Raw genomic sequence first — 72089 nt, forward strand, 5'->3', positions numbered from 1 at the left:
GAAATAATCTATAAGGAAATGGGTCAGTGTTCTAATAATATGTGGAAGAAATGATCTTGCCAAGAGACGATGTGACTAACCTTTTAAAAATCCCCTTTAATTTGTCAAGCTTGAAAACAATTCATGATACACCACATTTGCATAAGAAGTAGTCCACAGAAGTTATTCAGTCTCCAAGTTGTCCATTTGTCCCAATTTCCTTTTTAAATATGGACAAGGAAGAACCTCAGATAGTTCTGAGCCTCGGATCATGGAGAACAAGGAAAGAGGGGGTATATCCATGAATCTTGGGCTATTTAAGAAACTTTCTTGCCCTCAAAGTAGGAGGTCTCCACAGTTGCTGTGCTGACATCTTCCATTTGAAACTGGTTTCCATGGTGAGTATCCGTGTGGGCAGCTGCTTCACTCTTATTTAGCGGTTAATCTGTAGAAAACCGCAGATAGATTGTTCTTTCAGGCCTTAGGCCACTGGACCCGAGAAGCCAGGAATGGACATGAATAAGAGGACTGTGAATCTTCTGGAGATCCGGGGCTTTGAGTTGAATGGAGAGTATGAAGTGGATATTGGGTTGCCTGCCTTGGGCAAATGGAGAGTGTGTACAGTGTTTGGCAGGAAGGATATGGATAGTTGAGGGCAAGAAAAGCTAACTGGCAAATATGACAAACTCTCCACCATAAGACTCCTCTTCCATAAAGTTTGTTGCTGGAAAGTGACTTCTCAGCTAGATAGTCTTGCTCTCACTACTCTCTCTGCATATAACTGGTGCCATGTGACTGGCACTTGACAGTGGAATCTGAGTGAATTGTGTTCTTCCAGGCTTGGCCTGTGCAAATCCTCCCCCACATGATCTTCTCTCTCCCCTCGTTTGCCGGCTGGATACCAGTGCCTGACATGCCCTTGCAAGCCTCTTGTTGAAGATAGTTTTAACCTGTAAGAAACAGAGTCCTCCATGGCAACCTATTACAGTTAGACTTTATGCCTTTGAAGAATCAACATGTTTTATGATAAATTAGTGTAATGTGGAAGTTTACTTATTACAGTAGGCATATTTACCTTTATATAGATCATCTTAATTTATGTATGATAATATTAATATATGATCATCTCAGTTTGTGTCTGATAGTGTTAGATACTGAGATACCCACTTTCCTTTTTTTGAAGGGGCAGAAAAAGCGGGAGTCTTTTATTGTATAAAGTTTTGTTCTCATTTATGAGATATAGACTTGTATTATAAAAGAATGGGAAAAAAACAAACTCTTTAGTGTGGAGAGTATACCAGTGTCCAAAACTTGAAAGAAAATGAAAAAAAAAAAAAAAAAAAAGCTGGTCTCTATATGTATGTCGATGGCAGAAGGAGGGAAAGGGGCTAATGTGTATCCAGAATATATTAGATGGCAGCAGTTGGATTACATGCTTTAATTACATCTCCTTTCTAAGAAATACCAGACTTCATACAGATGAGAAAATCTAGGCTCAGAGAAGTTAATAACTTTTACAAGTTCAAAATATGACTAAGAGGTCAAATCAGTTTCCAAACTCAAAATTCATTTCACTTTTTGACTACACCATGTTGCTTCCAGATAAAATTTTCCAGTTATCTTGTATAGCATTTCTTTTCTTTCATCATCATAATCCTTGTCATTGCCATTGTCTTCATCACCATCAGTAGCAACCGTTTTATTGTGACTGTTATCACTTCGTTATAATCCCACTTAGTGTTGAGTATGCACCTGCTGCATGACCAGACCTAGACTAGATACTTGTCATGAACTATCTCTAACCCTTCTTATCAACTTGTCTTTATCCCACTTATCATTTGTTCAGCCCCTTTTGTGTGTCAACAACTAGACCAGATGCTTGGCGTATGTTATCTCCAACCTCACAACAGCCCTTTGAGTAATTCTTTGTGTAATAAGAAAATAATTCTTATTTCTGTTTTCTGGAATCAGAAACTCAAGTTTGGGGAGACTGAGAAACCAATCCAGAATTCACACCCTCTGGAACAGGTGGGTTCATCTGGGTTCTTTGGCACAGAACCAGGATAGTATTCATTACTCCTCCACATGTATAGTATAGCATGTTCTCTCTCTCACACATTGCATTATTTCATCTCAAGAATTTCATGAAGAATTCTTAACATAGGTAATTCTTAAAGGAGAGCATATTGAGTTGCATTAGGGGCCTTGACTCAAAGCTCAGCTTGTCCTGGTGGAAGATCTAAGGCTTGAATCTACCTCTCATTGCAGTGCTCTTTCCTCCCACTTCACAAGGCCTACTTTCAATGGCAGCTTCTACGAGCTGAACAATGGAGTCCCACTGTTCATAGAACCAAGGATCAAATGTAGTCGCTCAGTCTTATCTGACTCTTTGCCACCCCATGGACTGTAGCCTGCCAGGCCCCTCTGTCCATGGAATTCTCTAGGCAAGAGTACTGGAGTGAATTGCCATTTCCTTCTCCAGGGGATCTTCCCAACCCAAGAACTGACCCTGAGTCTGCCACATTGCAGGCAGTTTCTTTACCATCTGAGCCACAAGGGAAGCCCCCACTGTTCATACACACATGCAGATGGTAACCAAAAAGTCCCACCGATCATACTTTTGAAGCTAAGCTTCGCATCTGTTGTTTGGAGAAGATGACTTTTCAAAGAAGCATCATTTACTGTATTCTCTATAAGACAGAGTTTAATTAATGCTTTTTGGAGGGAGTTTCTAGTTAGAGATTATTAATTTTACCCAGGTATAAAAGGTGGAGATAAAGTAAATATTAGAAAAAGAAGTATACTTTTCACTGTCATAAAACACCTTGTTAATCTTTTTATTATTTACTTTAGCTGCTCACAACTACATATAATGGCCCATAGAACCAGAACAGAACGGGACCAGAACCTGAGTGGGCTATGGGTAAGCTCAGTATATACTGCTGACTAGGAGTGTAAGGAAAGTGAAAGTGAAGTTGCTCAGTTGTGTCTGACTCTTTGTGACCCCAAGGACTGTAGCCTATCGGGCTCCTCTGTCCATGGGATTTTCCAGGCGAGAGTGCTGGAGTGGATTGCCATTTCCTTCTCCAGGGGATCTTCCCAACCTAGGAATTGAACCTGGGTCTTCTGCATTGCAGGCAGATGCTTTACTGTCTGAGCCACCAGGGAAACCTTACAGGTAGTGTAAGGAAGTGGAGGCCTGTTCATTCTCAACCACTTTTGAAACAAAAAGTTGCTTCTTCAGACTGTGTCTCAAAAACGTTTTATTTTTTTTTATTTTTTATTTTTTTTAAATTTTAAAATCTTTAATTCTTACATGTGTTCCCAAACATGAACCCCCCTCCCACCTCCCTCCCCATAACATCTCAGTGGGTCATCCCCATGCACCAACCCCAAGCATGCTGTATCCTGCGTCAGACATAGACTGGCGATTCAATTTTTACATGATAGTATACATGGTAGAATGCCATTCTCCAAAATCATCCCACCCTCTCCCTCTCCCTCTGAGTCCAAAAGTCCGTTATACACAGCTGTGTCTTTTTCCCTGTCTTGCATACAGGGTCGTCATTGCCATCTTTCTAAATTCCATATGATATATGTGTTAGTATACTGTATTGGTGTTTTTCTTTCTGGCTTACTTCACTCTGTATAATCGGCTCCAGTTTCATCCATCTCATCAGAACTGATTCAAATGAATTCTTTTTAATGGCTGAGTAATACTGCATTGTGTATATGTACCACTGCTTTCTTATCCATTCATCTGCTGATGGACATCTAGGTTGTTTCCATGTCCTGGCTATTATAAACAGTGCTGCGATGAACATTGGGGTACATGTGTCTCTTTCAATTCTGGTTTCCTCGGTGTGTATGCCCAGCAGTGGGATTGCTGGGTCATAAGGTAGTTCTATTTGCAATTTTTTAAGGAATCTCCACACTGTTCTCCATAGTGGCTGTACTAGTTTGCATTCCCACCAACAGTGTAGGAGGGTTCCCTTTTCTCCACACCCTCTCCAGCATTTATTGCTTGCAGATTTTTGGATCGCAGCCATTCTGACTGGTGTGAAGTGGTATAAAGATGGCGGAGGAATAGGAGGGGAAGACCACTTTCTCCCTCACAAATTCCTCAAGAGAACATTTCAACGCTGAGCAAACTCCACAAAACAACTTCTGTAGGCTGGCAGAGGACATCAGGCAACCAGAAAAGCAGACCATTGTCTTCAAAAACAGGTAGGAAAAAATATAAAAGACGAAAAAGGAGACAAAGGAGGTGGGGAGGGAGCTCCGTCCCGGGAAGGGAATTTTAAGAAGAGAGGTTTCCAAACACCAGGAAACACTCTCCCTGCCGAGTCTGTGGCGAGTCTTGGAAACACAGAGGGCAACATAACAGGAAGGAAAAATAAAGAAATAATTAAAACCAAGAGATTACAAGCCCAACAGTAACTCCCCCAGCGGAAAAGCAGCACAGACGCCTGCATCCGCCATTGGGAAGTGGGGGCAGGGCAGGGACGCGCGGGAGGCACGGGCTGCAGTGCTTTGTAAGAATCGGGCAGGAACGCCCCACGCGCAACCAGAACGATCTAACTTGGGCTAGCAAACCAGCCTGTGGGATAGCTACCGCACGAAAAGCTCGAACATAAGACACCGCCAGGACCGAGCACAGAACGAAGGACGGAACGGAAAAGCCGGCTGCAGACCATCCCCCGCCGGGGATAGGCAGCCAGAGCCGTAAGGACTGGAAAGGGGCAATTGCAGACCCGGAGAGACTTTACCTACCTAACTGCAAGCAGGCTTCTTTGCTAAGACTTCTGGGGGTGCTGGACAGTCACAATCTGCCTCACGGGGGCCGCCAGCGGTCCACCCAGAAAGCTGAGCAGCAGCGGCAGAAAAGGTGACAAACCGCGGCGATCGCGCTCGCCAAACTCCTGAGCTACTCGGACCTGGGAAGGGCACAAAGCGCAGTCCCAGCCGAATCTGTGCCTCTGAGGGCTGCCTGAGCGCCGAACCTGAGCGGCTTGGACCGGGGAAGTACACGCAGCCTAGGGCCGGCCCCAGCTGTAGCTCTTGACAGTCCTCTGATGTTCCCCTCCTAACCTTGTCGAGAAAGTTAAGGAAGTGCAGTTTATTTAAAATGTTGTGTTTAATTTCTGTTATATAGCAAACTGACTCAGATATATATATATATGCATATATATATGTTCATCTTAATATTCTTTCCCATTTGATTTCTCTCAGATACTGAGAATAGTTCCCTGTGCTATCCTATAGGACCGTATTGTTTATCCATTTATTTATATATACTTTTCATCTGTTAACCCAAATTCCCAGTCCTTCCCTCCCCTACCTCTCCTCTCCGTTGACAACCACAAGTCTGTACTCTGTATCTAAGTTGATTTTGGTTATTAGATATGTGAATTTGTGTCATATTTTAGATTCCACGTATAAGTGAGAGTATATGATATTTGTCTTTCTCTTTCTGACTTCACTTATAATCTAGGTCCATCCATGTTGCTGCAGATGGCATTATTGCATTCTTTTTTATGGCTGAGTAGTCTTCCGTTGTATACACACCACATCTTTATCCATTTATCTGTCAATGGACCTTTAGGTTGTTTCCATGTTTTGGCTCCTGTAAACAGAGCTATCCGTGGATGTTCAGGCTGTCTCCATGTCTTTGCTGTTGTGAATAAAGATGCTGTGAACACAGAGGTGCAGGCATCTTCTTGAATTATAGTTGTGTCTGGGTTTATGCCCAGGAGTGGGATTGCTGGATCATACGGTAACTCTATTTTTAGTTTTTTGTGGAACTTCTATACTGTTTTCCATAGTGACTGCACAAATGTATATTTCCACCAACAATGTAAGCGAGTTCCCTTTTTTTCACATGCTCTCCAGCATTTATTGTTTGTGGACTTTTGTATGATGGTCATTCTGACTAGTATGAGGTGATACCTTGTTTTAGTTTTGATTTGCATCTCTGTAATAATTAGCGCTGATGAGCATCTTTTCATGTGTCTGTTAGCCATATGTTTGTCTTCTCTGGAAAAATGTCTATTAAGGTCTTCTGCCCACTTTTCAATTGGATTGGTTGTTTATTTGTTACTGAATTGTAGAAGCAATCTGTTTATTTTGGAAGCTAAGCCCTTGTTGGTTGTATCATTTGCAAATGTTTTCTACCAGTCTATAGGATTAGACCTGAGTTTTGAATCATGACTCTGCCACGTATTATATATGTCATATGGGACAAAGCTTTCTCAGTGTCATCTTCAACGTCCATACAAACAACAGGATCAATAATCCTTCCCTTCCAAAATTGCGTGGACCTTGGCAAGTTTGCTCAAAATAGGCACTCAAAAATGAAAGAAAATATTTCTAAGTAAGTTGGGTCACCCAACCAGAGGCAAAATTTGTCACCTTTAAATGAATTTTCTTATTAGGTCATGTTATCTTAATAACCTATGGGAAATGTTAAAAGACTAGAATTTGTCGGAACAAACACATTTTTGCATGCTTCTGGGAAAGTAAGTCAGATAAATAAATGAACCATCTGATTTGACACTTCAGCTCTGAAATGGGGCAGAAGAGAGTTTAAAAAGTTTTTTGGACTTAGAATCAATGCTTTGAAAGGCACTTAACCAACTGTAAATACATAAACCCCTTTTGGGAGGGCAAGCTGGTCGTATCTTCAGAAGCCTTAGAAATACCATAAACTTTGAGTAGTAAGTCTATTCCAAGAAATCCATCCCAGAGAAACCAACAATCAGAGATACTCAGTCAAAAACTTACATATAATACTGTTTATAATTTTTTTTAATAATAATGAAAAATTGGATGCAATTTAAGTGTCTAACAATAGGAGATTAGTTAAATATGTGGTATTTTTTCTTTAAAATAATCTATTATGAAGCCATTAAAATGTATTTTCAAGTAATGTTTGATGACATAGAAAATGCTCAAATATAAATTTAAGTGAAAAAGGAGAATATAAAGCTAAAGTTACAATGTGATGCCAATTTTGTAAAATTGAATATTTAACATAATTATTTTTATTCAACTTAAAAGGAATCAACCAAAATATTGTCACAGCATAAACAGTTAAGACAAATGAATTTCAAATTTAAAATACCATTCCATCTCTTTTCTCTATATCTGTCTTCAGCTCGGGTTAATAATCATGAGCATAGTATGACACAGGCCATATTTTCGTTCATGTTTTGTTTTCCTCCAAATTCTGACATAAGAATATATAACATTTATTGACAAAAAAATCATATGTTTCCTTTAGATTTAACTACAGAGGGACTGCAGTTTAAGACATTGCCTTTTCTTTTGCACCACTGCCTTTATAAAATGTGGGCCCTTTTTGGCAAATGTTTGGATGAGCGCACCACATGCATTAGCTTTGCACATTGTCTGAATTATCCAAAAGGAAAGAGAATGTTGTAATGAAATTTGCATATCTAACCAGTTAGTTAAGGGAATTTAATGGGCATCCATTTTCAAGGAGATTGCAGAAAACCTACCAGGACATAACAAAAGTAAGTGAAGACACAGTAATTAGATGTTTTTAGTCATCCTCAGGAAAAAAAAAAGTATTTGCAGGTGGCCTCTACTCAAAGCCAGCCCTGCCAAATGTTGTGGAATCCTATCTAAGGCAAAAGGAAATCAAGAGAGAGTTGTAGGAAAAATCTGGACACATTGCTTCCCTGAACTCTGTAACACATTAGGGCCCAAGCAGTAATCCTTCGGGACCCTTCCAGTCAATTATTAAAGAGAATAAATAGACATCATTCATTCCTCTAGACTTGTACCCTCTACTGATAAAGAAATTGTGGGCTGCTTTTATCAATGAGAGAACTGTGCACTTGGACCAGCAATTCCTGCCAGGACCATGGCTATTTCTAATAGAGAAGTACCAAGAAGCACTATGCCTGAAAGAGACTTGACATTTTCTTCAGCACGTGTGAGATACCCACTAGGTGCTCCTAGATAAAATGTGGAGAGAGGTCATCTGTATGCAGTTGGAGTTTCTGAGTGAAAACGAGAGAGACAGCCAGAGAAATAAAATATATTTTGGTCCTATTTCCGTGGAAGCTATTTATTTTCAGATCAAAAGCTCAAGTTGTTTACCAAATCAAGATTTTCACACTCTTCCACCTGTGGGGGCAGTGAGCTAGATCAAAGTCCTCAGGACTGATCCAGAGTAAAACTGATGCTGAATTGGATTTATGAGGAATGTTGCAGTGAATAAAATGGAAATGGAACACCAGAGTATTAGTCCCAATATTGTACAGAATTGTAAGAATGGGTGGTATGTTTCAACATACTCACAAATATATACTGCTGATTTCTGTTGTTCTAAAGTATTTGCTATAATATCTGATTAACTCAATATACCATTAAGGTTCATATGACCCAGTTTTAGTTTATTAATTATTTTGGAATAACTCTATTTGCAAGTATTAATATTTCTTGACTTTTATTCTTTCTTTCTCTTTATTCCAAAAAATAAAGAGAAAGATACACCTATTTTTATGAAACTAGAATAAAGCTCTGTTTTGTAATAATCATTTGAATCCATTGGAACCTTTAACATATTTGAGATACGAGTTCTTAGTGATTTCATCTTTCTCTGTTTCTTGAAACATTTGCTATTTAATCATCCTAGGAATTATTTTCTCATTCAGTTCAGTTCAGTTCAGTCGCTCAGTCGTGTCCGACTCTTTGCGACCCCATGAATCGCAGCACGCCAGGCCTCCCTGTCCATCACCAACTCCCGGAGTTCACTCAGACTCACGTCCATCGAGTCCGTGATGCCATCCAGCCATCTCGTCCTCAGTCGTCCCCTTCTTCTCCTGCCCCCAGTCTCTCCCAGCATCAGAGTCTTTTCCAATGAGTCAACTTACTTATCAATTATTCCCAGATATACTTTAAAAAAATTATAAACAAACACAAGAGTAATTAAGGAACCTAGAAGGATAGTAAATTATTAAAATAAACTATCACTACTGTTTCATGCTTCAGGTTCTCTTTTTGAGAAGATATAAAAGGGGACTGGAGACATCATCTTTGTACTCCACTCTTTTGTGGAATGTAACTTTGGACTCATAATTTCTCATACTCTGTCCATAATGGCAAATTGAAGAAAACTGTAAGAGGAAGATATTTCACAACTGCGAGATGATTCAGAATCCTAATGCAGACAGATTAGGAACATTCTATAATCTGACAGTGAAATTCATTTCATAAGCAAAAATTTCAGACATTCAGATTATGATGTCCTGGATAAATTTTCTCAAATTCAAAAATCAATAATGATCCAAAATAAAATTTTAAGGATGAAAAAGATATTTGGTTTCCTCATAGTTAACTGTTAACACAGAAAGCACATTACCATCTATATTTGTGAGAAAAACAAGACCATTCCATTTTATTTAAAAGATGTGTGACACCCTTCTTTCACCTGTTATGATATCTCTGCACCAAACTTACCTGATACAGTTTGTAATCAGCAAATGCTGAAGACAGATGTGTAAGAAAAGGTGATTGGGGGAGAAAGTCATGAGGAAATTTAAAAACTCATTGATCATTCTAAATTGTGTTTATAGATGTAAAACTGAAAATGGTCTTAAGTATAGAGCAAAGAAGATACAACCAAAATTATATCATCCAAGAGACTGAAAAATTGCTTTTAAGTGTTGCATTTTGATGATGCAAATTCAGTAAGAACCAGGATTAATGATAAGCTAGAACCTCTTCAATATGTATTTGAAATACAGAATATGTACTACAGAATGGATACATCCCAGGTTCATGCCTGACTGCTGATGGGCAGTTAGTTGCATTTAAAAGATATTTTCCATTTTAGGCATATATAACATTAAAATCATGAAAGTATAAATTATAAATCTGCGTTTACTATATTCAGATTTTCATTAAAATTTCTAAATGATTTTCACTATCTACTTTTACTGATTTTATCTTTTGGTAAATAAAATATTACACAAATATAAATTAGTAAAGAGAGTACATTGGGTCCAGATGTTAAATGGCACTGGCTATTTTTCCTGGCATATGAGAGCAAGGCTTTAGCATGTGGACTAGAAGTAGTTAGGTTCTTGAACTGGACCCAGGTGTGATGTTGAAGCAGGAATATTTTGTGGCACAGTTCTGGGAGTTAGTTTAAAACAAGGCACATGTGGTAAAAATAAATTTTGGGACCAAAAGTACAATTAAATAAAAAGTGCTAATGTCTTCAGACAAACACAGCAGTAGATTTCTTAGCCAATCCTCCTCTGTCCTCCTCTGCTTCCCTTTCTTTTTGCTTCTATCTTCTCCTTCTTTTCCCTCCCAGTCTCTTCCTCCCCCTTCTCTTGTGAGTCTGGGTTAATTTAGGAACTGCTGAAAGAACATCTAAATGGCTGTCCTTACTTTATTCTAATTATGGATCAGGAGAAAAAAGTGTTGGCTGTCTTTCAAGGAAAGCCAATCCACTGAACTCTTCCAGTTTTCTTTTTTTTTTCTTTTCTCCCAAACCCAAGGGATTTACATGCTCTCAGAGAAAAGATTCTAAATAAGGAATAATGATCTTAATCTCAACTAGTATGGTTTGTAGGACAGCCTTTTCATAATCTCGATTGCTGCAAATGAATGATTTAGTCTGTATATTTATTGAGCAGCTACTATATGCCAGACACTGGGAATAATTTTTAAAAAAGACATAATCCTGTCTCTCAAAGAGAAATGCGTTCAAACAGTAAACAATTGCCATAATTTGAGGGCAAAGCCAGCCAGGCGTGCTGCAGTCCACGGGATCTCAAAGAGACAGAGACAACCAAGCAACTGAACAACAACAGGAAAAGCAAGCAAAGAGAGGAGCAAAGAGAAAATCAAAGACGAGTTTACTTTCCCAGAAGCCTGTTGAAGAAATACAAACAAAACGCATCCTGAGTTTAAGCTTTAATTTCACAGCTTTCCCTATCTGATTTGCTTATTTTATAAGTAAGCCAACAAGATTTGTGTACTCAGTGACAACACACTGTCTCACAGAACTAACATAGATTTTATTTTCCTAAGAAGTTTTACCCTTCCCTTTGTTTCAAGGTGTATGGAAAAGAAGAGTCCCTTTGGTAAGCCAGCCCAGTGAGAAAGATGCCTTATCTTTGGACTAACCTTTTGCCCAAATAAACTAATGTTTCTTGCCAGTGGCCTAAATCTCTGTCTAAAAGGTCCATAATGTCATAAAATGGATTTTTTTTTGTTTTTTTTTTTTTTTTGCTCAGCTCACCCACCAGGGTAGTAAAAAATAAAATAAAATCTATATCCAAATACACACAATAAATTTCCATTGCTCTAGGGGCAAAATAAAAGCACTTCCATTTCCTTTTTATTCTGGATCACAGACCTGACTGTTTCTTTTACCCCCTCTCAAATGAACTTCCAACCTTCAAGGTCATTTTCTTTTTAAAAGTTATCCTAGTAACATCTAGAATAGCTCTCTCTGGGAATACCTTTTTATTTTCCCCCTCTCACTTAATTTGCCTCTTATGCACCTTTCTCTCAGGTCCCATATTTTCAGTAATGCTGATTGGGCAACTATTTACTTTTTGCTTGAGTTTGAAAAGCACATCAACAGGCACATAAATGTGTTTTGGATCTCATCCATGTAGAAATATTACTGGTAACTTGATGAATCTGTAAGTAATTTTACAAAAATGTTTAGTGAGTTTTGCCAAGGACGTCTGACCCCCGGCATTGCTCCACTGATGTAAGTTTTTGAGTGCTTGGCCTGTTCTGATCAGTACCAGCTGTTCATGCTTCAGTTGTACACATCAGATGTTAAGTGAAGGAGAAAAGACAGCATATTCTGACTTAGGCTTGAAAGTTTGTGAGCTAGGACAGAAATAAGACTGCAGTTGAAAGCGAAGCATGTCTTTCATGCTTCATGTTAGGTTCAGTTGTACCTTCAGTTCAGTTCAGTTCAGTCGCTCAGTCGTGTCTGACTCTTTGCAACCCCGTGAATTGCAGCACGCCAGGCCTCCCTGTCCATCACCATCTCCCAGAGTTCACCCAAACTCTTGTCCATCCAGTCGGTGATGCCATCCAGCCATCTTATCCACTGTTGTCCCCTTCTCCTCCTGCCTCCAATCCCTCCCAGTATCAGAGTCAGTTCTTCGCATGAGGTGGCCAAAGTATTGGAGTTTCAGCTTTAGCATCAGTCCTTCCAATGAACACCCAGGGCTGATCTCCTTTAGGATGGACTGGTTGGTTCTCCTTGCAATCCAAGGGACTCTCAGTTGTACCTTCAGTTCAGTTCAGTCGCTCAGTCGTGTCCATCTCTTTGCGACCCCATGAATCGCAGCATGCCAGGCCTCCCTGTCCATCACCAACTCCCGGAGTTCACTCAGACTCACGTCCATCAAGTCAGTGGTGCCATCCAGCCATCTCATCATCCTCTGCCGTCCCCTTCTCCTCCTGCCTCCAATCCCTCCCAGCATCAGAGTCTTTTCCAATGAGTCTTAGCATAATTAAAAATCTCTCTCAATCAGATGCTGCATAGAGCAGATAGAGTATCTCTAACAAAGAATAAAGATTCATTAAAATAGTTTTGTTTGATAAAGATTTAAAAAACTGTTTGATTTTTTGTACAGACTTCTTCACAGACTTCCAAGGAAGAAAATAAAAACAATAAAATATTGATAATGTATTGTGATTTCCTTAGAGAGCAGTAAGAAATCTATTTCAGGACACATTTCAGTAGGAGTTAAAATTATTTAGGTTTTTAAATTTTTTGCTTTGAAAGACCATGAGGTTAGTGAAAGCATGGGATATTTTAAGTATATTTACATCCAGCCTAAATGCCAACACAGAGATGCCCCTTTAGTTCAGTTCAGTTCAGTCACTCAGTCGTGTCCGACTCTTTGTGACCCCATGAATTTATAAAAGTGGAAGTACGTATTCTTCCACTTTTAAATACTTTCTTCCACTTTTACATACATTTCTTCCACTATTACATACATTATTCCACAAATACATACATAATGGAATGTATGTATTTCATTACATCTAAACACATACTGCCTAGGGCGTGGCTCCCAGTATCATAACATACGTTTAAGGTTTAGGGCCAGGCATAGTTGTTAAAAACTAGTATTGAGAGAGTGTTAGTTAAAGCTTTGGAGTAGAATGTCCATCAGACCAAACAAAACAATAGCCCTATTGACAGTAACCAAAAAGTGGAAATGACCCAAATGATGAACCTCACTGATTAATGGAGAAGTAAACAGTGGTATATCCATACAATGGGAAAGTATTCAGCCACTAAAGGGAATGAAGTGATACTTGCTACAGTGTGGATGAATTTTACAAATTGTTGTTGTTGTTGTTCAGTCGCTATGTCCTACCTAACAAACTGCAGAATGCCAGGCTTCCCTGTCTTTCACTATCTTTCAGAGTTTGCTCAAACTCATGTCCATTGAGTTGGTGATACTATCTAACCCTCTCATTCTCTGCTGTCCCCTATTTTTTCCTTCCATCTTTTGGAGAATCAGGGTTTTTTCCAATGAGTCAACGCTTGGCATCAGGTGGCCAAGGTATTGGAGCTTCAGCTTCAGCATCAGTCCTTCTAGTGAGTATGTATTCAAGGGTGATTTCCTTTAGGATTAACTGGTTTGATCTCCTTGCTGTCCGAAGTAAAAGTGAAAGTCATTCAGTTGTATCTGACTTTATAGTCCCTGGGATTCTCTGGTCACAGAATACTGGAGTGGGTAGCCATTCCCTTCTCCAAGGGATCTTCCCAACCCTGGGATCGAACTGAGATCTCCCACATTGCAGGTGGATTCTTTACCTACTGAACCACCAGGGAAGCCTTGCTTGCTGTCCAAGGGACTCTCGGGAGTCTTCTCTGGCACCACTATCCAAAAGCATCAGTCCTTCCTTGCTCAGCCTTCTTTATGGTCTGACTCTCACATCTGAACATCACTACTTGAAAAACCATTTTTCTGACTATGCAAACAATGTCGGCCATGTGATATCTCTGCTTTTTAATATGCTGTCTAGATTTGTCGTAGTTTTCCTTCAAAGGATCAATTGTCTTAATTTCATGGCCACAGTCACCATCTGCAGTGGTTTTCAAGCCCAAGAAAATAAAATCTGTCACTGTTTCCACTTTTCCCTCTTCTATTTGCCATGAATTGATAGGACTGGAAGCCATGATCTTAGTTTTTTGAATGTTGACTTTTAAGCAAGTTTTATCACTCACCTCTTTCACCCTCAAGAAAAGGTTCTCTAGTTTATCTTCACCTCCTGCCATTAGAGTGGTATTATCTGCATATCTGATGTTGTTCATATTTCTTCCAGCAGTCTTGATTCCAGCTTGTGATTCACCCAGCCCAGCATTTTACATGATGTACTCTGCGTAGAAGTTAAATAACCAGGGTGGCAACAACCCAGTCTGTTGTTCCGTGTACAGTTCTAACTGTTGCTGCTTGACCTATATACAGGTTTCTCAAGGGACAGGTAAGATGGTCTGGTATTCACATCTCTGTAAGAGTTTTCCACAGTTTTTTGTGATCCACACAGTCAAAAGATTTAGCATAGTTGGTGAAACAGAAGTAGATGTTTTTCTGGAATTCTCTTGCTTTTTCTAAGATTAGTGAAAGTTGGCAATTTGATCTCTGCTTCCTCTGCCTGTTATAAACCCAGTTTGTACATCTGAAACTTTTAGGTTCACCTACTGCTGACACCTAGCTTGAAGGATTTTGAGCATAACCTTGTTAGCAGGTGAAATGAGTGCAATTGTACAGTAGTTTGAACATTGTTTGGCACTACCCTTCTTTGAAATTGGAATGAAAACTGACCTTGTCTAGTCTTGTGGCCACTGATGAGTTTTCCAAATTTGCTGACATATGGAGTATAGCACTTTAACAGAATCATCCTTTAGAATTTAAATAGTTCGGCTGAAATTCCATCACCTCCTCTGTGTTCATAGTAATGCCTCCTGGGGCCCACTTGAATTCACACTCCAAAATTTCTGACTCTAGGTGAGTGATCACACCATTGTGGTTATCTGGGTCATTAAGACCTTTTTGTATACTTCTTCTATGTATTCTTCAGTTCAGTTGCTCAGTTGTGTCTGACTCTTTGCGAACCCATAGACTGCAGAACACCAGGCCTCCCTGTCCATCACCAAGTCCCAGAGCTTACTCAAACTCAGGTCCATTGAGTCGGTGATACCATCCAGCCATCTCATCTTCTATCGTCCCCTTGTCCTCCCAGCCATCTCATCTTCTATCGTCCCCTTGTCCTCCCAGCCATCTCATCTTCTATCGTCCCCTTGTCCTCCCAGCCATCTCATCTTCTACTGTCCCCTTGTCCTCAATCTTTCCCAGCATCAGAGTCTTCTCCAATGAGTCAGTTCTTCCCATCAGGTGGCCAAAGTACGGGAGTTTCAGCTTCAGCATCAGTCTTTTCAATGAATGTTCAGGACTGATTTCCTTTAGGAAGAACTGGTTGGATCTCCTTGCAGTCCAAGGGACTCTCAAGAGTCTTCTCCAGCAACATAGTTCAAAAGCATAAGTTCTTTGGGGCTCAGCTTTCTTGCAACCTCTTAATATTCTCTTCTGCTTCTCTTAGGTCCTTATTGTTCCTGTTCTTTACTGTGCCCGTCCTTGCATGAAATGTTCCCTTGATAGCTCCAGTTTTCTTGAAAAGATCTCTAGTCTTTCCCATTCTGTTATTTTTGTTTTCTTCTACTTCTTTGCATTGTTCATTTAAGAAGGGCTTTTTATTTCTCCTTGCTTTTCTCTGGAACTGTATTCAGTTGGATATATTTTTTCCCTTTCTCCTTTGCCTTTCACTTCTCTTCTTTTCTCAGCCATTTGTAAAGGCTCCTCAGACAACCACTTTACCTTCTTGTAATTCTTTTTCTTTGGGATGGTTTTGCTCACCACCTCCTGTACAGTGTTATGAACCTCCGTCCATAGTTCTTCAGGCACTCTGTCTACCAGATATAATCCCTTGAATCTATTCATCACCTTCACTGTATAATCATAAATGATTAGATTAGGTCATACATGAGTGACCTAGTGGTTTCTTGTACTTTCTTCAATTTAAGCATGATTTTTGCAATAAGGAGCTCGTGACCTGAGCTAAGTGAAAGAAACAGGAAATAAAAGATCACATATGTGAAGATTTCATATATTTGAGATGTGCAAAATAGATAATTCCACATAGACAGAAAATGGAATGAAGAGTGACTCTCGATGGGAATAGTATCTCTTTTTTAGTCCCTAAGTTGTGTCGACTCTTTCATGATCCCATGGACTGTATGTAGCCCTCAGGGTCCTCTGTATATGGGATTTCCCAGGTAAAAATACTGGTGTGGGTTTCCATTTCCTTCTCTGGGGGATCTTCCCAACCATGACTCTTACATTGGCAGACATGTTATTTGCTACTGAGTCACCCAAGAAAGCCCCATTTGTTGGGAGACGATGAAAATGTGCTGGAACTAGATGGTGCTAACTGTTCAACTTTATAAATAAAGACCACTGAGTTAGATACTCATAAAGGGTAAATTTTAAGTGATGTGAATGATGTCTCAATTTCAAAAATTGTGAGTAAGGGAAAGCAAGCCAGCCTGTAATTTTGAGAGATGATATACATCTATTTCCTTTTTATGTGCTCTCTATTCTATCCCTCTGAAACTGTATATTAGAAAGTGTCATGGTATTATCCAGGTCTCTTAACATTTCTTTCACATTTTCCTTTTCTTTATCCTTCTCTGCTGCGTTCTAGGTAGCCTTAGAAAAACGAATTTCCAGCTTACAAATTTTACTTTTTAAGTATGTCTTTTTTCTTGCTAGTCTATGTACTGAGATTTACCTTTTAACAATTATAGTTTTTCTCTTTTACCTGTTCTATTTTCTCTTTTAGATATTATATTTTCAATTTGTCTGGTCATTTTTTCTGTCTTTTGTTTTTTCAGTCATTTATTCAGTTCCTTCTTTTATTTCCTCAACAACAATAAACAAAATTTTCATGATCTCTATCTGATAATTACAGTATCTTCAAACTTTGTGAGTCTAATTCTTCAGTTTATTGCTTCTATCAACTCTCACTCATGGTACCTTTTTTCCCCGAGTATGTTCTTTGTGTATGTGTGTGTAGTAGAAGGTGGGCGATATTTTCTTTAGCATGTATGGTAAACTATGGGGGGTGATTTTAAACATTAATCCATTTCCAGAAAAGATTTGGTGTTGCTTCAGTTGTGTGCCTGAATAAACAAGCAATCCAAAACTTTAAAATTAAAAACCAGTTTGAATATATTCAGAACGCCCCAATGGCATCAGTTGTAACGTGAAACCTGTGCAAGAGCTAAATATGGCTGCAAACACTCAGAGGCGATTTTTTCATTTCTTTAAAAAAGATTGTTTCTAGGAAGCCACCTGAAAGTTATTTTTTTCTTCCATGTTTCTCCTTTTTAAGATAATTTTTATTTTAGTGTAGAAAGAGGGGTCTCCTTTTAAAGATTCTGGCTTTATCTGGGGTTCCCTGATGGCTCACCAGGTAAAGAATCATCCTTCAGTGGAGGGGATACCGGAGAAGTGAGTTTGATTCCTCGGTCAGAAAGATCCCCTAGAGGAGGAAACAGCAACTTACTCCAGTATTCTTGTCTAGAGAATCTCATGGACAAGAGGATCCTGGTTGGCTACACTCCAAAGGCTCACAAAGAGTTGGACACAGCTGAGCACAGTACAATTATGAATTTATTTTTTATGAGACCTAATTTTTATATCCTGCTAAGAAAACATCATAAATTAAAATGAAGAATCTTATTTGTACAGAAATATATATTGCAGTTTTATTTTAAATATCCCCAAACTGGAACAACTCAAATACCAATCCACAAGAGAACAGGTAAACATACTGGTTTTTTTTTTTTTTTTTTTTTTTTGAGAGAGAACACTACTTAACATTAATTTAAAAACTTAAGCTAACTGATCCTCAAAACAAAATTGATAAACCTCAAAACGTAGAGTGAAAAAAATCAGACCAATCAACTGAATCCAGGCCAAGTTAATCTAGAATAGTAAAAATCTAAATAGTAAATACAAAGGGGAAGTTAAGACTAGCCAGAGATAGAAGAAACAATATCTTTCTTAAAAATTTTCTTGTATCTTTTAGTGCGGTTGCATGTGTGTGTGTGTGTATGTGTGTGTGTGTGTATTTGAGAAAAATCACCAAGTTAAAGTCTGCATATTTCAGTTTATGTAGATTTTATCTCAATAAACCAATGAAGAATATGTGGAAGAAATAAACTAAATATTTGACAGTTTTGTAGATAAATGAAAGCAAAGTAGGGTCACTGATGCCCTAGAGAATCTTCAAGAAAATTAGAGATACCAAGGGAACTTTTCATGCAAAGATGGGCTCGATAAAGGGCAGATGGTACGGACTTAACAGAAGCAGAAGACATTAAGAAGAGGTGGCAAGAATATACAGAAGAACTGTACAAAAAAGATCTTTAAGACCCAGATAATCATGATGGTGTGATCACTCAGCTAGAGCCAGATATCCTGGAATGTGAATTCAAGTGGGCCTTAGGAAGCATCACTACAAACAAACCTATTAGAGGTGATGGCATTCCAGTGGAGCTATTTCAAATCCTGGAAATTGATGCTGTGAAAGTGCTGCACTCAATATGCCAACAAATTTGGAAAACTCAGCAGTGGCCACAGAACTGGAAAAAGACAGTTTTCTTTCCAATCCCAAACAAAGGCAATGCCAAAGAATGCTCAAAAAACCACACAATTGCACTCATCTCACACACTAGTAAAGTAATGCTCAAAATTCTCCAAGCCAGGCTTCAGCAATACGTGAACCATGAACTTCCAGCTGTTCAAGCTGGATTTAGGGAAGGCAGAGGAATCAGAGATCAAATTTCCAACATCCACTGGATCATGGAAAAAGCAAGAGAGTTCCAGAAAAACATCTAGTTCTGCTTTATTGACTATGCCAAAGCCTTTGACTGTGTGGATCACAAGAAACTGTGGAAAATTCTTCAAGAGAATTCTGAAAGAGATGGGAATACCAGACCACCTGACCTGCTTCTTGAGAAACGTGTATGCAGGTCAGGAAGCAATAGTTAGAACTGGACATGGAACAACAGACTGGTTCCAAATAGGAAAAGAAGTGCGTCAAGGCTGTACGTTGTCACCCTGCTTATTTAACTTATATGCAGAGTACATCAAGAGAAATGCTGGGCTGGAGGAAGCACAAGCTGGAATCAAGACTTCTGGGAGAAATATCAATAACCTCAGATATGCAGATGACACCACCTTTATGGCAGAAAGTGAAGAAGAACTAAAGAGCCTCTTGATGAAAGTGAAAGAGGAGAGTGAACATGTTGGCTTAAAGCTCAACATTCAGAAAACTAAAATGGCATCCGGTCCCATCACTTCACGGCAAATAGATAGGGGAAACAGTGGCTGACTTTATTTTTCTGGGCTCCAAAATCACTGCAGATGGTGACTGCAGCCATGAAATTAAAAGATGCTTACTCCTTGGAAGGAAAGTTATGACCAACCTAGACAGTATATTCAAAAGCAGAGACATTACTTTGCCAACAAAGGTCCGTCTAGTCAAGGCTATGGTTTTTCCAGTGGTCATGTATGGATGTGAGAGTTGGACTATAAAGAAAGCTGAGCACTGAAGTACTGATGCTTTTGAACTGTGGTGTTGGCAAAGACTCTTGAGAGTCCTTTGGACTGCAAGGAGATCCAAGCAGTCCATCCTAAAGGAGATCAGTCCTGGGTGTTCACTGGAAGAACTGATGTTGAAGCTGAAAGTCCAATACTTTGGCCACCTGATGTGAAGAGGTGACTCATTTGAAGAGACCCTGATGCTGGGAGGGATTGAGGGAAGGAGGAGAAAGGGACGACAGAGCATGAGACGGTTGGATGGCATCACCGACACGATGGACATGGGTTTGGGTGGACTCTGGGAGTTGAAATGGACAGGGAGGCCTAGCGTGCTGCAGTTCATGGGGTCGCAAAGAGTCACACATGACTGAGCGACTGAACTGAATTGAAGGATTACAAATACATGGTGTATATCCCAGTATTTTCTTCAACTTGACACATGATCAACATCAGTAATTATGTCAACCGTTTTTTTTTTTCTTTTTACACTGACTCAAAATTTTCCTTTCAAAAGCATTTCTATGAAACTATTGGCAATTCACAAACAAGATGAAAATTTTGTACCCACTAACATTTTAAACAGCCATTGGGTAACTCATGTATTCCTTTTTTTGCTCTTATCTCACATTGAATCCATACTTAAATGCTTTTAATACTATCTAAAAATTATATTTAAATTCTGATTGCATCTCTCCACTTCCATTATCACCATCCTAGCCCAGCCATGAACATGTTTTAACCGGACTATTACTCTTTGTTCTTATTTCTACCTGTTTCATTTTGTCTTTCTACGAAAGAGGAGAAAGTTTTGTTTTCAAATATGCCAGATAGATTGCCCCCCACACATCCTTTAGAGTACAGGTCAAGGTCTTATCTGGTTCAGCTTCCTTTGATGATCTATCTCCAGCTAACCTTTTTTCCTTTTTTTTCCTACTGTGCTGCACCCTGATCTCTCCACTAACCAGGCTGTACACTCTGTCCTTCCAACACAGCGTAAATGCCTCTGGTTCACTGTCTTGACACTCATCATCCCTTCTGTTGAAAACACTTCCAACGTATCTTCATGGTCTGAATGTCAGCTAACTTTATTGAAGTGTCTACTCACATGTGAAGTCACCAGGGAGGCATATCCAGATGAACTATCTCAAATATTACACACTCCTCCATCCCCTGTGCATATGATATCTCCTTTTACTACTTGACTGTTTTTAAACCCTTATGATCACACACACATACACACAATTTCATTTTCTGTCTCATTTTGCTTAAAAGTAAAGTGCATGCACGTGGAGAGTATCTTTATTTTGCTCGCTGCTTTATCTACATACTCCACCATTCTACCATATAGTAGTTACTGACTTATATATCTCCAGAACTGATGCCACAGTAGAAATTTCCTAAATGTTAGTTTAATGAATATACTCAAGAAATTTATATTTGAGAGAAAAAAAAATGATGTCACATCCCTCTCCTTGAGGACGAGAGAGAAGAAAAAGACTGTTAAAGACTATTCTCCCCTGACATATTATTGTATGCATCAGTTTTGAAAGGAAAAGTATGGGTTCTACTGATATTACAACTTATATGTTGGTGGAAGAAGTTATTTGATGCTATGTTCTTTATTTCCCATTCTTTTTATCTCTGTGCTTTTGTCTTTATAAGTTATCTTGACCTAATTCAAATTCACTGAAGCTTCAGTCTGCTGCCCATCTTCTGTTAAATCTGTTCAAAAATTTTTAATTCCAAACACCTTATTTTTCAGTTGTACAGTATTCAATTTATTTTCTCTTCTGTGTCTCCATTTCTTTGTTAAATGATTATTTTTTCAGTTATTGTCTTTATTGCCTATATTTCTTTAACATATGTATAATGACATTTAAAATTCCTTTTCAGAAGTTCTAATCTGCGATGCTATGTGTCTGCTTCTATTTTTTATTTTTGCTCTTAATTTTGGTTGACATTTTTCTGTTTCTTTACGTGTTTTGAAATTTGTGGTTGTATGTCAGGTATTATACATTAAAAAACAAACAAACAAACAGACAAAGAAATATCTGTCCCCCATCCCAGCAAGAGAGCATTCTCTCTGGCAGTTAGGATAAGAAACTGATTATGTATCGATTGATTCAGGAGATGAGCCATGTCAGCAGTGGGTTGCAATTTAACTTCCTTTTTTTTTTTTCTTCAGTTCGCTAGAACTTTTTAATTCTTCTGTGAATATTGTGTTCCTTTTTAATTGAAATACAGTTGATTTACTGTGTTTTGTTAGTTTCAGGTATACAGCAAAATGATTGAATTGTCATATATATGCATGTAAATATTTATATATGTGACTCTGAAAAAGAATTTCCGGTTCTTTTCCGTTATAAGTTATTACAAGATATTTAATATAGTTCCCTGTGCTGTGCAGTAGGTCCTTCCTGGCTATCTATTTTATACATGCTGCTGCTAAATCGTTTCAGTCGTGTCCAGCTCTGTGCAACCCCATAGATGGCAGCCCACCAGGCTCCCCTGTCCCTGGGATTCTCTAGGCAAGAATACTGGAGTGGGTTGCCATTTCCTTCTCCAATGGATGAAAGTGAAAAGTGAAAGTGAAGTCGCTCAGTCATGTCCGACTCTTAGCGACCCCATGGATTGCAGCCTACCAGGCTCCTCCATCCATGGGATTTTCCAGGCAAGAGTACTGGAGTGGGGTGCCATTGCCTATGTTAATCCCAAACTCCTAATTTATCTTCCCCTCCTTTCCGCTTTGGTAACTGTAAGTTTGTTTGTTTGTTTGTATTTTTGTCTATGGGTCTGTTTCTGTTTTGTATATAAGTTCATTTATTTGTACCATGGTTTATTTTTAATTCCACTTATAAGCAATATTATGCAATATTTGTTATTCTTTGACTTATTTCACTCAGTGTGGTAATCTCTAGGTGCTTCCATGTTGCTTTAAATTGCATTATGTCAGCCGGTGGCTCAGGGGGTAAAGCATCTGTCTACAATGCAGGAGACCTGGGTTCGATCCCTGGGTTGGGAATATCCCCTGGAGAAGGAAATGGCAATCCACTCCAGTACCATTGCCTGGAAAATCCCATGGACAGAGGAGCCTGGTAAGCTACAGTCCATGGAGTCGCAAAGAGTCAGACACGACTGAGTGACTTCACACACACACACAACAATCCATTGTATAAATATATCACATCTTTTTAATCCATTAATCTGTCAGTGGACATTTAGATTGCTTTCATATGTTAGCTTTTGTAGACAGTGCTGTAGTTAACACTGAGGGTGCATTTCAAATTATGGTTTTCTCTGGATATGCACCCAGGCTGCGATTGTAGCTTCACACCGTAATGCTACTTTTAGTTTTTTCAGGAACATCAGTATTGTTTTCCAGGTTTCCCAGGTGGTGCTAGTGGTAAAGAACCGGGCTGGCAATGCAGGCAATGGCACCCCACTCCAGTACTCTTGCCTGGACAATCCCATGGATGGAGGAGCCTGGTAGGCTGCAGTCCATGGGGTCGCTAGGAGTCGGACATGACTGAGCAACTTCACTTTGACTTTTCCCTTGCATACATTGGAGAAGGAAATGGCAACCCACTCCAGTGTTCTTGCCTGGAGAATCCCAGGGACAGAGAAGCCTGGTGGACTGCCATCTATGGGGTTGCCCAGATTCGGACACGACTGACACGACTTAGCAGCAGCAGCAGCCAGTGCAGGAGACATAAGAAGCATGGGTTCCGTCCCTGAGTCAGGAAGGTCCCCTGAAGGAGGGCACCAACTCCAGTATTCTTGCCTGTAGAATCTGTGGACAGAGGCACCTGGGGGACTACAGTCCATGGGGTCTCAAAAAGTCAGACTTGACTGAAGCAACTTAGCACATAGCATGCTATTCTCCATAATGACAGCACCAATTTACATTTCCACCTACAGTGTGGCAGGGCTCCCTTTGCTCAGCAGCCTCTCCAGCATTTCTTGTTTGTGTGTTTTTAAAAATTAATTTTATTAGAGTATTGTTGATTGACAATACTGTATTAGTTTCTGCTGTATAGCAAAGTTATTCAGTTATACATATACATATAAACACTCTTTTTGTAGATTATCTTCCCTTCGAGGTCATTACAGAGTACTGAGTAGAGCTCCCATGCTATACAGTAAATTCTAATTACTCACCTGTTTTATATATAGTGTTGTATACATGTCAGTCCCCATCTTCCAATTTATCCCTCTCTCCCCTTCACTGCTTGGTGACTGAAAGTTTGTTTTCTACATCTGTGACTATTTCTGTTTCATAAATAGGTTTGTAGATGTTTTGATGATGGCCATTCTGACTTGAGATGATATAATACCTGATTATACTTTTAATTTGCATTTCTTTAATAGTTCTCAATGGTAAACATGTTTCCATGTGCCTTTTGGCCATCTGTGTGGCTTCTTTGGAGAAATGTCTATTTGGACCTCATATTTTGCTTGGCTTTTTAAAAATATACTGAGCTATATAAGCTGTTTGTATAGTTTAGAGATTAATCTCTTGTAGATCACATTGCTTGCTAATATTTTCTCCATTTTATGGGTTGTCTTTTTGTTTTGTTAATGGGTTCCTTTGCTATGCAAAAGCTTTTAAGTTTAATTAAGTCCCATATGTTTGTTTTTCCTCTATTTCCATTACTCTGGGAGACAGATCCAAAAAGTTATGCTGCCATTTATGTCAGAGTGTTCTGCCTATGTTTTCCTAAGGAGTCTTATAGTGTCTGGTCTTACATTTACATTTAGCTATTGAATCCATTTTTAGTTTATTTTTGTGTGTGATATTAGAGAATGTTCTAATTTAATTCTTTTACAGTCTAGTTGTCCTAGCACCATTTATTGAAGAGATTCTCTGTTCTCTGTTGTAGAGTCTTGCTTCCTTTCTTGTAGATTAATTGACCCTGGATGCATGGGTTTATTTCTGGGCTTTCTCTTCTGTTCCATTGATCTACATTTCCTCACCACCCTGAATGTGCCCAGTCTCGCCACTTTTGTTTAATTCATGTCAGCTTTCAAATGTCTAAAGATTGATATCCATAAGATATTATTATAGGCACATCCTTCTAGCAGGACTTTGGAACTAAAGTGCAAGACTTATGAAGATTCCTCTTCTTCCTCAGTCTGTCCCCCAGCATTCTATAATGCCACACTCTTAGTAAATGTTTACGGGGTGAGTGAAGTCTTATAGGAAGAAAAAACTAGCTCCGCCAGATTCCAGTCATTCATGTCACCTACACAGCTGTGGAAAACTCTACTGGATGCTGTTTACTCCAACAGATTACCTCTCACTATGCTAGGTCTGATCTTTCTCCTCTATGCTTGTATTCAGCAAGTGTCACCAGGGAATTGCCAACAATCTTCCTTTATTTACTCAAGATCTCATTCCTCTCTATATCTTACTTTTAGAATTCTTTACATCTGCAACTATTGAATATCTTCAAATATCTATGTGTATATAAACATATACACACAAACAGGTGGGTGCACACACACACTCATTATTTGCTTTATTGTTATGGAGGGAGCAATGATTTTTAATGAATGGCTGCCTTTTAACAGAGGTTAAACTCAGAAAAATTATTGTAAATCAGTATAGTGCTGAAAATTTTGAGATATAACATTTACTTAAGCAAATTTGTCTGTTTTACCTAATGTTTAAGCAACAATTATTGAAAAAAAGATGATAAGTAATTTTTGTGAATCAAATCAATTATCACAAGCCAGGCTTTCAAGTCTTTCCCATGAGGTTCCAAATTGTCATGTTGGAAATCAACTTTTTTGGGAATTAGAAATTTCTTCTGTGACAAAAGACTTATTTTTAAGTTGATTAACCCAGTAGGCTTCCCAAGGTACACTAGTGGTAAAGAACCTGCCTACCGATGCAGGAGATATATCCCTTGGACAGAGGAGCCTCTGGTCCATAGGGTCACCAAGAGTCAGACATGACTGAAGCAACTTAGCATACATGCAAGACTAGAGCAGCAAAAAGAAAATACATACATAGCAACCATAAGATTTTTCTACGTTATAGAAGTAATACTGTCAAAAAGGATTTTAAATAAAATTATAAATAATGATTTTGAGATTATTTTCAGTGAGCACTTAAATAGGAAGATATTTGACTTCTGCCGTTAAACAAAAATATGACATTAAGGTCATTGCCTTTATAAACTTCTGTTTATCCATATTAAAATGACATGCTCACTAATATTTCGTCTGATTCTAACATTCTTTGACACCTTTCTAATGCCCACTAGGATGTCCACATAGCTTTTAGGAGTTAGTATTTTAGTTATGAATTTAGGTTCTGGAATAAAAGAAGTTTGAGTTTGAACCTCAGGGCTCTGCACTATGACTTTGAGCAAGTTACATAGGCCATTCAAGTTGCAACCTTCTTATCTGCAAATGAAAGTAAAAACACTCAGTTCAAAATATTCTTGTAAGAATTAAATGATGAGGACCCACTGTATTTTCTCACATTTAAGGCACTGTTAATTTTGTTCTTTGTTGTACCCTGAGATAAAACAGTGTAAGTAAGACAAAGAACATAGGAGAGAAAATCATGAATCGGATCTGAAAACTAACTATAAAATTTCTGAACAGAAAAATCAGCTTAAATTCCCTCTAAAAAGTTCCATTTTGTGTGAGCTACTCAGTAGTTAATATTTTTAAAGATTAATATATAAACTAGAATGAGAACCTATCAAACACTTAATGAATTGTTCACTTCTATTACTAATGTCTTAAATTCTGTTTTTACTGAAAATATAATGTAGCCTATGTTGGTGGAGGAACAAACTAGTGGAGGTACAAATCAATCTGTTGATTGAGCTATCTGTCTATTTTGGCCTTCAACTTTGCCCTTTATCAAAAGACTGGTTTTGGAAAAAAAAAAATATTAAGCTCATATTTCCCCCATAATATTCAGTATGAAGGGTAATGATTTAGAAAAATCCAGAAAGAATAAACCAAGAAAACAGAAATGGCATTGACCAAAGAAAATATGGCTGAACAGAAGAAAAACTATTTTATATTTCTTCCCACACAATTGGTCAAAACCAAATGATTAGAGTTTTCAAATCAGGAACGTGGCACTTTTGAAGAGTGATTTTTAAAGAAAGTATATGGAAAAACTAACCAAATGGCTTTAAGCTGCTCAAATGCTAAAAACCTATTCTATTGCAGAGACAAAGAATCAAGTGTGGAAAACCCAGTTATCTCCTTTAATTTTATGGTTCATGGAAGAGATGAACAACGCTTTATCTAGTGTGTCTCCGTCTTTAGAAAACAAACCAAACACAACAAAATCTCCTGCTAGGTTAATAATTTGGCTTTTTGTATGGAAATGATTTTAGTATTCTAAAATGTCTATTCCACATCCCAATCTAAAGTAGGCTCTACATACAAGACTGTATAGTGTAGAGTGCTGCTGATTATTATGCATAAGAGTAATGGATGGAAAATTATTTATTAAATAATCTTAAGGAAGAGATGGTTCATCTCCGTGGCTCCTCTTGGATCAAAAGACAGTAGCAAAACTTGAGAAGAGGACTTGACTGACAGTTTAATGTGACAAGTTTCCTCCGGAAGCATCTTTCACAAGAGGTTTTTTATGACATGGGAGGCAATTTAATGAGGCCCTGGAAGGAAATCTTGAAATCATGACTATAATTTGTTGTTTTCAAATAAATAGGAGGGAAGAAATTTCTCATTTTGCCACAATTTTGCCATTAAGAGTCTCTTGAGAAAGTGAGTAGTCATACATTTCTGATAAAGGAGCTTTTATTTACCCATACATTTCAAGGGTTATGATTACAGCATCAGCAACTGACTTCAGAAGAGATTGTGCAGAGACAGATAATACAGCTCACTGAACTGTGTGATCCAGGAAGTACACACACCTGGTAAAGCTCTAGCTGGGATTACAGGCCTGACATTTTGGGCTCACTAGTTAAGAAGGGACTTTTGAGAAAAGCAAACAAAAGTTAAAACAACAAAACAAAATTAATTTTCCCCTTAAACTACAAAATGACTTTCCAAATTCTAGCGACTCTTCTTTGACTATTACATCTACTAAAGCATTTTCTACAACTGCCTTGAAATCGTAATATCAGAAATAGAACAGTAAGTGTATCACTTGGTGCTATAGTCTAGTACTAAGAAAGTAAAATAGAATATTTACAACCACTGTTGATTAAAAAATAATAGCTGCCTTTATGTTGTCTAGGTATAGCTAGTGAAAATATAAAAAATAGGGAGTATTTTTTAACGAGTATATTTCCAATATAACTTATATTTGATTATCATGAAACAACCATATTTTAGAAATATAAAACACTAAGAATTGCAACAATGATTACATTTTATAAATCTGAAAGTTTAAAAATTACTGAAAAAAGTTAATTAGTGCAGCCATCAATTTTCTTATGATTTACTAAAATCATACTAAACAGTACAAGAACACAAGTGTAATTTACCAGAGACTTTAACTTAAAACATTTGCTTATTATGCTGACAGACTTCTGCATGTACCAAATATACCTGTTTAGATATTTGTAACTACAGATAGTTTAGGAGACAAGAATAAGAAAAAATAAAACAAGCAAGACACACAAAAGAGTGATCCTTATATTCTACATAGACTCTATAGAGAACCTCAGTAGCCTTTGTACTAATGAGTGGAGTGTATCTGATGAAATTCCCCTCTGGATATTTTTCAGATATTAAATTTTGAAATGACATATCTTACAAACAAAGGTAGAAGCAATTTTACCCTATTACGAACTTAAAATTCACACAGTGAAGATGGGAAGAGAAAGTAAAATGAGGGTAAAGAGAAAGCTAATCAGAATTTAGAGGTTTGCTGGGTTAATGTCTAGGCTTAAGAGACTCAGATTTCATAATTTTTTCATATCGTGTGTCTTAGCCTTAAGACTGACCTGCACTTAAACAGCATGATGAATAAAACCCTGTCTCCGTCAGAGAACTACAGGCCCACATTACAATGTCACAGTGTTGCATAAGGAAAAAAGAAAGAAAAAACTGTAGAATTTTTATAAAACCTCAGCTGGTAAAAAATCCACCTCCAATGTGGGAGACCTGGGTTGGGAAGATCTCCTGGAGAAGGAAATGGCTACCCACTCAAGTATTCTGGCCTGGAAAAGTTCATGGACTATATAGTTCATGGGGTCTCAAAGAACTGGACACAACTGAGTGACTTTCACTTTTACATTATAAAACCTAGGTGCTAAGCAAAGTGAAAACAAAGGAAGAAGTTATAAAAATGGAGAAAATACTGTAAAGAATAAACCATCTGTGGAAGTCTCTTAGAACTTGTTTACTTACCTGATAATGCTACAACCCAGGACCATTCTCTACCATACTTATTGAATTGCTTTCATTGGTTATACTGTGAAATTTTGCACCAATTATAAATTAATTTGGATTGAAACTATCTCTGTTAGGATGAAAAATCTCTTGGTACAAACAAATGATCGCTTCTAAATTTTAAAGTTAGATCACTTTTCAAAAAGAAGAAATCCCGATCTGATGGTAGAGGGAAGATCCAGCCTTTCTGGATGCTGAAGAGCTTTGTTGTGCAGAGCAGGTGGAAGGAACAGAAAGAGGAGTAGGACTTAGCAGCCATGTGATGACCTGGGCTGCTGGAGGACTCAGAGGGAGCCTGGAAGATTAAGAAGGACTGGATGGTGTGAGATAGAGAGCATATGACAAATATAAAATAATGCCCATGCTGCTGCTGCTGCTAAGTCACTTCAGTCGTGTCCGACTCTGTGCAGCCCCACAGACGGCAGCCCACCAGGCTCCCCCCATCCCTGGGATTCTCCAAGCAAGAACACTGAGTGGGTTGCCATTTCCTTCTCCGATGCATGCAAGTAAAAAATGAAAATGAAGTCGCTCAGTCATGTGCCCGACTCTTAGCGACCCCATGGACTGCAGCCCACCAAGCCTCTCTGTCCATGGAATTTTCCAGGCAAGAGTACCTTAGTGGGGTGCCATTGCTTTCTCCTATAATGCCCATAAACAACCCTATTTGTCATTTTGTTGTATGTGCCACTTACTGACATGTTTTAATTAGGAGATTCACTTGCCAATAGTAAAATAATTCAGCTCAAACCATCATAGACAATCAGTGGGACCATGGGGGCAAACCAGCATAGGCTGCATGTTGCCTTTGCCGTCCTAGCTCCAGAGATGCCGCAGGATAAAAAAGAAAATCTAGGAAGACCTGAAGAACTAATGCAAAACTCATGAGAGGCCACTGAGAGAGTACTGTTGAATCACGTATATATGTATGGGGCTTAAGGTGGGGAAAGGCTGGAGAAGGATGAGGCCAAAAGAGAAAAGGAATCAAACTAATTAAGAATATTCAAGATTTTATGGGGAAATATTTTAATCTCTAACAAAGCAGATAAAACAGGTTTTAATAATTGGGCAAATATACCATATTTAAAGATGGGAAGACTTCACGTTCAAAGTTAAAGATCAACCAAATTGCAAACTCAATGCTTTGCAAATCAAATTACTGTTAAGATACTTAGGGTATCCAAAATAACAAATTCTACAATTCAGATAAAAGAATGGAGTTCAGAGTTGCCAAATCTGTGTCGATGAAGAAAATTAAAGGGGGGATGACTACACCAGATATTAAGGGATCCGATGAAAATATTATAACAAGAGTATGGACTAGCAAAGGAACAACTAGGTGAATTAAAACAGATAATTCAGCTGCAGAGCTGTGTGTGTACAGGAACTTTACGTATAAGTGAAGCAGCAAAGGCTAGGAGAATGAGGGAAGAGGAGAATGGTTGGAAATGGATTTAGGAAGATGTTTGGGGGCATGGCTGGGTAGGGCTTTATAGGGAATGGTGAAGATTTTAGTTTTTACTCACAGTGTGACAGGAAGCATGGAAGGGTATGAGTAGAGGAGTGTCGCAATCCCCCTTTTATCACTGGTCACTATCTGGAGAAGAAATGGTTAGGGAACAGTTGTGGGAGCAGGCAGACCAACTGGCAATTTTGCATTAGTGTGGTGAGAAATTGAAGTGGTTTGATTGAGGCAATAGTTGTGAAGAAGCAGTAAGACAGTATATTTTAAAGGTAGAGCTGACTTCATTTGTTGATGGACAAAAGCTGAATGAGAGAGAAAGAAATCAAGGATATCTCTATAGTCTTTGACCTAAGAAATAAAAAAATAGAATTGTTTTCTACTGAGATAAAACTGGAGGGTTGGGTGGGATTTTTTTTTTTTTTAATTTTTTGGTGGGAGCAGAAATAAAAAGTTTCATATTGGGCATGTTGAGTTTGAGACAACGATTAGGCTACCAAGGGGGAGCTAGGTACTCATTTGGATGTACATATCTGGAATTTGGGACAATTTCATGACTAGAGGTACAACTGTGTGAGGTATCAGTATCTAATAATATTTGAAGCAGTGGGACCAGGTGAGATCACCAGGAGAACAATGATGGATAAAGAGGAAAGGTCAACAGTCTGAAAAAGGGGGCTCTTATACCTAGAAATAGGGAAGATAGAATGATGCAACCAAAAAGATAGGCAGCAGCTCGTGAGGTAAGAGAACCAAGGAAGAAAGGAAGAGAGGAGAGAAAGAAGAGAGATGGAAGTGTGGGGAGACAAGGAGGGAGTGTGGGATAGAGAGGGAAGGAAAGGAGAGGAAAGGAGGGAGAGAGGGAAAGAAAAGGAGGGTGTCTTGGAAGCCTAGTTTCTCAAAACGGAGTGAGGTGTGTCACATACTATTGACGGTTTTGATAAAATGAAGACTGAGTTGACCTTTGGCTGTGACATCTGGAACTCATGGTGACTTTGAGTGGAATGATATTAATGGAGTGGTAAGGATAAAAGGATGATTGAACTGAATTCAGGAGGGGATGATGGGAGAAAACATTGTATGGGAAAGTAACTGGAAGGGAATGTTGTTAATCAGTGGATGTCTGGGGTCTTTCACAATCTGAGTGTCATGTTGTGTTCAGGAATGGCCAAGCCACATTTGAGAGGCCATCTTCCATGTGTTGCCTTGTATAAAGCTGAAGCTCCCAAGGAGCCCACAGTTTTACAAGATAGCCACCTCCCAGTGAGCTGGTCAGAGAGTAGTGAGTGTGTTTATTAAGTTCTGGAATAGTGACCTCATTAAGGGTCCACAGTCCTAATGATGGACCTTCATTTTGTTCTCATATAGTAAGCCAGTGTCCTCATAGGGGACTTGGAGGGCATAATGAACTTTTACCAGAATTTGGTGTATATCTACTTAAAAAGAGCCTCTGTTTCTAACAATCCAAGCACTTGGCAAGGACACGAACTCTCACCATAGCTCTAGCTAGCCTCACATATTGCCGTCACACTGGAGAAGTTCATTTGCCTCCAGGTACATGGGTTGGGAAGATCCCCTGGACTAGGAAATGGCAACCTACTCCAGTATTCTTGACTGAAAAATCCGTGGACAGAGGAGTGTGGTGGGCTACAGTCCAGGGGGTCTCAGAGTTGGACACAACTGAGGGACTGAGCATGCGTGCATGTATACTCCTTATATATTTATTTAGGATAATTTGTGAGTTAGCATATGGAATTAGAATCTTTTTGGAAAATCATGTAGGCAATTCTAGTAACAGAATTCTTTTGTAAAAGTGGAGAATTATACCTGAAAAGAACACAAATAATCGTTGCAAAATGTTGAATCCAACTCAACAAATCCTAATATCAAAGATGTGACATTTTCTCCAGTGAATTTAAAGAAACTAGACAGAGCACATATTCTGTACTTGTTCATGTTTTTAAAAAATGCTTTATTCACATCTTTCATTATAGCTTTCTTATCATACAGCTGACTACAAATACCATTCAACAACAGGTTCAAGTCATCCAGAAGTTGCTCCACTTTGTTGAATAAAGCCATAGCTAGTTTTCAGTTGATAAGAAAGTTAAAAATCACTCATAAGGTTTTCTATATTAACCATATTACACAACAGTCAACAATTGATCAGGGCTGTTATATCTGAAATAAAATCTCCAGTAATGGACTATTACTTGCTATCTGATTTGTTTCTTTACCAGTTAATTTTATACATATTTTTCCATTTTAAGTTTTAATAAAGTGTTTTGGATAAATATTAATTAGCTTTTCTCATTTTAGTATTTTTCCGAATGTTCCTGGATGAAAACAGCAGCTATTTTGATGATTCCTATGAAATATTTGCTATTTAATAATGCTGCTGTTCATTATGAACTCTGAAAGAAAATTCTTTTGCTTTAAAATCGTTTTTTTTAATCCAGTTGAACTTCCTTTTAAAATTTATTTGGCTGTGATGTGTCTTAGTTGCTGCATCCAGGATCTTTAATTGTGGCACGCATGCTGTTAGCTGCAACATGCAGGCTCTAGTTCCTTGACTAGGGGTCAGACCTGGGCCTCCTGCATTGGAGCATGGAGTCTTAACCACTGCACCACCAGGGAAGTCACTTTTGCTTTAAAATCTTAATAGCCACAACGATTAGCACTTCAGAGTAATATTTAATGTTCTTTCTTGTTCCTGTTGAAAACTTTGGTCTAAGCGCATTTTTATTTATGTGTAAACCAAAAAACCTAAGAAGACATGAAAACAAATATAATGTGGTATTCCCTGTTGGATCCTGGAACAGAAAAAGAACGTTAGTGGGAAAACTAGTGGGATCAAATAAAGCCTAGAACTTAGTTAATAGTAATCTACTAATGTCTACATCTTACGTAGACAAAACTAAGAGAAAACTACATTTGCCAAAACTAGAACACTGACATTGGGAAAACTCAGTGACAGAATTGTCAGTACTACCTTTGCAACGTTTCTGTAAATATAGAAAAATGCTTTAAAGGCACAAAGGCAATGTAGTGAAGAAGGGATGGGCCTTTTAACAAGTGGTGCTGGGACAACTAGATGTCGGTATGCAAAAAAATGAACTTGAATCCACACTGCACACTACATACGGAAAATAACTCAAGATGGATTGTAGACCTAAATGAAAAACCTAAAACAATAGAACTCCTCCAAGAAAAATAAGCAAAAATCTTGTGACTTGTTTGTTAGATACAACAGCAAAAGCATACTCAAGAAAAGGACAAATAAATAAATTGAACTTCAGTGTAATTTATAAAACTTTTGCTTTTAAAAAGATGCTGCTAAGATAATGAAAATATTGGAATAAAATCTTTGCAAAGCACATATCTGATGAAGGAACGAGAGGAATCTTTTGAAGGTGAAGAATATGATCTTTTTTGACTGTGGTGATGGCCTCATGGGTGTATGCATATATAAAAACATATCAAATTGTATACTTTAAAGTGCGGTTTTTGTATGTTATTTATACCTCAATAAAACTGGTCAAACATTTCTTTTTTAAAAATGTCATTTATTTGTTTATTGGCTGAACCGGGTCTTGCTACGCTTGGGCTGTCTCTGGTTGTAGCGAGCACCGGCTACTCCGTAGTTGCCGAGCTCAGGCTTCTCACTAAGGTGGCTTCTCTTGTTGCAGAGCATGGGCTCCCAAAAATGTTTGCAGCCAGATTCTTTCTTCTCCTTTCCTCACACATCACAAAAGGAGAAGTAAAAGAAGGGGAATTTGGAGTGGAAAGAAATAGCAAGGTGAGTTGTTGGAAGTTAACACATCTCATTTTTGGAAATTTTACAAACATGAGCATCAATTTTACAAACAGGTAAGTATGTTTTAGGGCCCTCTTGGGGCCTTATGAAGAGCCTGTGCAAGTGAGGGGCCCAAAGTTTAAGCTTCATTAGTTTCATGGTAAATCTGCCTAATAATATGGCACATGAAAATGCAAAAAGATAATACAATGTAAAGTTTCCTCCAAGCATGTCCTTCCGTCACCAGTTCTCTTCCTTGGAGGCAATAGATATATTCTGTTTCCTGGGTCCTCCCTGAAATATTATGCATAGATAAGCTTTTTGTTCTGAAACATTTTGTCACCCCCCCCATTCTTTTCTTAGAAAATTTAGCCTGTTGTATACAATTTTTTGCACTCTGTTGTTTCTCTTAGATGCCTTTATTGAGATGGTTCACATACCATCAATTCACTCATTTAAAGTGTACACTTGAGTGGTTTTTAATGTATTCACAGATACATATACCTGTCACCAAAGTTGATTTCAGAACATTTTCATCACCTCAAAAAGAAAGGAAGTGTCCTTCAGCTATCACCTACTGACCCCTAACCCCAGCACTTGGCAGTCACCAATCTGCTTTCTGTCTCTGTGTACTTCCCTGGGATGAGCATTTTATGTGCATGGAATCATAGGTAGTCCTTGGTGACTGGCTTCTTTCACTTAGCATAATTTTTCAAAGTTCTTCTTGGACTGATCAGGACCTGTATCAGAATTTAGTAATTTGTGTCTTCTCTTGTACTCTTAGCCTACTAGAAGTTTATCAATTTTATTGATCTTTTCAAAGAGCCAGATTTTGGTTTTGTTGATTTTCTCTATTGTTTTCCTATTTTCAATTTCATTGCTGCTCTAATTTGTATTATTTCTTTTCTTGTGCATTTGGTTTGGCTTGAATTGTTCTTCTTTTTCTAGTTTCCTAAGGTAGAATATTAGGGGTTTTTTTTTTAGTGTTTTTCTTTTTTTAATTTTACGTCTTCTTCTCTACTAATATATGTATTTAATGCTGTAAATTTCTCTGTAAGCACTATTTTCAGTGTATTTCATACATTTTCATAAGCTGTATTTCTATTTTCATTTAGTTTAAACAATTCTTTCATTTCTCTTGAGATTTCTTCTTTGACCCAAGTGATATTTAGAAGTATATGAATATTCATAGCAACTTTATTCTTAATAGCCAAAAACCATAAACTAGTAAGATTTCATTGAGTGGGTGAATGATTAAACAAACTGGTGTGTCCACACCATGGAATACTACTCAGTGATTTAGAAAAAGATGCAAACTATTGATACAAACAACATCTTAAGGAACCTCAAGGAAATTTGGATAGTTTACAGTTATTGGCTATTTAAGAATAAAGTTGCTATGAATATTCATATACAAGTTCTTATGTGGAAAGAAGACATTTCTCTAGGATAAAGACCCAAAAGTAGATTGCTAGGTTGTATAATAAGTCCATTGTTAATTTTGACAGGATACTGTAGTTTTAATTAGCATCCGTCTAATGGATGATAATGTTAAAGTCTTTTCAGTTGTTTATTTGCCAGCTGTATACCTGTCCTTTTTGGAGGAATGTCTGTGAATTTTTGTCCATGCCCAGTTTTCTAATTAGATTATTATTTTTTAAATGTTGAGATTTGAAGGATCTTTATGTGTTTTAGACAAAAGAATTTTGATAAGTGATTTTCAGAATCTTCCCCTGGTCTCTAATTTGTCTTTTTATCCTTGTATAGGGTCTTTTTGCAGAGCAAAAGTTTATTTTGATGAGGGCCAATTTATCTGTTTTTTCCTTTTATGAATTATGCTTTTGCTGTCAAGCCTAAGAATTCTTTACCTAATTCTAGGTCTGAAAGATTTTCTCCTATGTTATTTTCTATAAGTTTTATAGTTTAAATTAAAATTTTGTTTTCAGTACAATTTTGCATAAAGTGTGAGTTTTTAGGTCAAGTTTTTTTTGTTTTTTTTTTTTTGCTGATGAATTTCAATTTCTCTAGTTCCATTTATTGAAAAGGCTGCCCATCCTCCATTTAGTCACTTTTGCTCTTTAGTCAAAAATTAACTGGGCATATTTGTAAGAGTCTGTTTCTGGGCTTTCTATTCTGTTCCATTGACCTACGTGTCTTATTTTCCCTTCAGTATTATGCTATCTTGATTACTGTGCTAAGTTTTTAATAGTGGTCTTTCCAGGTGGTATTTCTTATTATTTATTTTTCCTCAAACACTTCTAAAATCAACTAATAAATAGATGCCACGAAGGTAACAAATTTTCTGTTTTCTCTCACTCTTATTGTAGTATAAGATTCATCAACTATGATAAAATCTTCTTACCTCTGGGTTTGTGGTTTGTTGAGATCGTCAAGAGTGGTCTATGTAAATGCTATGGCATGTGATATATTAAAATAATAATTTGTTTTTCTTGTTTAGAGAGGAGAAAGAACTAATAGGGTAGAAAAGGAGCTGTCATTTGGTTGTTTAAATTTTGCTGTAATCTTCATGGTGTGATTTCAACAAAGCTACAGGATGAACATTAGTACTCTCATTTTATAGAAGAAAAGATTGAGCTTCATAGAGTACAAATTATGAGCATAAGCACATACTTTATAAAGTATAACTTCATGAGAATGATCTTGGCAGGATCATAGAGATTAGTGCAGCTTTGTAATCTTTCCTCCTTTTTTTTTTTTTTTTTAAGATAGGTTACTTGGGCAAATATGTATAAAGCACTTGGAGCCAAGTTTATATCACTTATAGGAAATGTGGGCTCTGATAGTGCTAATTCAACCGTAGATAACCTCTTCATGGTAAGGTGAGGTTGAAAAGAAAGGATATTTATCCAGTACCTGAGTTACAGGTAGATAACTCAATAGAATTATAGCTACTTCTATATCCTGAAAGGTGGCCTGCCTTAGTGTTGGGCTTCACCATTCTGAGATGTTTTCCTAATTAAGATCCCACTTGGCCACATTAACAGGAAATTGTGTTCTATCTTCTTTATTAAGCAATTCTTCCTTTGAAGTTCAAAGAATCCAAGGATACTTACTCAGTCCACGGTATCTATAGTTACTCTAACTTCATCCTGAAACTGGACATCCCAGACAGCTCAAGAAAATGACCTGTTGATCGTAAAGCTGCTGTTACTATTGCTAAGCCTCAGTCCTTCTCCAGAAGAAGTTAGTGGGCTTTACCTTTCACCAGCCTGGAGATAGTTGCTGCTGCAGCATGTGGGAATCCCTGTTCCGGGGGAAGAGTTTTTCTTCTCTGTTGCCAGGATGCTGGTGCATAGTGACCCATGTTGTTGTTCAGACTCTCAGTCATGTCTGACCCTTTGTGACCCCCTGGACTGCAGCATGCCAGACTTCTCTGTCCTTCACTATCTCCCGGAGTTTGTTCAAACTCATGTCATCCAACCATCGCATCCTCTGTCATTCCCTTCTCCGCCTGCCCTCAGTGTTTTCCAACATCAGGGTCTTTTTCAATAAGTCAGTTCTTTGCATTACATGGCCAAAATATTGGAGCGTCAGCTTCAGCATCAGTCCTTCCAGTGACTATTCAGGACTGATTTCCTTTAGGATGGACTGATTTGATCTCCTTGCAGACCGAAGGACTCTGAAGAGTCTTCTCCAGCATAACAGTTCAAATGCATCAATTCTTCATTGCTCAGCCTTCTTTATGGTCCAACTCTCACTTCCATACATGACTGCTGGAAAAACCTTAGCTTTGATTAGACAGACCTTTGTTGGCAAAGTGATGTCTCTGCTTTTTAAAACACTGCCTAGGTTTGTCATAACTTTTCTTCCAAGAAACAAACATCTTTTAATTTCATGGCTGCAGTCACCATCTGCAGTGATTTTGGAGCCCAAGAAAATAAAATCTGTCAGTGTTTCCATGCTCCGCCCCCCCCCGCCCCCGTCCCCATCTATTTGCCATGAAATGATGGGACTGGATGCTACGATCTTAGTTGTTTGAATGTTGACTTTTAAGCAACTTTTTCTCTCTCCTTTTTCAACTTCATTAAGAGGCTCTTTAGTTCCTCTTTGCTTTCTGGCATTAGGGTGGTGTCATCTGCATATCTGAGGTTATTAATATTTCTTCTGGCAATCTTGATTCCAGCTTGAGCTGCATCCAGCCCAGCATTTCACATGATGTACTCCGCATATAAGTTAAATAAGCAGGATGACAATATACAGCCTTGACATACTCCTTTCCCATTTTTGAACCAGTCCATTGTTCCATGTCCAGTTCTGACTGTTGCTTCTCGACCTGTATACGGGTTTCTCAGGAGATAGGTAAGGTGGTCTAGTATACCCATCTCTTTAAGAATTTTCCACAGTTTGTTGTGATCCACACAATCAAAGGCTTTAGCGTGCTCAATGAAGCAGAAGTAGATGTTCTGGAATTTCCTTGCTTTTTCTATGATCCTACGATGTTACCAACTTGATCTCTGGTTCCTCTGCTTTTTCTACATCTAGTTTGTACATCTGAAATCGCTCGACTCACATCTTGTCGAAGCCTAGCTTAAATGATTTTGAGCATTACCTTGCCAGCATGTGAAATGAGTACAGTTGTACTGTAGTTTGAACATTCTTTAGCACTGCCCTTCTTTGAAATTGGGATGAAAACTGACCTTTTCCAGTCCTGTGGCCACTGCTGTGTTTTCCAAATTTGCTGCCATATTGAGAGCAGAACTTTAAAGCATCATCTTTTAGGACTTTAGATAGCTCAGATGGAATTCCATCACTGCCACTAGCTTTATTTGTAGTAATGCTTCCTAAGACCCACTTGACTTCACACTCTAGCATGTCTGGCTCTGGGTGAGTGATCACACCATTGTGGTTATATGGGTCATTGAGACCTTTTTTGTACAGTGCATTTATCTACAATGATAAAGTTGATGTATATATAATCCCATCAAACTTTGGTTTACAAAAATGACATTTCATCCCAAAGACTGAGTAATTTTTTTCTCAGGAAAGTGGCAAGAGTAGGGTAGGGTATCTTATGGGGTCATTCCTTTCCCCTGCAAAGTAGACCACAATTCAAAAAAGTCTGAAGATCATGGTCTTTATCACCATCTTGGCTTTAACTCCTGCCTTCCTTCTCCAAATACATACACATTATCACTATAGTCTGGACTACCAAGAAGGGATCTTTTTTGCACACAAAAATAGAATTGTTTCATATCTCTTGCTCGAAATATTTCAATTTCAACATTACCTTCAGCAGTGATTATTAACAATTTTATGTGCTTTTCCCTTTAAGAATAATTGAATAATAATTAAAGTTTTTAACTTTCTTCAGAGAAAAACATACTATACACATTCAGACAATATAATCTTATACAACTCAGGAGGTTTTGCAACACCCCTGAAGCCCATCCACAGATCTAGGAATCCTCATCCAGCCTATACAATTTATGTATTGAATCTCCTTTGAATAGCATAAAAGGTCTTTTGCCTACCTAGCCAAATTCTTCACTTCCACTCCCCACTTCAAAGGAGATTTCCAGAACATACTATGTTCTCTCTTATACTTTTTTTTTAAAAAAATCTATGGTTTTTCCTGTGGTCATGTATGGATGTGAGAGTTGGACTGTGAAGAAAGCTGAGCGCCGAAGAATTGATGCTTTTGAACTGTGGTGTTGGAGAAGACTCTTGAGAGTCCCTTGGACTGCAAGGAGATCCAACCAGTCCATTCTAAAGGAGATCAGTCCTGGGTGTTCTTTGGAAGGAATGATGCTGAAGCTGAAATGCCAGTACTTTAGCCACCTCATGCGAAGAGTTGACTCATTGTAAAAGACTCTGATGCTGGGAGGGATTGGGGACAGGAGGAGAAGGGGATGACAGAGGATGAGATGGCTGGATGGCATCACCGATTTGATGGATGTGAGTTTGAGTGAACTCCGGGAGTTGGTGATGGACAGGGAGGCCTGGCGTGCTGCAATTCATGGGGTCGCAAAGAGTCGGACATGACTGAGCGACTGAACTAAACTGAACTGAACTGAAACTTTTAATTTTAGAATAGTTTGAGATTTACATAAAAATTACTAAGATAACACATAGATTCTGTATGCAGAGTTTATCATTCCATATTCTTACAGTATTTCTCATTTACTATTAATAAGTGACTCTTTAATTGAAAATCCTTTTGAATCAGCAGTCAAGGAAATTATTTTCCAAAATAAATGTATAAAGCACTGATACTAGCCCTCATAATCTCTGGTTCAGCTCATGTGAGACAGTGTGAAAAATGATGCTGTGTTTGTGAGTTCACTTCCTATTTAACAGAGTTGGAAATAGACCACTCACATGCCAGCAACCAGCCACCTTACAGAGGTATGATATTGACTTGAGGTGAGGTGTTGGGGTGAAATAATTTGTGGCTGCATCTTCATTTAGAGTGATGTCAAAGAGAGAACAGAAGCATCTTCAATTCAGTGTGTACAGATAAATTGTTGTTAATATGAAGTTGAGCATATTATCTTATTTGCTTCTTAAGAGGAGAAATAAAATATTTGTTTGTCAAGAAAGGGAAAAAAAATACGATCCAGGTACATTACCTTATTCCCATATTTCCAACTATTTCTTCTCTTCTCAGCATTTTGTAATGTTACCAGAGCTAATTTACAGATTGAAATCACTGCGTTTTAGTTCAGTGAAAGAACTTTAATGATATGCAGTTGATTTGGCACAAATAAAAAGATCAAACCTTAAACTCAAAAGTCATACTTAACAGAGAAATGAAATCAGAATACTCTTCTAGAAAGAGCAAACGAAAATAGGAACATTCCCATCTCTTTGTCAACAAGATTATGTTTTATCACATGTTTGAAAAATCAGTTACTTATTTCATTACAATTTCTCAATGATGAATGCCCAATTTTTGTGTAAATTGAGGAAGGATTTTTGTAACCTGACCCATGTGGGAAGGGAAATATTTGTTCATAATGTGAAAAAGGGAAGTGAACTCTAAAGTTATAATTTCATTGAATCTGAAAGTTTAAATGTAACAGAAATAATAGTACAAAGAAAGTATTCACAAAGAAATAAAAAACTTTCCACAATTATCAGTTGTACTCATATTAAGAAAATTGATTTTTAGGGGCTTCTCTGGTTGTCCAGTGGTTAAAAATCTACCTGCCAATGCAGGGCACATGGGTTTGATCCCTGGTCCAGGAAGATCCCATGTGCCACCAGGCAGATAACCCCAGTGCCACACCGCTGAGATCGTGTTCTAGAGCCTGGGAGCCGCAGCTGTTGGAGCCAGAGTGCCTAGAGCAGTGCTGTGCAACAAGGGAAGCCACGGGAATGAGAGGCCCAAGCACTGCAGCTAGAGAGCAGCCCCCACTCGTCACAACTAGAGAAAGCCCACCTGTGGAAATTAAGACCCATGCAGCCAAAAATAAATAAGTAACATCTCTGATTAACAAAAAAAGAATACTGATTTTGAAATAGTCTCTGATTATTTAATGGCATTGCCTGGAGTTAGATTAACCTCTTAGATGAAAATCACACTTAAAACACATAAAATGGATTTGTATAATTATATTGGGAACTAAAATCAGCAAGAGGTAGACAAAGAAGTTATAGTGTGTTGTGAGAGAATTTCTTCCCTTTCACTTGAACTTCAAGGTAACGAGGTAAACTGAAAAGACCATGGACCTGACCTGAATCTAACTCCCAGCTCCCCCACTCACTATCTGTATGTCTTGGGGCAGGACTTTTCTCCTCTGGGAGACATAGTTTTTCATTTGTAAAATGGACATAATACCTATCTTTAAGACCCCTGAAAGAATTATAAATAATGTGGCTATTAAGTGGCTAACACATTGCAAGCATTTGAGTAAAAAAAAAGCTAGCATTATATACCTTTCCTTTTATCCCTGTGTCTCAAAATAGTCTCCAATCTTGATTATTCAAACCTCCTAAATATCTCTTGAATTCTCCTAGTTCTATTATCCACTTCCCACTTCATCTGCCATCTGAATTACTTGTATAGTTTTCTAGCAGCAGTCCCTGAATGCAATCGAGAGTGTTAATTTACTTTGTTTTAAGATTTTGATCCAGTTACCTTCCAGTTTAATACTCATGAATAGTTTCTATTGTCTTTGGGATTAATTGCTGAACTTTACTGTTTCGGGGATTAAGCTTTTAGGTCTGGTTCTGCTCACCCCCCGGCGTTGTCTTTGACACCAGCACCTATTATTTCTTCCATTGTCTGCACAGCACATTGAGGAGACAGCAGGAACAAAGACGAAAGAGAGTGATGCATGGCAAGGGTGAAGAATGGTAGAATCTCCTCTGTGATTAGCAGTAAAGCACCTGGCAGATGACTAGGCTGGTACTGTTTTAGGCTTAAAGATCAATTCATGGGTCAGTAAGTTGTGGCTCTGTGCGAGACCACAATAACTTTTATAGCACAGTATTGACACCACAGTAGAAATAATTTCTCTTGTGTATATTAAGTAGTAGTATTTTTTCTCAGTATGAACAGATTGTTGTTTTTTAGTCGCTATGTTGTGTCTGATTCCTTTGCGACCCTAAGGACTGTAGCCTGCAAGGCATCTCTGTCCATGGGATTTCCCAAGCCAGAATACTGGAGTAGGTTGCAATTTCCTTCTCCAGGAGATTTTCCTGACCCAGGGATCAAACTCACGTCTCCTGCTTGGCAGGCAGATTCTTTATCTCTGAGCCACCTGGAAAGCCCATGAACTGAGTATCTGACTCAAAACACAAAAACACCAAGACTACATAGTAAATTAAGTACAAAAGTTAGATGATTTCTGGAGTTTGGGTGGTGTTATGAGATGCAGGAAAGCATCTTGCTTGTTCGATCTATTTTGCAAAGAGCGGGAACTGAAATTACAGAGACATTGAGAGCTAAAAGAACAGAAAGTGATCACTAATCCTCGAAAAAGACACACTGGTTTGGATTAGGCAAACCCAAATCATTTACCATTTTTCAATGACCCAAGAACCTGGCCAACAAAATGCCAGCTTTGGATTAGGGTGAAGCACTGCCCTGAGTCAGGGAATGTCCCCACAGAGAGCCACTCTGACCTGTGGCTAGGATGCTGGACTTGCTGGGAGCAGCTGGATGCTGGTCCTGTTTTACAGGGCTATTACACAGCTCCATTAGAAATTACTCCATCTTCAGCTTTCAGCATCTGGGCTCCCTGGGAGAGTCCAGCTGTGTCCCTTACCCCACATGCCAGCCCTCCCATCTCCCCTGCCTCTTCCAAATTCTCCTAGCAGCCATGCTGCCACAGCAGAGATGAGACTAGGTCCTCTGCACCCCTGAGCCAAACTACACAAGGACAGTGTCAGCTGGCTAATGAGAGGAGCTGCCCTGACCACGGAATGGCACTGCTTCATAGCAAGTGACTATTTACAATCTTTGACAAAACTCATTCCAATGCCTCTTTTCATTAATACGGTCTTTTTTTTTTTTTACCAGTGTCAGTTATTAATACTTCCTGAGGTTATGCTATTTTCATATAGTTTTTCATGTCCTTCATATATTGACACAAATAGATTTTAATTTAGAAAAGGGAGAGACATCATTTTGCCAACAAAGTTTTATGTAGTCAAAGCTGTGGTTTTTCCAGTAGTTATGTATGGATGTGAGAGCTGGACCATAAAGAAAGCTGAGTGCCTAAGAACTGATGCTTTCGAATAGTGGTATTGAAGAAGACTCTTGAGAGTCCCTTGGACTGCAAGGAGATCAAACCAGTCAGTCCTCAAGGAAATCAGTGCTGAATATTCATTGGAAGGACTGATGCTGAAGCTGACGCTCCAATACTTTGGCCACCTGATGCGAAAAGCTGATTCATTGAAAAAGACCCTGATGCTGGGAAAGATTGAGGGTAGGAGGAGAAGGGGCCAATAGAGGATGAGATGGTTGAATGGCATCATCAACTCAATGGACATGAGTTTGAGCAAGCTCCAGGAGATAATGAAGGACAGGGAAGCCTGGCATGCTGCAGTCCATGGGGTTGCAAAGAGTCAGACACAACTGAGTGACTGAATGACAAGAAAATAAAAACCAGATTGCAGGAACAACAACAGCAAAAAAGTGATGGGATAGATTATAGTGAAACAAGATTATCAAGACAGAGAGGTCTGAGTCACTGAAAATTAAAAACACCGTGGCTTACCTCCAGGGTCAGTGGTGACCAAAATCATTAAATCGAAGAGCCATTTTCAGGAAAGTAGTTTCATCCCTAGGGCTCTCAAGAACCATCTCACTTCCCACTCTGCAGTCACATTCAGAGAAGGTAAGTCTAGGTCAAATAGTGCAGAGGGTCTAAATTTGCTATACTATAAATGGGTGTAAGAACCATCACTTTGCTTTATTTTTCTAAATCTAACAAAATTTGTCTCTAAGCCCCATTTCCCCAAAAGATGGTGTTGTAAAACTTCTTTAGCTTATCCCCTGCCCAGGAGCTTACAAGCATCTCAAGAAAGGACAAAGCCCAGAAAACTTGAGGAAGACCTTAGAGTTTCAGTCCATCACTGAGATGTTCATATGATGGTAATTACCCAGGCTGACATGGTTCACTCGAAGGCAGAAGCTCTTTCTCGAAGCTTCGTTGAGGGACTTGTCTGGTGGTCCAGTGGCTAAGACTCTGTGCTCCCAATGCAGGGGGCCTGGGTTCAATCCCTGGTCAATGAACTAGATCCTACATGCTGCAACTAAGAGTTCACATTGCTGCAGCTGAGACCCAGCACAACCAAATAAATAAATATTTTTTAAAAAAGCTTTATTGATTCCCAAGGGAGAGCAATTCATGTTCACTTTCCCAGCAGCTGCATGCCATCCAAGAGACCTCTTACCACTGCTCTGGGACCCCCACGGAGTGGGATGCAGGGCCCTGCCACTTCTCAAGCCTGTTATCACTATCATCTCAGATCTGGCCAAATTTGCCTCCTCAAGTACCCAGGCCTCAGGAAATGTTTCTTCCTGCTTTATCCTCCTTCAATAATATAATCTCCCAAATGAAGGCCTGGATGGGACAGTGTTCCAGGAGCTTGGCAACTTATCTCTTATTCCAAGAAATATAAATTCTATTCTTATAAGAGTATTTTTCAGTCTTTTAAGAAAGTTAATGATACAATAAAAATGATCCTAAACAAAACAGGATTGTTCTGACATATTCTCTCATGTTTCTTTTTCTATAGCTTATATGCCATTTTAATGCATCTCATGAAGTTCATTGAAAATTAATATTTAACTCCTTTCTATTGAAGCTTAAGAGACCACTGATCTGGGTACAGATGAGCTGCATGAAAGAAGGATAAATTTAAAGTTAATTGGCAGACTATTTCTACCAATATGGGTGAATTCATATACACAGAGGAATGTTGAGGACTTCAAAAAAATCATTCTTTTTTTAGTGATTCTGCACACTCCTCTCTGTATGTGTAATTATTTATTATTTTGCTAATTATAAAAGTAATATATGCTGAAAGAACAAAACTTGGAAAATGCCAAAATATACAAGTTGAACAAAATTCTGAAGAGTGTCAGTATAAACATTCTGGTGTGTATCTTTTAGTCCTTTTTCTTACATAAGATGTTTTAAAGTTTTTTTAATCATAAAATTCATACGCACATTTTTTAAAGTCAAATGAGGTGTTATAAGTTAAATGCTGAAAGATAGCCCTAAACTTTCTTATCCAATTCCCAACACTAGAGGCAATGTCTTTCAACTTCTTAGGTATTTTTAGCTTCTTTAGTTCTATTTTATTATTATGGCCATATATGTCAAGAGTATGATTATTCTATTCATTTTTTATTTTCAATCATGGGTATTTTCTACTGATTTCCGCCAAGGAAGATGAAGATTTAGCTCTCTGGACTCCCCATGTCTTATTCCCCTTTACAAGCATGTACAAACTCTCACAGATGAGTATACTATGATCGTATAATTTGGTTGTATATCTTCTTTTCTTGTGTTTTAGTTTTCTTGGAATTGACAATTGCCTTACTTTTTGTTTGCATAGTCTTCCATTTACTTATTCATGTATTAATTCATCGCCCTAGATCTCAGTCAGAGTTGTCAAACTCCTTTCAATAGTTTCAAACATTCCAGGACATTTTTTTTTTTTAAGCTTGTCTATTACACACATTTGTAGTAGGGTTTTTAAAAATTAGTCAACAAACGTTTATTTTTTGTTGTGCTGGGTCTTTGCTGCTGCACGTGGACTTCCTCTAGTTGCAGTGGGTGGGGAGCTACTCTTTATTGTGGTGCCTGGGCTTCTCACTGTGCTGGCTTCTGTTGCAGAGTACAGGCTCTAGGTACCTGGGCTTCGGTAGTTGCCGCTGGCAGGCTCAGGAGTAGTGGCGCCCGGGCTGAGTTGCTCCGGCATGTGGAATCTTCCCAGTTGGAGATCGAACCCGCATGCCCGCTGTTGGCAGGAGGATTGTTATCCCCTGCACCCCTAGGGAAGCCTTCCAGGACTTCTTTAACTTGGCTTTCCCCCAGGGAGTCCTTAGGGTTACTGTTCCCTTCATCTCAATAATTTCCCTTCTCCTTTCTCCTGTATTAAAATCCTGTTTACTAGAACCCTTATCTTTTATCTTATTTGCTCTTTTAAATTTTTATATCTTTATTTATTGGCTGTGCTGTGTGGACGCCACAGGATCTTAGTTCTCCAACCAGGAATTGAACCCAGACCACAACAGTGAAAGCGCCAAGTCCTATCCATAGGACTACCAGGGAATTTCCAGGAATATATCACTTCGTGATTTTTAAAGACATATGCCTTTTCATAGTACAATTTTTTTAAAGTGGTAAAAACAACATGTTATTAACAAACCCAAATACCTTTAGTTTCTCTGTAATAAGAGGTGAAAAGCATATAAACTTAAACATGTGTTTGGCAATTAATATTTCACTATTTTATTTGGAAATGAACTAGATATCAATGAATATCATTTAAAGTTAATGTTACAAAAAGATTTTGAAAACTATTTTTAAGCAGACACATTTTATGAATGATACCTGCAAAATTCATTTACGAACATTTCTACCACTTATATCTATTTAATTCATGTGTACTTAACAATTATGCTTGAGTCGCCATGAAAATTTAATGATATTAAAAATTAACCATCATTTTATGTTATTTTTCTTGTTGACAAACTAGGCAAGTAGCAAAACTTACAGAAGTAAAGAATCTAATAATTTAAAGATGACTTTTTTCTCTACCATATTGACATACATTAAGGAAATAATTTCTATTGTAAATTTAGTTCTTGAGTAGAATTTATAATTTTATAATTTCAAGCATAAAGTAGAGACAACATAAACTTATTTGACTAGTCTTAGTTTAAATAAGTGCTTGTATTGTCTTTAAGCCAGTTAAATAGAGGTCTTTCACAAGTTTTTACAAATACTATCCAGAGGAATAAAAATATCACACATACATAACATACATACATAGATATACATGGATATATAGATAGAGACTGATGCAAACTGTGATCTCATAGCTTTCATTTAAAAATTTTAGCCACATATCCAGTACAGTAGTACAAAAACTTTCTAGCTTATAGAAGACCTAAATGGCATTTTTGGCAGATAGAACAAGTTAAATTTACCCACTCAGGTGGCTAAAGCCTTTTGCCAATATTTGTGGAAAAGACTATTAAGAATTTTACTTGTCTTGAATGAATAATCTTGTGGAGGCTATGGACAAAATTTGGGGCAAGGGAGCTTATGAAAATATCAAACGGTTTGTTTTCTTAAAAAACTATCTCTCATATTTGTTTGTTTCCGGTCCTGTAATTGCTTCAGCAATATGTGAACCATGAACTTCCAGATGTTCAAGCTGGTTTTAGAAAAGGCAGAGGAACCAGAGATCAAATTGCCAACATCTGCTGGATCATGGAAAAAGCAAGAGAGTTCCAGAAAAACATCTATTTGTTCTTTATTGACTATGCCAAAGCCTTTGACTGTGTGGATCACAATAAACTGTGGAGAATTCTTCAAGAGATGGGCATACCAGACCACCTAACCTGCCTCTTGAGAAACCTGTGTGCAGGTCAGGAAGCAACAGTTAGAACTGGACAGGGAACAACAGACTGGTTCTAAATAGGAAAAAGAAGTACATCAAGGCTGTATATTGTCACCCTGCTTATTTAACTTATATGCAGAGCACATCATGAGAAACGCTGGGCTGGAGGAAGCACAAGCTGGAATCAAGATTGCCGGGAGAAATATCAATAACATCAGATATGCAGAAGAAACCACCCTTATGGCAGAAAGTGAAGAACTAAAGAGTCTCTTGATGAAAGTGAAAGAGGAGAGTGAAAAAGTTTTCTTAAAGCTCAACATTCAGAAAACGAAGATCATGGCATCTGGTCCCATCGCTTCATGGCAAATAGATGGGGAAACAGTGGAAACCGTGGCTGATTTTATTTTTCTGGGCTCCAAAATCACTGCAGATGGTGACTGCAGCCATGAAATTAAAAGATGCTTACTCCTTGGAAAGAAAGTTATGACCAACCTAGACAGCATATTCAAAAGCAGAGACATTACTTTGCCAACAAAGATCTGTCTAGTCAAGGCTATGGTTTTTCAGTGGTCATGTATGGATGTGATTGTTGGACTGTGAAGAAGGCTGAGTGCTGAAGAATTGATGCTTTTGAACTGTGGTGCTGGAGAAGACTCTTGAGAGTCCCTTGGACTGCAAGGAGATCCAAGCAGTCCATCCTAAAGGAGGTCAGTCCTGAGTGTTCATTGGAAAGAGTGATGTTGAGGCTGAAACTCCAATACTTTGGCCACCTGATGCGAAGAGCTGACTCATTTGAAAAGACCCTGATGCTGGGAGGGATTGGGGGCAGGAGGAGAAGGGGACGACAGAGGATGAGATGGTTGGATGGCATCACCAACTCAATGGACATGGGTTTGGGTGGACTCCGGGAGTTGGTGATGGACAGGGAGGCCTGGAGTGCTGTGGTTCATGGGGCGGCAGAGTCAGACACAACTGAGTGACTGAATTGAACTGAATTGCTTTAGCAACAAGGATCTCTTTGGGTGCTTACATTTCAAAGATACAGTAAGATCAATATTTCCAAGGGTCAGAGAAGGGACTGTAGGTCTTATATGAGATGGAACTCAAGGGTATATTTGCCCTTATCAGAAACCTAAGATCATTATTATTACATTTTTCCTTTGTTTAACAGGAGGATAGGATAACTCAACAATGTTGACATTGTTTTGGTAGTGCAGGCCCAAAATATGGGATGTCTGGACCTGGTGGGGTTGGCTTTACAAAGTAAAGGACAATAAATCAAACCTTCATGTGCCTTTTCTGGACCTTTGTCAAAGCTATTTCCTGGCTATCAATATTTCTGTAAGTTTTATACCTGCTTGAGTGCCAGCTGTAGCTCTTGACAGTCCTCTGATGTTCCCCTCCTAACCTTGTTGAGAAAGTTAAGGAAGTGTTTTGTTTTTCTTTCACACAGTCGCTCAGTCATGTCTGACTTTGCAATCCAGTGGACTGTAACCCACGAGGCTCCTCTTGTGTCCATGGGATTTTCCAGGCATAAATACTGGAGCGAGTAGCCATTTCCTTCTCTAAGGGATCTTCCTGACCCAGGGTCCCCCTCATTGGCAGGCAGATTTTTTACCATTGAGCCATCAGGAAAACCCTGTACCTTCTGTATCTATTTCTATCTTTTCTCTCTTTCTTTCCTTTTTTTTTTTTTTTTTCTCAATTTGATCTTCCCATTGGTACCTGTAGGACACTTGTTTAAGATGAGAGCTATCTTAAAAGTCCTTTTAGGTGTAAAAGTTCAAGTCTTCAATAGATCTATTCCAACTGTGAGTCTGAGCCAGTGAGCCTTTTTCATGGCTTAAAACCAATATTAGGGCTTACAAGAGCTTAAAACCAATATTAGAGCTTATACTATTAGGACGCAAGAGCTGTCCCTTAAGAAACGTAGGCCTCTCAAGATGCAGAGCCACTCCAGAGAAAGCCTAAGAAACAAAGACCTTCCTTGTCTCAGGTGACAAAGAAAGCTCTATGTCCTGCCAAGTGGGACACCTTACATAACTGACCTCCTAACCTATGCTACCAGAAAGGTGATACTGAGAGGAGAATTTTTCCTTCACAAACCAGGCAGCAAAGGTAGAGGCCCTAAAGGCCTCTTATGACCTGAGACACTTCATTAAGACAAATTTCCCTGACAGCCAGCATGGTTGGACAAAGAGAATATTGCCTGTCCCTTCATGTCTTAGGCTGCTAGCTGGCTGGCTGGCTAACTGCTGATGCAAGCCTGACAACCTGCACCCCGCCAACCCCACAAAGGGAGTATTCTCACTGGTGACAAAGCCAAGTTCTCAGAAGAGAAAACAAAACAAATGGAGATTCTCATCTTATGGTTTTTCGTCCTTATGACAGACGACAAAGGAAAACGTAACTCTTCCTGCGAGGCTAAGAGTCAGTAACCATAGGGGCTGATTAACAAAAACAGATTCACGAGAATCACAATTCAAGGTCTGTTTTCACAAATGTTTTTCTTCTGCCACTGTGAATTTGGAAAGGAAGGGAAAAGGAGAAAGTTTTATCCTCCTCTCTTGTCTGTGCACGACAGAGAAAGAGCTGGGAGACTGACATGGTAAGAATCTGTACCTTCTGCTGGTCTGCTGTCTGTTATCCCATATTTCAATTGCAGTCTCCAGGGAGAATGGAGTGTTCTAGCCTTTCACGGTCCCATCCTCCTCACCAGAAACTGTACAGGGGGAAATGTTTGTTTCCTTTCACTATTTTAGGTTTTTGGCTGGGACTCTGTAACAAAAAGACAGCTTAACAAGAGAAAAGGAAATGAGTATATTAACATGTACATCTCATATATACTTATGAGAAATGAAAGTGGTGAGTAACTCAAAGAGGTGTCTAGGACTTGGACTTACAGATCATCTTAACCAAAGAACAATATATTTTTAGGGGAACTACAAGACAGAGGCAAAGAGTACTGGGCTTCCAAGGGCAGCAAATAGTGGTACAATAAATACATCAGAAACTAATGGAAAATAATAGCTAGTCAGTATAGGTTGTTTTCCAGAGTTCTCTAGTCCTGACTTGGGCCTAATATGTGTCTAGGGATGTTGATGATTAATTCTTGCACACATTTATGTGCTGCTTTCAGGAAAATAGGGGGGAGAACAGAGAACTTTTCTTGGATCTTCTTCTTCTGCATTGCCTTCAGCTCAAAATTTTTCTTGTGTCAAAGGGGAAGATTCTTGGGGTGGCATATTCTGTTTTTTTTGGGTTTTTTTTGCTGTAAAATTCCCTTGCTTTACAATGACTCTTTATGCTCTAACATGAAAACGTGAAGTAAGGCTTTGTCAGAAAGGAATTCAGTTCAGTTCAATTCAGTTGCTCAGTCATGTCCGACTCTTCGCGACACCATGAATCGCACTCCAGGGCTCCTTGTCCATCACCAACTCCCAGAGTTCACTCAAACTCATGTCCATCGAGTCAGTGATGCCATCCAGCCATCTCATCCTCTGTCGTCCCCTTCTCCTCCTGCTCCCAATCCCTCCCAGCATCAGAGTCTTTTCCAATGAGTCAGCTCTTCTCATGAGGTGGCCAAAGTACTGGAGTTTCAGCTTTAGCATCATTCCTTCCAAAGAACACCCAGGGCTGATCTCCTTTAGAGTGAACTGGTTGGATCTCCTTGCAGTCCAAGGGACTCTCAAAAGTCTTCTCCAACACCACAGTTCAAAAGCATCAATTCTTCAGTGCTCAGCTTTCTTCACAGTCCAACTCTCACATCCATACATGACCACTGGAAAAACCATAGCCTTGACTAGATGGACTTTTGTTGGCAAAGTAATGTCTCTGCTTTTGAATATGCTATGTTGGTTGGTCATAACTTTTCTTCCAAGGAGTAAGCGTCTTTTAATTTCAGGGCTGCAGTCACCATCTGCAGTGATTTTGGAGCCCCAAAAATAAATTCTGACACTGTTTCCACTGTTTTCCCATCCATTTGCCATGAAGTGATGGGAATGGATGCCATGATCTTCATTTTCTGAATGTTGAACTTTAAGCCAACTTTTTCACTCTCCTCTTTTACTTACATCAAGAGGCTTTTTCGTTCCTCTTCACTTTCTGCCATAAGGGTGGTGTTATCTGCATATCTGAGGTTATTGATATTTCTCCCGGCAATCTTGATTCCAGCTTGTGCTTCCTCCAGCCCAGCGTTTCTCATGATGTGCTCTGCATATAAGTTAAATAAGCAGGGTGACAATATACAGCCTTGACGTACTCCTTTTCCTATTTGGAGCCAGTCTGTTGTTCCCTGTCCAGTTCTAACTGTTGCTTCCTGACCTGCACACAGGTTTCTCAAGAGGCAGGTTAGGTGGTCTGGTATGCCCATCTCTTGAAGAATTCTCCACAGTTTGTTGTGATCCACACAGTCAAAGGCTTTGGCATAGTCAATAAAGCAGAACTAGATGTTTTTCTGGAACTCTCTTGCTTTTTCCATGATCCAGTGGATGTTGGCAATTTGATCTCTGGTTCCTCTGCCTTTTCTAAAACCAGCTTGAACATCTGGAAGTTCACAGTTCATGGAGTTAAGAATGTTATTTGCACGAGGCTTACTTCTAATAGCGAAACATTGATTTATAAATTAAGAATTTACAAGAGTAACCAAGAAGTTAGGAATGGAATTTGGCCGAACAACATAGTGTTGTACTATATACCTATCTGAACAACAGGCAATGTTCTTTTGTGGAAAGTGTATATAAAATAATCTTAAAGGAAAAAGATGAAGGCAACATACAGAAGGCACATAAAGCAACTTAATGAAGAAAAATGTAATGAAAGATTGGAATTCATTTTCAGTTGAGTCAAATGTTCATTCAGGTTTTTTTTATACTTGCTCAAATTCATAATAAAATAGGAAAAAGTTCCGCTTTTGGCAATAGTGCTAATCCCAATTAGTCCTGAGCAATGTCTTTAAGTAATGTCATTTCACTATTTTCTTGCAGATTAATTCTTAGGACGTCAGAATGTCCCTCTTCAAACATAAGAAAGAAAAATTTAAAGTTAGTGAACCAATCAACATTTCCTGTTTTCCACGTCTCAGAGGGTGGAGCTCCCAAACCAGTCGCATAAGAAGGAAGTGAAAAGATGTTAAAAAGCAGGGCCAGCTCCCCTGGTCAGCCTGGAGGTCTGGCTTCTCAGTCAACATGAAGGCTCTCCTTATTCTGGGGCTTCTCCTCCTTTCGGTCGCTGTCCAAGGCAAGGTCTTTGAGAGATGTGAGCTTGCCAGAACTCTGAAAAGATTTGGAATGGATGGCTTTAGGGGAATCAGCCTGGCAAACTGTAAGTTAACTCTTTTTCATCCTTTCAAATAGTTAGCTAGGTGTAGAACAGATACTAATAGAGGATGAACCAAAAGAAAGGGTCTTTGAGTGAATGTTTTTTTCTTTCTTGGAGGGTTTACACACTTCAGTTCAGTTCAGTTCAGTCGCTCAGTCGTGTCCGACTCTGCGACCTCATGAACCACAGCACACCAGGCCTCCCTGTCCATCACCAACTTCCGGAGTCCACCCAAACCCATGTCCACTGAGTTGGTGATGCCATCCAAGCATCTCATCCTCTGTCGTCCCCTTCTCCTCCTGCCTTCAATCTTTCCCAGCATCAGGGTCTTTTCCAATGAGCCAACTCTTCACATCAGGTGGCCAAAAGATTGGAGTTTCAGCTTCAGCATCAGTCCTTCCAAAGAACACCCAGGACTGATCTCCTTTAGGATGGACTGGTTGGATCTCCTTGCAGTCCAAGGGACTCTCAAGAGTCTTCTCCAACACCACAGTTCAAAAGCTTATACACTTACAATGGTTAAAAGTATCCACTTGTTCTTTTAGAATCAGATGTACCAGGTGAAGGAATGAGGCATGGTGGGTCAAATTCTACATCATTCTAAGCATGCAAGGTTCCCATGTACTCCTCTAGTGCTACTAAATTTGACAACTGGTGCATGTAGACTGACTATAAGATACATTTTAGCACCTGGAACATGTCTGTCAAGCCCTTGTTGTTTGACTCTAGCCATTTCTAATTTGGATCTTGGGTTCTGAATAAGGCAGTATTTTTCTCATTTTTAATCCCCCTAACATGATGTTGCACTTTTAACATCAAGGTTTTTAAAAAATTCCATTGAACTCTTAAAACAGGGACAGTAGAACTATCTCCCCTCAATCAATATCTATATAAGGATCCCTGAAATGCAGCATGAAATGACATTTTATTATTCTGACTCTAGTTCATTAATTATTTTTCATTTTCTTCCACAGAATTTAAGATGTGCCATAAGGAAAATTTCCTTTGTATTTTAGTCCATATTTGTCAATGTCATCACTGTAGTTTTCGTACTGAATTCAGACATTTCTCCTCCATAAATATTTTTGAATGAGTTAGCCAATTGCTAGATGGATGGATGGATGACCCAGCCTTTCCTATTCTATGATTCTTGCCTGCATTATAATTTGATACCCAAATTCGCCTTCGGTATCATAAATTTTCTTTCTCCCAGAAAATCCTTATTTTTTTCTGATAAAAAGCATTTTTCCATTAACATATGCATCTGCTGCTAATGACCAAACCCAGTCAACAACTCTGTTGATTTTTCTGTTCTAGGCTTAATCCTACCTGGGTGTTAGTAGTAAGGAAAGTGTAATAGCAATGGAAGATATTTTTAAAAATATGTTACCTTTTTCATTTGTATTACCAAATCATTTGCTAATAAAAGAATTTTCTGAAGGGACCTTTAACACCAAAGTGTTAAAACACTTTACAAGTAAAATGCATCTTTATACTTGTAAAGTAAGTCGTTAGTAAAATAGAACTAGTTAAGTAGAACTGATTATGCTATGAACTGTAAGTCACATGATTCACTCTTTATTACTCAAAATATGTTTTTTTCAGGGATGTGTTTGGCCAGATGGGAAAGCAGTTATAACACACAAGCTACAAACTACAATAGTGGAGACAGAAGCACTGATTATGGGATATTTCAAATCAATAGCCACTGGTGGTGTAATGATGGCAAAACCCCAGGAGCAGTTAATGCCTGTCATATACCCTGCAGCGGTAAGACAAGATAATGTGGAGTGATGGCACAGGACTCACCTGGTTATGCCTATTGAGTTATCCAAAAAGTTCGTTCAGGTTTTTCCATAAACATCTTATGGGAAAATTGGAACAATCCTATAGGTCAAGATTCAATAGAAATAAAAAAATCTTGAAGGGTTCATCAGGGACCTATAAAAACTCCATTTTAATATCTAGAAACTCTATTCTCCTCCTCCTAATTTCTTCAGTTTCTAATCATAAAAGTTTGCTGTTTGCTAACATACAGGAGTTGCTGGAATGACCTATCACTTTATCATAACTGGACATATTGATACTTTGGAAAACAATGCCATTCCTTCTACTTTCCTTGTTTGGGGAGGATTAGCGATAATTTTGTTGGGTGGTCTGTTTTTAAAAATCTACCCTCCTTTATTGGAAAACAAAAGAATTACTAGTTAATCAAAGTGGAGGAATATACGTGGTATTTTTAAAAAATTGTTTTTACTTTTTATGATAAAATATTTTAAATATATGGACAATTAGAAACATTACTATAATAAGCATCAATATGCTCATCACGTAATTTAACAGTTGTTAACATTTTGGCATATTTACTTATGTGTATATATATATATATATGTATATAAACTTCTTTTTGCTGAGTGATTTTAAGGTGAATTAGAAACATTATGACATTTCATTTATAAATTCTTTAGAACGAATCTCCAAAAACACAGCTCCTATATAAAAATTGTCATTCTAACAAGTTAATTTCTAAATTTGCTTAATTGAGGTGAAACAAGTATTCTATTGATTTCCTTTTAAAATAGAGAAAGCATGTGGAATCTTTAAAAAAAATTTTTTTTAATTAATTTATTTTTTAATTGAAGGATAATTGCTTTACAGAATTTTGTTCTTTTTTGTCAAACCTCAGTGTGAATCAGCCATTGGTACACATATATCCCCTACATTTTTTTTTGAACCTCCCAAAGCATGTAGAATCTTTAGTGCCTGAAATATTTGAGAAATATAGCAAAATTGATACTGCTAAATTTTTAAATATTACAAATCCTAATAGTGAAGATGAGTCTAAGAATATACTTTTGTATCCAGTTAATTTATTTAAAAAATTTTGTATTATGGAATAACCTGTTGTCATTGAATAAAAATTCTTACTACCCAGACATGTATGACCATAGAGAAATTTTGGTATCCACATGTTCTTTTGGAATACACAACAATCCCGGACATGAATGTAAAGCTATATTATACACATTTGTACCCACATAACAAAAGTGAAATTGTACTATAGTCACTGCTTTACAATTTTGTCTTTATTACACAAAATTATTTTTGTCAACAAATACCAATCCTTATTGTTTTTTAAAAATGAATAGATTTTCACAATATAAATGCTCTATAATGTATCAACCTAACTCTTACTGTTAAACATTTAGGCTAGTTCCATTTATGCCCTCTATTAATTGCTATGAAACAGTTTGTATACATGTCTTTCAGTACATCTCTTATTATTTCTTTAGAATCAATTTCCAGCGTTGAATTGCTGAGCAAAAACCTGCTAGACCAGTTTCTGCTTGTTTGTCTTTTTTTTTTTTTTTCCAATAGTTCCTAGTAAAAAGAAAACCTTCTATCATGCTAATTAATAATTCCAGAGCTTCCAATGACTTTGGTAAATGAGAAACAGATGCCAAATGGGATGGAATGAAGAGTTTCCCCCAACATCAACAGATAAACAGACCCTTAAAAATTATTTTAGTTGTTCTTTCCTCAGCCTAACAGAATAAAGCTGACTGAGCCTAAACTTAACATTTCTATGAATGTTATTTTCACTTCTCACCACCTCTTTTTCAGCTTTGCTGCAAGATGACATCACTCAAGCTGTAGCATGTGCCAAGAGGGTTGTCAGTGATCCACAAGGCATTAGAGCATGGTATGTGGGTTTTTTTCCCCTTTCAGTTTATTGAGATGTAATTGACATAAAGCACTATGTAAGTTCAAGGTGTATAGCATAATGATTTGACTTACATCAGGAAACAGTATCACAATAAATTTAGTGAACATCCATTATCTCACATGGATACAACATTAAAGAAATAAAAAAAATTTTGTGTGTGGTGAAAATTCTTAGGATTTACTCTCTTTTTAACACTTTTCATATATAAAATATAGCAGTGTTAATTATATTTATCATGCTTTATATTTGTTTTTGCTCTTTAGTCACTAAGTCCTGTCTGACTTTTGTGATCAATAAACTGTTACCTGCCAGGTTCCTCTGTCCATGGGATTATTCCAGGCAAGAATACTGAGGCAGGTTGCCCTTCCCTCCTCCAGGAGATCTTCCTAACCCAGGGACTGAATTTGTATCTCCTGCATTGCAGGCAAATTCTTTACTGCTGAGCCACCAGGGAAGCCCCATGCTGCACATTATATCCCTAGTATTTATTTATCTTATAACTGGAAGTTTGTAGTACCTTTGACTGCCTTCATCCAATTCCCCTTCCCTCACTCTACCTAACCACAAATTTGACCTCTTTTTCTAGGACTTTATTGCTTTGTTTGTTTGTGTTTGAAATATAATGGATGTACAACACTATGTTAGTTCCCATTACAGAGTGTGGTATGTGTTAAGTATTAAAGGAGAGAGCTGTTTTATCCTATTGTTATGAAAGAGGTGAGAGAATATTTCCAAAGAGCAAAGTATGGTACTGAGAACTGAAAATTGCAGCTTTGGATTCATGCTAAATGGTGTATAACATAGAAACAATCTACTTTAACGGATTCAAAATCTTATTCTTTTACTCCTCAATTTATTTTTGGGAATTTCTAGAGGTTTTAAGATTCTCCACCTTATACTAATTCCTTGTCATATCTTGACATTATTTTTGTCATTAAGTAAATATGGAATGCACTTTGCATTTGTGCTGTGAACTACACAGGACTCAACATTTGTACTCAGATGTTCTGTGCCCCAGCGAAGGTTTGGGGGAGATGTGAAGTCCTTGGTATACATATCTCCAGGTAATAAATAGCAATACTTGGATCTGTCTGTAGCTTTTATTTCATGTATTGATAAACTATGTTGTTTTCCCAAAGGACTTGAAATATAGGTAATACAGTGAAGCTATGTTTCAACCTTATTACCATTTGTTTCATCTTTCTCTACAGGGTGGCATGGAGAAGTCATTGTCAAAACCAAGATCTCACCAGTTACATTCAGGGTTGTGGAGTGTAACGCTGGAGTTTTTACTTCAACCCATTTTATCTCTTTTTCATATTCAGGAAGTAATAGTTGAGGGAAAGGTCATACTTTCAAACAAATAATGTTTTTTTTACAGAAGAAGGATCATGTGGTCTTTCTTTTAAGATACTTAATGTTTACTTCATGTATTTATTATTTGATATTAGGCCCACAGTGTATTTCAGTTTAATAGACCTAATGCTGGTGAATATTTGTCTAAAATCTTAATTATCAAATATATATCCAGGGCATTCAGTTCTTAAAGAAACAGCACAGACTTAATCTTGAATCATACAAGTACTCCCCAATATTCAACAAAAATATAGCAAAATAATATCTTTAAGCAAACTGATCTTAGGCAAGATCCCACCTGTGTAGTAGGCACGTAACACCGTCATCTGTTCAGTCATCTCCAAAAACAGTGAAAGATAATCACTCTTTGTTGGGCAATATAAAATGTTAAATGGAGCAGAATGCCAAATGACTAAGAATAAAGAAAGCCTGAATTAAGAATTTTGTTTTCATAAAGTGTGACCTTTGTTTTAAATGTTGTCTTAAAAATGTTGCATTTACACAGCTTTAAAAATAAGCTCAGAATTTATGTCAATCACTTTTAGCCCTTTTAAAGAACTCAATTGTGCATCTTGCTGTCATGAAGGATATAAAGATGGATTAGATGAGCTGTTGTTTTTTCTTAATGTTATAAGCTTAGTTTCATGCATTATCACAAATTCAGAGGCAGAAGAGTTTGTAAGTATTGAAATCATTGCTAGTTAATCACAGGTGTGAAATCATGAATGCTATAAAAAGTACATTTTCAGTAAAAGCTTTGCAATTTATACTTCGTCTTTCTTTGTTAAGTCATTTAGCGTCTCTGAAAAAATACATACATATATATTTGAGAAAAAGATTATCTGACACTTAGTATTTCCTACATCCTTACCTGTACCGAAACAGCTAGATTTTTTTCTGTGTGTATATTCTCTTTAATCATAGAATGCACATTGACATTAAGTAACATTTTTTCCTCAATGGATTTAATCATAAAGAGATAGGGTATATATCATCTTAAAAAGAAAGTTCTTACAAAATCCAAAAATAGCTAAATATTGCTGAAGAAAAATACATAAGCATGCTGACAGATCTCTATTTTTAAATTTTTTTAGCGGTGCTACTAGGTTTGTGGGATCTTAGTGCTCTGACCAGGGATTGAACCTGCATCCTCCACAGTGAAAGCTTGGAGCCCTAACCACTGGACCTCCAGGGAATTTCCCGCACACTAAATTCATAAACACAAATCTCAAATGGGCCCTCTAATCAGCCTGGTCATCTTAGTCACTTCTCTGAAATCCTGTGTTGGTGTCCCAATTCCTCAAAATGACTGTTACTATTTACTTCTTCTCTCATTTCAAAGTCCTGGCGCACACGCCAACCACTGGCCTTCCACACTCTGCCCGTGGTAGACCACCCAGCCTCACATTACACTGACAGAACAGAAGCAACTCATATAAAACCCTCCCCTCTTGGCCACCATAACAGAGCTCATGTCTTTCCGTGGGCTCACCCTCCCTTCCTTCCCCGTTATCACTGGGATGAAGGGCCTTGCTCCTGCCGATGGCAGTGTCTCCACATGCAGTCTTCATCACAGCCCTCTCCCTACTCCAGTTTAGGCTGAGGGTTTCCCGATCCTGAGTTTCTCCCTCTGCTGGATCATCCCCTTTACTGTAAGAACTGCCCTGGTAACCTTTCATCTTGCAAATAGCCCTCCAGGTACAACATCATTTTAGACTCCCTTGTACCGCAACTGAGGCTTCCCTGGTGGCTCAGACGGTAAAGCGCCTGCTGGCAATGCAGGAGACCTGGGTTTGATCCCTGGGTTGGGAAGATCCCCTGGAGAAATGACAACCCACTCCAGTACTCTTGCTTGGGAAATTCTGTGGACTGAGGAGCCTGGTAGGCTACAGTCCACGGAGTCGCAAAGAGTCGGACACGACTGAGCGACTTCACTTCACTTTACCGCAACTATCTTCCTGGTGGCTCAAGAACCCTGAAGCTTCTCCTCAGCAACTGTGGTGGTGGTGGTGGTTTAGTCGCTGAATCGTGTCCGACTCTTGCGGCCCCATGGACTGTAGCCTGCCAGGCTCCTCTATCTATGGGATTCTCCAGGCAAGAATACTGGAGTGGGTTGCCATTTCCTCCTCCAGGGGATCTTCCCAACCCAGGGATCGAACCCAGGTCTCCCACATTGCAGGCAGACGCTTTAACCTCTGCACCACCAGGGAAGCGAGCATTATCTTATAAAGGAGGAAATAAAGGCCTAGCTTGGTTAAATAACTTGCCCAAGGTCACATAGACAGTAAGTGGTAACCATTAACTTGAACCTGGGTCTTCTTGAATTTATTGCCTGAGCTTGTAGCACTTTGAATGGAAACACATGATATGCTTTCTTTGTGATAAATGCTTGTGAAACTGAGGGTATTAATTACATTTTAGAATGACCAACAGCAATATATGAAACTTCTTTTACACATTTAATTATTACCATTGTTAGCACACAAAAATCTCCTACTTCTGTCCTGTGCTACTAAATCTAAAATAAAATTTCTTTTCTCAGTAGTATGACTTTGCTGCAGCAGTGAGAATTCACAAACATTTATTCATCAAGAATTATTAAGGACTTTCAATAATACCTAGGTTTGAGGCATGAGAAATGTGATTATGAAAAATTGCTAATGTTTTCAGAACTTGTAAAATATCAGATAAAGTCTAAGATTTTAGCATTATACAAAGTACTGGTTAATTATTAGTGGTTTGGAAAGACCAATATAAAAGTTTCTGATCTTACTGCACTGAGATTCACAGCGCTGATATTTTCCACATTGACTGTCTGAATGATGGAGAAAACTCAGTCATGTATTCCATTTCCAGCTGGACAGAAAACAAAATGGAATGTCTGGACTACAAACTTTTATTTTTTTCTAAGGCAAATGTATAGGTGATGTTTATTGCCTAATTAGGAGAAAAGTGATAAAAGAGGGCAGGCTTAAGAATTAAGCAGCTAAGCTGTCAGTCCCCACATCAGACAAATGATCCTGTACCGCCTGTCAGTATTGTTAACAGAGACTGTTATTTTATTAATCCTTATGATCCAGGGATTCTTTTTTTCATGTTTCAGGGCACAGCAGCTGAGAGACTGGATTTGTTAAGCTGGGTGGGTTTATCCTTCTTCTATGTGTTCGTTCAATTTTATGTTCATTTACTTATTGTACACATATGGCAATGGAAGCTGCTAAAGCAATCGTTGCTATTCTACAAAACAACAGGCACAGAAGCAGATGTCTTATTTCCGAGATTTCCCCCCCCAGGATTATTATGATTAAAGATCCTTTCCTCCCACCCCCTGGAGAGGACCAGGGGCTGCTTGCCAGAGGTTTTTTAATGACTTGGGAAAAGGCTCAAATATCTCACCCGCCATTATGATAATCCACCCCAGGGGCAAACCACACATGAATATTGCAGATTTATTTTATTTTTGTATCCCTGGAAAGGTATTATTAAGCTCATTAGAATACAAAAAAATATATACAGTCAAATTTCAAAATTACATGGATGAAGGAAATCACCAAAGTGGCATCATACCATGTCTTGCACTTATATTAACTATATTGATTATAGTAACTATATTAATTATATTGTGTTAACAATATATTGAAGAGGCATAATACTGCAACTTATTTCAGATAAAATATTTGTATTGGCCAACCCCAATTTGTACCTTGAATGTGGGCTCTAGGAAAAGATTTAGTTTATGCTTAACAAGAGGTTAGCTTCTGTTTTCAGCCATGTGCTATTTGGGGAATTAAGCATCATGAATAATATAGGAAGTAAGAGGGATAGTCTAAAGATGGGATAGCAAATTTTATTTCGGAAAGAGAATTTAAGGTGTTTTATTTAAAGGAAAATTGCCTTATTATAATGTAATAAGAAAGTTATATTTTCTTTCTTTCCTTTCTTCTTCTTTTTCTTTTTAACCATTTTTATCTTGGAGATTTGATCTCTAAGATGAGATGACTGGAAAAGGCCATCAACCTTTTTGAAAGACTATTTCCCCCCACTCCCTAAAGGCCATTTGTCTCTTGGAGGCTTGGTCTGCATTACTTCCCAAGAGGCAAGCATTTGTCCTTGCACTAAATGCTGACATCTCCTGATAAGAGAGAAGCTGCAAAGGAGAGGAATTGAAGATCAATATGTTTATTTTGCTCTCAAGCACACTGATGTACCTTGGTGTATTGGGGAAGGGAATGGAGCTTGAGAGTGGGCCAATGGGGAGGGGTGAATATTTTGTGATGCGCTCTACCTGTGGGCTTATAAAGTTTACAGCTGCATTAAGAGGAGAAGTATTACCATTAGCATGAACAGTAGAGTGGACTCAATTGAAAAAGCTTCTAGCCACTCACCTAGGGCTATATGCATTATTGCATTTACCCCCGCCCTGCCTTCAAGCTAATTGAAAATGTCAGTCCATTTCATCAAAGTTACACAACTGTCCATCCTTTTCCCTGGTACAGATATTCCAGGAGGAAGAAAATGGAATACACAGAGCAACAGAGCTCACGCAATAGCCCATGTGTCTTAGATTTAATAGCTGATCACTAGCTGGACTGAAGCCAAGAGGCAGTTCACAAATTTGCTGCACATTAGAATCACCTGGGGAACTCTACTTAGCTCTCTGTGCCCAGGCTCCTCCTAGACCTATTAAATCAAAATCTCTGGGGCTGGGACGCAGACACTCGTTTTGTTTTGTTTTGTTTTTAAGCTCTTTAGGTAATTCAAACAAAAGCAGCAAAGTTTGAGAACCAGTCCAATAGGGGGACAAACTTATTTCATGCAGATACAGTGAGAGCAATAAATATGTAAAAAGGACATTAATTCATATATCTATTCTTTATATCTCATTATACTGTTTGAGTTTCAAACATGCTTCCCCCCGCCCCACCCCCCACTGCAAAAAGCTTTGCTGTTTCCATTTGGTTCAAGGCGTGAAAAGAGGGCTCCAGAGTGGTTAAACAGCTGCCTTGTGGCTCCGAAAAGGGGCTTCAGGGAGAAGCCCTGACGCCAGAGGGGCTCCTCAGAGGCCTCTGGGCTTTGGAGGCTCCTGGTAGAGCTTGAGGGTGAGCCTTTGAGAGAGAGACTCACCTAGCCCAGCCTGGGGGGCCGCGAGCCTGAGGAGACAGGCCTTGATATGAGTTTCACCTGCTCCTCCAGGACGGGTCTCCCCAGGAAATCACGGAGGCGCAAGTCTGCTCGCGAGAACCAGGGCAGACAGATCCAGAAGGGCCCAGTTCAGGTTTTTCTCCATGACAGTGGTGGCTTCACAGCGTCCTGGGTTTTACCCTACTCTCTTGAGAAGCTTCTGCATATCCTAGAAGAGGGCGCAGTCGCAACACTGGTTTTGCGTTTTCCGAAGACTCTAGGCGTTCTTGGCTTCTCCTGGGCCAATGGGGGAAAAAACAGTGGACCTAGCTTGTGCAGAGCCGCATTGTTGTGGTTGCAGTGGAAGCGCAGAAAGAGGTAAGTGCCCGCAGATGCGTGATGAACAGGCGGTGAACGGCAGTCTCCACCACGGTGGAATAATTCTGACAAATCAGGGAGCTCCTGGTGGAACAGGAGTAAAGTAAGCTCAAAACTGATGTTGGCTAGTCCCAAAGGCCGAGGAGAGCTGAGTGGTGGATTCCAAAGGTTGCACCTGGAAAAGAGGTTGGAGGGTGGTGGAGGCTAGAGGACGGGGAATACGTGGGTCGGTTCTGTGCAAACTCTGTTGAAGCAAGAGACAGGTCTGCCGGCCTGCTTGAGTGCAGCACTGTCTCAAATAGGCTTTTTCTTTTTTAGGTATATTTTTGTCTGTGCTGGGTCTTGCTTGCTGCACGGTGGCTTTCCCTAGTTGCAGCAAGGGCGGGGGATGGGTGGGGGCAGTAGGCTTCTCTTCATTGTGTTGGGTGGGCTTCTCATTGAGGTGTTGCAGTGGTTTATCTTGTTGTGAAGCACAGGCTCTAGGCCACTCAGGCTTCAGTAGTTGTGGGGTGGGATGCGCACCTCAGTAATTTCAGTAGTTGTAAGTCTCAGGCTTTAAAGCGCTAGCTCAGTAGTTGTGGTGGCCAGGTTGAGTTTCTCTAAGACATGTGGGATTTTCTCAGACCAGACATTGAACCCTTGTACCCTGCATTGGCTGGCAGATTCTTAACTACTCGGGCACCAGGGAAGTCCCTCAAATAGGCTTTGATTTAAATGAACAAGAAACACAACCAAAGACGAAACTTACTCCCTGCCCCCCATAGTTGGCTCTACAAGGAAAGGAATTCGATTACTTAACATTCCAAGTCACTAGAAGAGTGGCTCTCAAAGTATGGTCATCTAGTAACCAAGCAGTAACCTACCAGCCCTTCCTCGAGTGGGTCTCAAAGTATGGTCATCTATTAACCAAGCAGTAATCGACCAGGCCTTCTTCGAGCAGATTCCGTCCCTGGTATCCTCAGCTGTAGCTGCCCTCTAGTATCTCATGCATATTTCCTGAGTTTTCAGATGCTAAAACCCAGCACCAAATGGAAGAAATTAACCACTTGATGATCTGGAGCTTGTAGCCCCCAGGCCTGTGGCTCCTGAGGATTGATAATGTTAACTGCCCTATTACCTCTACATCAGCCAATCAAAATTGGACGTGAGGTTATCACATTCCTGGGGATGCCCCTTGCCTATGACAGGCCTGTAAAAAATGCTTTGCTGAAACCCTTCAGGGAGTTTGGGATTTTGGGAGCATAAACCACCCCTCTCCTTGCTCAGCCCTACTGTAAACCTTTCTCTGCTCCACACTCCAGGGTTTAGGTTTGTTTGGCCTCACTGTGCTTCAGGCACAGGAACTTGACATTCGGTGACAGCCTGAGAGTGTCCCCTGGTATTGTGTTAGATATTCAAGTTTTAAGGCCCTGTCCCAGACTTATGGGCTCAGCAACTCTAGAGGGGCTCAGTGATCTTTGTTATAATAGGTCCTCCAGATGATTTTCATTCACCTGAGAGTTTCAAAATAGCTGCACTGTCAGAGAACCAAAGTGTCCACCACCAGGTGAAGGGCAGTGGTGCCTGGAAAAGAAGGGGTCTAGCTAAGAGAAGTACAGCCGAATTTGCCCTGGTAGGAATGGGAAATATCTTTTCTCCATTGGTTGGCAGAGACTAGTATCTGTTGGCAGTGGTAAGGTTATCAAGAACGCTTTACGTTTCAACGCAGAGTGATGGCTCTTCTGGTTTTCCAGGGACTAGTCCTCTGTGAGCACTTAAAATCTCATTTTGGGAAACTTTTCCCCTTAGCTCTGGGTTTGAAAAACTTAGAGAATGATATGTAATTTGGGTGAACATGATTCAAGTTTTTGGCAAGTCCTAAGTATTAATTAAAGTTCAGTATGGACAACATCTAGCCTTTTTTTACATGTGTGTGTGTGTGTGCGTGTGCGCTTAGTCACTCAGTTATGCCAGATTTTTTGCTACCCTTGGGACTATAGCCTGCCAGGCTCCTCTGTCCATGGGATTTTCCAGGCAAGAATACTGGAGTGGGTTGCCATTTCCTTCAGGGTATCTTCCTGACCCAGGAATCAAACCCTTGTCTCCTGTGACACCTGCATTGCAGGGAGATTCTTTACTTGCTGAGTAGGGAGGTCTTTGGGGGAGGTAAATCTGATTGGGTGAAAGGACTTACTTTTAAAAGATTTTTGTAGAAACATCCCCTTCTGTTTAGTCTGCTGGTTCTGGCTAGATGTTGGTGTCATGAGGAGCTTTAAAATGAGTTTATTGATCTAGGGTGCATCCTGAGTGTGAGGGTTTTTTAAAAGTTTCTCAGATAATCCTAAGGCACAGCCAAATTTAGGTACTATGGCTTAAGCTTTTGAACTGCTACCACTTATTTTAACCTTGTCTTCCTGTGAGAACTGTACTTGAGGTTTGTGGCTTCTCTTCTCTTACTGTCTTATTATGAAAGTTATTTTCTTAAATAAGATTAAATGTAGAGAAAATGCTGCTGGTCCATCTGGTATACTGGATATCCAGAATAGTTAAAGTATGTTCCATTAAAAAAATTTGTATCATTTAAGTAGTGTCACTGGTGTTGTAAAAACTGACACATAGTTTGAATTAGTACAGTCTCTTTTGAAGTTGTCACCTCTGATCTGCTCCCATTGCTAAATATCTGGACACCTCATATTAGGAATTGCTTTTAAATATCTTTAGGGATTAAAACGAAGATTGCTATGTTATTTGTACTGGGACCAAAAAAAAAAAAAAAAACAACTCACAAAGTTCCCTCCTGCACCTTCTACCCCCGTTTCTAACCCTTGGCAGCTTCTAATTTTTCCCTGTCTCCACAGTTTTGTTATTTTAAGAATGATATATGAACACGATCATGAATTAATCTTCAGAGATTGGCTTTTTAAAGTTTTTGACTCAGTATCATTCCCTTGAAGTTTATTTCAATTTTTGGCATATATTACTTATTCCTTTTTGTTGCTAAGTAGTATTCTATCACAATATTTGATCACAACTTGTTTAAACATTTACCCATCGAAAGAAATGTGGTTAGTTGAATATTTATGTTTAAGTTTCTGCAGGAACTTAAGTTTTGCTTTGGGATAAATGCTCAGTGATACAATTACTGGTTTGTAGGGTAAATCTAGTTTTAGGATTAAAAAAATAAAACTGTCAAGCTGTTTCTCAGAGTGGCTAAACCATTTTATATTCCTACCAGCAATGTGATACAATTTTTCCTCATACTCACCAGCACTTGATGTTGTCACTGTATTTTAATTTTAGTTATTCTGTGATATCTTATTATAGTCTTAGTTTGTGTTTTTCTAATGGCTAATGATGTTGAACATCTTTTTGTGTGCTTGTTTGCCATGTGTATATTCTATTCCATGGAAATGTCTTTCCCTGTATTCTGCCTGCATCTGCCTATTTTCTAATTACATTTTTTGAAGTTTAGTTTTGAGAATACTTTGTATATTATAGATACAAGTCATTTTTCTCATATGGGATTTCAAATGTGTTTTCTCAGTGTGTAATTTGAGTTTTCATCCACTTAAAAAGGATATTCTATGAAGCACTCTTAATTCATTTTGATGAGATCCAATTTCTTGTTTTTGCTTTTATTGATCATACTTTTGTTGTCAAGTCTAAGAATTCCTCACCTAGCTCTAGATGCCAAAGATTTTCTATTTTTTTCCCTCTACTTTTTAAGGTTATGATCCACTTTGATTTATTTTTTATATAAGGTGTGGAGGTTTAGATTGAGGTTATTATCATTATTTTTATTTGGAGGGATGTTCAATTGTTTCAGTACCATTTTTAAAGCCGTATTTTCCTCAAATATAAACTGGAGAGAAAAATAATCTAGTTTATGTCATGAAAGTGAACTAGTAAATATGAAAGCAACTAACTCAGAAAGTAAGGTTTCTTCTTTTTCTTTATGATTTATATAATTCTCAGAATTTATTTACTTGAAGAGTTTTTTTTTTTTTTTTTTTTTTAACAGAACTAAGGGATTTTAAGGTTCAGGTACTATGCTGCTGCTGCCAAGTCGCTGCAGTCATGTCCAACTCTTAGCGACCCCCATGGACTGCAGCCTACCAGGCTCCTCGGTCCATGGGATTTTCCAGGCAAGAGTACTGGAATGGGTTGCTATTGCCTTCTCTGCAGGTACTATGAGACTGTCTGAATTATGAGTAGCAATTAGCTAAGCACAGGTGTAAAGCATTTGATTTACTCCCTAGTCATCTTTTTCTCTCATCCTGCTAAATCCACAGCCCTTAGCTAGTTCCAGCCAGTAAAGTCACAGTTTGTTTTACTGTTAAACTAAATTTCAGTTTAAATGTTCTCTCCAATATTATGTGTCTAGAATTGGCTATGTTGGTGGCTCTTAACCCTATTTGCATTTTATTAATATAATCAGCTGGGGAGATTCTATCATGGATATTTGAGGACAGACCTCTTATAAAAGGCCTGACTTATGGTTTTTGGAGCCAAATCATAGTCTACATTGCATCAAATCATTTGCTAGGTCACCTCTAAAAAGGAATTTGTGATGGCTAATGCTCTTCATTTGCCAATGTGCTTGTTTTGCTGCTTTTGGTGGGGGCCGGGGGCGGGGGGTGGGGGGTGGAATAAGGAAAAATTGCCAGCAGTTTGGCTCCCTGAATTCTAACTTGATGCTGTAGAATTAGTGTTGGCTCAGTACACATCTTCAGATATCCATTCTGTCTCCTCCCAGCTGCAGGAACTTATATCCTTGGGCAGCTTTTTACCCACCATGCTCTTTTGGTTCTAACCTTAGCAAATAGGAGTCTCCCCTAAATTATTGTCTTTCCAAATGTTAGGCTTCAAGGCTTTAGCCAAGAATAGACAGAAAAGGAATTTTTAAAATGCAGAATGGGAAAGACTTCTGATGCAATGGATACTTAATAAAGATTTAATTTTGAATCAGTAATTTCTGTCATTGCAAAATAACTCCTTGGTGAAATGCTCATCTTTGGTAATTTTCTTAAGTACAGACATTAACAATCAAAATATGTAGTACTCTTCTTCATTTTCTAACACAAACCTATATCTAGATGAGAGGGGAATTCGTTGCATAACTTGAGTTCTGGTCTTACAACTCCCAAGTCCTGCATTCTTTCAACCATGCCTGCTGATTTTCTGTCTTCTTGAACATGAAGTAATGGCTTTCAGCTTGCATCCCCTTTCTCAGCATATTGCTTGATGACTAAGAGAAAGGGATCTGAAACTTGACTGCTTGGATTCAAACCCTGACTAAAATTTGCTTGTTGAGTACTCAAGTATGTTACCTGTTCGTGCCTCCGTTTTCTCATCTATAAAATAGAGACAATATTGCTTCTCTCAGGGAGTGTCTATGAGGTTAAAAGAGAAAATTTATACAATGCAGGGATTTATCAGTTCTTGTACGTGTGCTGTGAAATGTAGATCTCCTGTGTACAGACACAGTGCTACAGTTATCAATCGCTTACATGATAGAAAGTCTAAACCTAGTAGTGTGTGAAGAGAAATTTTAACATATGCACAGATTCTATGGATCAGCAATTCAAACAGTGCCCAGAGGAGATGGCTTGTCTCTACTCCGTAACTGATGTCTGAAACCTCAGCTCATGAGGATTTGAGTGGCTAGGGCTGGAATCATCTAGATCATCTTAATTTCATGTCTGGCACCTGAGATGGGATGACTTGAAGACTGGGGCTGACAAGGACTGTTGACTGGTGTGCCTGCAGAAGGCTGCCCATGTGGTTTGGACTTCTTCTTTTAAAAAAAAAAAATTTATTTTTACTTTATTTTACTCTACAATACTGTATTGGTTTTGCCATACATTGACATGAATCCACCACGGGTGTACATGCGTTCCCAAACATGAACCCCCCTCCCACGTCCCTCCCCATAACATCTCTCTGGGTCATCACCGTGCACCAGCCCCAAGCATGCTGTATCCTGCGTCGGACATAGACTGGCGATTCGATTCTTACATGATAATATATATGTTACAATGCCATTCTCCCAAATCATCCAACCCTCTCCCTCTCCCTCTGAGTCCAAAAGTCCGTTATACACAGCTGTGGCTTTTTTCCTGTCTTGCATACAGGGTCGTCATTGCCATCTTTCTAAATTCCGTATATATGTGTTAGTATACTGTATTGGTGTTTTTCTTTCTGACTTACTTCACTCTGTATAATCGGCTCCAGTTTCATCCATCTCATCAGAACTGATTCAAATGTATTCTTTTTAATGGCTGAGTAATACTCCATTGTGTATATGTACCACTGCTTTCTTATCCATTCATCTGTTGATGGACATCTAGGTTGTTTCCATGTCCTGGCTATTATAAACAGTGCTGCGATGAACATTGGGGTACATGTGTCTCTTTCAATTCTGGTTTCCTCGGTGTATATGCCCAGCAGTGGGATTGCTGGGTCATAAGGCAGATCTATTTGCAATTTTTTAAGGAATCTCCACACTGTTCTCCAAAGTGGCTGTACTAGTTTGCATTCCCACCAACAGTGTAGGAGGGTTCCCTTTTCTCCACACCCTCTCCAGCATTTATTGCTTGCAGATTTTTGGATCGCAGCCATTCTGACTGGTGTGAAGTGGTACCTCATTGTGGTTTTGATTTGCATTTCTCTGATAATGAGTGATATTGAGCATCTCTTCATGTGTTTGTTAGCCATCCGTATGTCTTCTTTGGAGAAATGTCTATTTAGTTCTTTGGCCCATTTTTTGATTGGGTCGTTTATTTTTCTGGAATTGAGCTTTCATTCTTTTACAAGTGGTTGACCAGTTTTCCCAGCACCACTTGTTGAAGAGATTGTCTTTATTCCATTGTATATTCTTGCCTCCTTTGTCAAAGATAAGGTGTCCATATGTGTGTGGATTTATCTCTGGGCTTTCTGTTTTGTTCCATTGATCTATATTTCTGTCTTTGTGCCAGTACCATACTGTCTTGATGACTGTGGCTTTGTAGTAGAGCCTGAAGTCAGGCAAGTTGATTCCTCCAGTTCCATTCTTCTTTCTCAAGATTGCTTTGGCTATTCGAGGTTTTTTGTATTTCCATACAAATCTTGAAATTATTTATTCTAGTTCTGTGAAAAATATCGCTGGTAGCTTGATAGGGATTGCGTTGAATTTGTAAATTGCTTTGGGTAGTATACTCATTTTCACTATATTGATTCTTCCGATCCATGAACATGGTATATTTCTCCATCTATTAGTGTCCTCTTTGATTTCTTTCATCAGTGTTTTATAGTTTTCTGTCTTTAGTTTCTTTAGGTAGATATATTCCTAAGTATTTTATTCTTTTCGTTGCAATGGTGAATGGAATTGTTTCCTTAATTTCTCTTTCTACTTTCTCATTATTAGTGTATAGGAATGCAAGGGATTTCTGTGTGTTGATTTTATATCCTGCAACTTTACTATATTCATTGATGATCTCTAGTAATTTTCTGGTGGAGTCTTTAGGGTTTTCCATGTAGAGGATCATGTCATCTGCAAACAGTGAAAGTTTTACTTCTTCTTTTCCAATTTGGATTCCTTTTATTTCTTTTTCTGCTCTGATTGCTGTGGCCAAAACTTCCAAAACTATGTTGAATAGTAGCGGTGAAAGTGGGCACCCTTGTCTTGTTCCTGACATTAGGGGAAATGCTTTCAATTTTTCACTATTGAGGATAATGTTTGCTGTGGGTTTGTCATATATAGCTTTTATTATGTTGAGGTATGTTCCTTCTATTCCTGCTTTCTGGAGAGTTTTTTTTATCATAAATGGATTTTGAATTTTGTCAAAG

At 38.6% G+C, this 72089-nt stretch overlaps 1 protein-coding gene across 4 annotated transcripts; it reads left to right on the forward strand.

The window, feature by feature from the left end:
* Nucleotides 1–4073: 4073 nt before the first annotated feature.
* Nucleotides 4074–59511, forward strand: LOC138072368 (lysozyme C, kidney isozyme). 4 transcript variants are annotated; one of them, XM_068963458.1, is made up of 6 exons: nucleotides 4074–4206; nucleotides 34224–34333; nucleotides 53368–53704; nucleotides 55307–55471; nucleotides 57326–57404; nucleotides 58640–59511. In XM_068963458.1, the coding sequence occupies exons 3-6, from the start codon at nucleotides 53569–53571 to the stop codon at nucleotides 58704–58706; spliced, it is 447 nt and encodes a 148-aa protein (XP_068819559.1). In that variant the 5' UTR covers nucleotides 4074–4206; nucleotides 34224–34333; nucleotides 53368–53568; the 3' UTR covers nucleotides 58707–59511. The 4 variants fall into 4 exon arrangements, with proteins under 4 accessions (XP_068819559.1, XP_068819560.1, XP_068819561.1 ...); XM_068963459.1 differs by lacking the exon at nucleotides 34224–34333; XM_068963460.1 differs by lacking the exons at nucleotides 4074–4206; nucleotides 34224–34333 and adding an exon at nucleotides 45578–45699.
* The last annotated feature ends 12578 nt before the right edge of the window (nucleotides 59512–72089 follow it).

The sequence above is a fragment of the Capricornis sumatraensis genome, unplaced genomic scaffold (genome assembly GCF_032405125.1).
Source record: "Capricornis sumatraensis isolate serow.1 unplaced genomic scaffold, serow.2 scaffold13, whole genome shotgun sequence".
Lineage (NCBI taxonomy): Eukaryota > Metazoa > Chordata > Mammalia > Artiodactyla > Bovidae > Capricornis > Capricornis sumatraensis.

Excerpts from the sequence above, each read along its gene's own strand:
- LOC138072368 (XM_068963458.1), top strand. The coding sequence starts at position 53,569 with ATGAAGGCTCTCCTTATTCTGGGGCTTCTCCTCCTTTCGGTCGCTGTC. Across the intron at positions 55,472-57,325 it reads CTGTCATATACCCTGCAGCG|CTTTGCTGCAAGATGACATC; the intron begins GTAAGACAAGAT and ends CCTCTTTTTCAG. Across the intron at positions 57,405-58,639 it reads CCACAAGGCATTAGAGCATG|GGTGGCATGGAGAAGTCATT; the intron begins GTATGTGGGTTT and ends CTTTCTCTACAG.